General features: G+C 37.9%; 1 protein-coding gene across 8 annotated transcripts; it reads right to left on the reverse strand.

Moving 5' to 3' along the window:
- Positions 1–474: 474 nt before the first annotated feature.
- MYOZ2 (myozenin 2) lies at positions 475–36306 on the reverse strand. Of its 8 annotated transcripts, none has more exons than XM_032224120.1 (8): positions 36199–36306; positions 30429–30530; positions 27824–27993; positions 24140–24269; positions 19975–20158; positions 6608–6845; positions 6088–6129; positions 475–796 (listed from the first exon to the last, which is right to left on the reverse strand). In XM_032224120.1, exons 2-6 carry the CDS (start codon positions 30502–30504, stop codon positions 6611–6613), a joined length of 795 nt encoding a protein of 264 aa, XP_032080011.1. In that variant the 5' UTR covers positions 30505–30530; positions 36199–36306; the 3' UTR covers positions 475–796; positions 6088–6129; positions 6608–6610. The 8 variants fall into 8 exon arrangements, with proteins under 8 accessions (XP_032080011.1, XP_032080010.1, XP_032080009.1 ...); XM_032224119.1 differs by lacking the exon at positions 475–796 and adding an exon at positions 2740–3480; XM_032224118.1 differs by lacking the exon at positions 475–796 and adding an exon at positions 2740–4657.
- Between the last annotated feature and the right edge of the window lie 35783 nt (positions 36307–72089).

Consider the following 72089-nt stretch of genomic DNA (forward strand, 5'->3'; position numbering starts at 1 on the left):
CATAGCACATAAATTAATAAAGTCTTTAAAGGAGAGATATCCAAGAAAGAAAAATACAGGAAGCTCATAATGCTGAAGGCCATTTTTGACCTATGGCTTGGCATGCCTGCATTGCAAAAAGTGGGGAAGACAAAAGATGCAAGTGGGGCACATACTATAATTAATTTTAGATCATATGTAAACATAGTTACTGTTTGTAGTAATTATGGATTACTCCCTGTGCTCTTTAACGTTTGTAGTTCAGTGACAACGTCTGGAGGCAGATTTTTGCCCCTGCCCTTAGTTAATGGAACACAGATTTTTATCAATATTTCATTTAATTCCCTTTATAATGCTGAATAGCCTTGCAAGACTTCATTATGATATATACATTTTGTTTGTTTGTGTGTGTGTTATATAAACATACATATGCATACTATATACATTTGTGTATACATGCATGGTATATGTTTATATATATTGTATGCATATGTATGCATATGTCTATAACATACAGACACAAACACTCCTCTAATTCTATTGGTCAAAGCTTTATGAACTCTACGGTAAAATATTTGGGACCTTCTCCTGCATCTTCCCCCACATTCCAATGCAGTAATCTCTCGACCTATAACCCTTCATTAACAACTGTTCGAAGTAACACTACCACTGAAAAATTTACAGGTCCTCATACTTATGACTGTTGTGCATAGTCCAGTATCAAACTGTCTTGCAGATGAAAGACTTGGCTTGCCACCAATGAAAACACCTGAGCCACGCTGTATTTTGTTCTTGTTTTTTAACAACTTTTTTCCCCCTATAAAGATCAGAAAAGAAGAAAAATGTGAAGAACGCAAGAGAGTTACAAAGACGAGATTATGCTTGCACTCCATTTAAAATTTTGTACATGAAATTAGATAATTGAAAGAAGAAAAGCCCCTGCTGGGGAGTCAATATGTGGTTTAAATAAATTGTTGCTTTGAGAGAATAATTTAGCAATAGCAATAGCAGTTAGACTTATATACCGCTTCATAGGGCTTTCAGCCCTCTCTAAGCGGTTTACAGAGTCAGCATATTGCCCCCAACAATCCGGGTCCTCATTTTACCCACCTCGGAAGGATGGAAGGCTGAGTTAACCTTGAGCCGGTGAGATTTGAACAGCCGAACTGCAGAACTGCAGTCAGCTGAAGTAGCCTGCAGTGCTGCACTCTAACCACTGCGCCACCTCGGCTCTATTAGGTGACATATACATATACACCTAATAGTTGTATATGTTTGCAGTTAACCTCAACTGCACTAATTTATGATGGTAAAATTACTTCTTGGCAGATACTTCTAATATTAATTGTTTTTTCCTGTTTTTTGGATGTAAACTTTAAGATTTTTTTTTACTTTATGAGAATATTACTCTTTCTGTAAGCTTACCTTGCTCTATTTCATTAACAGCTACAGTTATACACTTGTGTGAGACCAGTTTCAGTTTGGCACATGTTTAGTGTAACCATGTTTAGTGGGCATCAATACACTTTTAATATTTTTAAAATTAGAATAATGATTTATCCAATTATAATTTTATGTAAATATTAAACAGGAAAAGCAGTTTATTACTCCTATCCTATAAATACCACTATGTTATAATTTATTGTGGAATGATATTATACAGCTGCAGATTACATAATCCTATAGCAGAGATTTTAGCAACAGGATGAATGGTGATCAGAAAGAAAATTTTAAATCATTGAAAAATGAAATACTGTTGTAGTGTTACAGTTCCATAGCATGCTCACATTCTCAAAGTATGTGTGTGTGTGTTTATACTAGTATATATTACACACGCACTGTATATCATAGTGCTCTCTTTTTATGATCCTGTAATCCCTTAACTTGGGGTAGAGTTGAGGCAACTGGATGGAACTGAGCATTTCCTAACACCATGCGGAGTTCACAGCAGATTTTTATTCTTTGTGTCCTAGAAGAAACATTGGCCGCTACCTAGGATTGAACTCTCAACCTTCTGAGCGGGAGGCGGGCACTAGGTGGTAGGCACTAGGCCACCAAGCTCTTCTCTTCTCTCTCTCTCTCCCTCCCTCCCTTCCTCCCTCTTTCTCTCTCCCTCCCTCCTTTTCTCCCTCTCCTTCCTTACACACACACACAAACACAACTTTAATACATTGGAACGTAAAATGATAACCGTTACAAATTATAATAGATGAATACCGAATAGTGTTATTTTTAAATTCCTGCTATATATCCTTCATATTTAAATAGACAGAAGAATAGGTGTGTCTTTCTCTGTGTATATGTCTATAGTATTTTATATAGCATTATAGTGAGTGAACAAATAATGGCAATTTCAGTCAATTGTCTAATGTAGAAATAGCACACAATGCTTATTTATAGTAGGGATGTCACACTGGAGGTCCTCTGGTCATGGCTGGTTTAAGGATGAATCTCAAAATATCTTCTACAGAGAGGGGTCTTCTATTCAATCAAATGAACTTTCTGTTTATATATAATTTGAGATTTTAAAAGCATTTTTATAAAGAAAAGACTGGAAATATTCACATTATATTTTGAAATACTTATTATTTGGGGGGGAATACTCATATCTTTTTGTCAATTCCAATATCTGACTTTAGTTTTAGCAACTTTGAATGAAATAAATTTATGTGGAATGGGAAAATATCTTTATTTTCATAACGAAACACCAAAGATGAGTAGAAGAAATAGTTACATAGAAAGAAGTGGGACAAAAGCACAATAATGCAATGGAAAATTTATTCAATGTACAACACTGCAAGTAATATTATTGAACAATATTTTATAAACACAGCAAAATAAAGAAGCTACCTTCTTTATCCACCTATTGAAGATTATATAGAGATGCTTTTAGAAAGTATTATTAGTTATTATGCAGAACATACAATATTTTGATATAGGAAATATATTATCAATTTTGTTCTGCAGACATGTAGGAGGCTCTTTTCATTAAAGTAAGATCCTTTCATTACACACATTTCAATTTTCAGAACTTACAGTATGTCTGAAAAAAATAGACATGTGAACTTTAACTGAGGTTTCCACTCAAGAAATACACTCCATTGAGATCAATGGGATTCATTCACAGGTAAGCATTTGGATTGTCTATAAGTTACAATAAGTATTCAAGATTGAAAATAATTTTTTAAATGGTATTTTAGTCATTTTATCACACTTTTAAAGTTATTTAACTTTTTCATCACTTGGCTTCAATATCAAACAGATCTTTCTCATAAAATGTTTATTAAACTTGAGTTTTATACTCAAATTTTCTATAATCTGTCATCTGCAAAAATAATATATTTAATGGTATCTTTTATATAGAATCTTAGGTAAGTCTTCTAGAACATATTGTGTAATTGCTGCTTAATGAATTTGCACATAATTGTATCTTCAGTATTTTACAAAGTGAATCTCATTTAAATGCTGCTTGGAAATCACCATTCCTCTTCCACTCTGTAACTAAGCCAATAACATTAAACTTGATTGTGGCATAGTGCAAAGTATTATTGTAATCATATTGGTTTGTAATCATGGACTTCTGGCTTAATGTTCTATAAAACCCCAGCCAATTATGGCTTATTCTACAAATCAATTGCTAGAGTCACACTGGTATGCTGAAAAAAAAAACATAATGTGGGGAATATACAGTACAATTGATAGTTTAACAAACCAGAAGATTTGTGGATCAGACAAAGAAATCGGTATCTCAGAAATACTTCTTTAGGGCTGAATATCTGATAAAGTGCTAGACAAAAAAAAGTGATTTATATGAAATACTATGGTAGCAAAAAGGAAACAAAAATTTGGAGGACCTTATATAGCTTGATCTACAAGGAACGGAGTGATTTGTTCCCTACAGAAGGGATCAAAAGAATTGATGGAATAGAGCAGCTTTGTTGATCCCCATCAATCAGAAGTTATGAGATGATAATGAGCTTTTGCTAAAAGTAGGCAGCCACAGGGCAGCTTCCCATTGAATATAAAGATATTTTGTTTCTCTCTTCCCACTGTGTGATATGTTTTCATTCCCCAAATGAAAACTTTTTAAATGAAGCCTGCTGCATTTGTCAGGACTAATCCATCTTCCTAGATTTTAGGAAGTAAGGATTAATTAGTTTTACTTCCTAGATTAGGTTTACTTTTTTATGATGTTGATTCCATATCTTGCAGCATAGATATTAAAATATGACTAAAATTAGCAGTTATATTCTTTCCCTTTCAAAGTATTCTCATTTGATATGTTCTATTTCCTACATTACTATCACATGATGTCTGCCTTAGAACCTTTTCCCACTGCTGTTGAATACTATCCACCCATTCTTAATTTGGGAGAAAACTACAACAGCATGACATTCTCCACTCAGGATGTTGACATCTATCTTGCTCCTCTGCAAATCACTACAATCACCTATTCCAAGATAATGTAAAGTTAATAGATGTATATACCTTAAGGCTACCCTTTGATAGTATCAGAATAAGGAAGAAAACAATATTTTAACACCAGTACATCTAAAGTTGATTCAAGCTTGTCTCAATGGACGGTGGATGAGATGAAGGTATTGTCCAAGAGACTTGACATTAAAAGGAGATTGCCAGGGCATGTTTGTAGTGTGGGTAGGTTCAAGAAGGACATTGCCTTTAGATAAGCAGATTATGAAACAAAGGTCGTGTCAGAAATACATTTGATGAAGTAGTATGTGCAATAAACTATAATACATCATCTCTATCCTATTAAAACCTTGTGACTATTTTTTGTGGATAAATGAATGTACATAAAACAGGGCAAAGCTGGTTGCGAAAAATTTGCTTAATTCCATCTATCTCATATATGATGCATTTTGTAGTGTGGTTAGATTCTTGAATGAGATTGCCTATAAATAAACAGATGGATATTTCTTGTATGAATCTACAGCCATACAAGCTGTATATAATGGGTCCCTGTCATGAACAACTGCAAATATAGCTCTGTGCATAGATTCACAGGAGTCATGCAACATGTGATCATAACATTTTAAAACATCTTAAACAGTACACAACATCGTGCCTTTCATATATTTTCAGAATTGAAATTGGGTGCATTAATATATAGACCTACTTAAGATCAGTTTAATACAGGTAGTCCTTAAATTATGACCATAATGGATCCTGCCCATTACAGTCATGAATCATGACAATTGTTAAGCAAGGTGCCCACAGTTTGTCTCACTTAACAATCTCAGACCCTGTTCTCACTATTGTGGTTGTTAAGCAACCATTATGGCTCAAATGAATCATGGGATCCTCAGTGCTGGGGGAGTCCTAGTTCAGTTCCAGGACTACATTGCAGCACCCTCCCAGTTCACACGTGGCTTGCTCCCGCCTCCCAAGGTCTCCCATATCCCTGTGGCACCTTGGGCTCTGCTTCCCACTCTGCTGAGACCTCATAGGCCTTGGGGACTGGATAGGGAAACTGATAGGGGAAGAGCTAGCCCTCCTTCTCAAACACAATTGTCCATCAGTCCCTCCCCCCCATAAACACTGGGACCTCATGCCATTCCAGAAGTGGGCACCATTTCCGAGTGTCCACACTTCATTGTAGCCATTCCCCAGATGGCATCTGCTGCCTAATTAATGTAATGTGGCTTCCATATAGGAAGTCCACATGGCAGATCGACTGCTCCCTCCTGGAGATCTTGGAAAAGGTAAGAAACTGATTCATGAGGGTGGAGAGGAGGGTGTAAGACCAAGTAGGGTCAGAAGCAGGCTCAAGGCCTATGGGAATCCAGCAAGGTGGGAAGCAGGCCCAAAGCCTAAGACGACCAGGAGGGTGGGTGGGGAGAGCATTCAATTTTTTCCCATATGACCCCAGGTGGGGCACTTCAGCTGACATAACTGGGTAGGGGCTGTAAGTCCCTTTGTTCTGATCCGTTGTAATTTCCAATAGCTGCACAAGAAATGGTCATAAGTCAAGGACAACCTCTAACTTAAATTGCAATTTCATTATGGTGTTCTACAAAATACAATATGCAAAAATTCTATTGTTTCCAGAAAGGATATTTTTACTCAGATTCCTAGTGGCATACTTACTTAACAAAAGTGTAGATACTCTTTATTTTGGTCAGTTCAAATCTGCATATAAATAGTAAATATGCATTCAGATTCACAAAATGATATCATGTTTAATTTTATATCATACAGATTGGGTCCGTTAGGGTTTCATTAAAATATGTAGTTTAACCTATAGTGCCTAAACATTTGCCACTATATCTCAGTAGCAAGTCTTACCAAACTAGAATTGATAGATACATTTGTAATATCACTGAAATTGTGATCATTATCTGATATATTAATATAAACATTGACCAGTGAGAATCAATCCAGTTGTATTTAATATGTAGAATATAAAGGCTGAATGAGTCAATGCATTGGCCACATAGTTTTATTTGTATTAGCAATCAATAGCAATATTAGTTAATCTCAAAATACAACTGCATCATCATATCATATTACATTTCAATATAACGTAAAATAGGATGTTGGAACAGATGTAGAGAGTATTAAAAGATTAAAACACTGCCAGGCTGAATCTGATGTGTGATGCACTTACTTTTCACAAATCATCTGTTTCTGGAACACCATTGGCCTCTGTAGGCTGTATAGTTATCATTATGGGAATATTCTCAGTGGTCCAACCTTTAGGAGTCCTGTTGAATGATCTCCTGGTAGAAAGTGGATTAGCAAGGACCATAAATCTTGGATCATTTAGCAGCAGAAAATTAAAATCTGGAACTTTGTACTTGATAAGTTTTGATGCTTTTTCAAAACCACCAAAGGGAGTAGCAACTCTGTAGATGGGGAAAAAACAGAAATAAGACTTATTCTTCTATCTGAAAAGTGGATTTTCAAAAAAAAATCCCTGTATTATAAAAACCTTGTCCTTCTATTTAGAATGATGTCAGCGCAATTTAAAACGCATCAAATATGTTCTAGATAAGGGGTACCAAACTGCAGTCTTAGTGTGCAGGCTTAATTTCACTTGCTGTATTTTACATAAAAATAACCTACTTTGTGATTTATATTTCATTTTTGTGGTTTGTGAAACTCTTAACATCCCATCCACTATATAACAAAAAATCTTATTGTATTTGAGACAAACTATAGATTTCTTGATTACTAGCTCCTATGGTAATGGTGATCATGTGTTTGGGATTATGTATATGTCTTTGATTTTTTAACAGCCAAATTCTATAGCCAACTGATTATTGCTTTCTTATAACTCTTCTTAAAATAGCCATATCCATTTATTTTGTAACATTATTTATCTATATGAATATCAGAATATTGTTGTTCCAAGTTTTTTGACCAATAAAAGAAGGCATTATTAAATCATCATAATTGTTTAGCTTTTTATAACAAAAGCTAAGAAGGTATGGTAACTGTTGGAGATTAATAATTTTTCCTGCAAAGCAGTGATTTGTTTTTGCTGATAGATCATTAGGAGCTTGTTAGTTGGTAATAGTGAGGCATGATGAAGCTGATTACAACATGATATTTTGGTAGCTTGTCATTCCAATGCACAAATATAATAAATATTCATACATTAGTTTACAACTTCTTACATACGTGGGAAGGAAGAAAGATGAAAACTATGTTTGACATCAAGCTCTCTTAATTCAAATCTGTTGAAATATAATGCTATGAGAAATGTACGCATTAAGTTACTTCCATTTCAATTCTGTATGAAAAGGTTTCCTGTTAAGATGACCAGGGAATGGGATAGAAACTGAATGGAAATAAAATTGTTGATGAAAGGATGGTGATGTTGCCTGGAATAATCTATTACAAAATTCTATTACAAAACACACAGATTGTACATTAAAGGATGTTTTTGGGAAAGGTGATTGGCTGAATAACAGTTATTTCTAATGTGTTATTATAATTCTTACTTTATAATAGATTTGGTAAAGAAACTGATCTCTCATAAAAACTAATGATATTGAAATCCTGTCATAAATCATGTCAAGAAATAAAATGTTAGATTGTAGTTTGTTTTTAAATTTCAACTAGTTTAGTCAAATAGTTAATTGAACTGAAGTCAAAAGAGTAACTATAGTTATAGGAAAATATATAACTTTGAATGTCTTAAATAAAGCATTTAAATGAAATTCACCATACACTGTATAGGATGCCATGTGTATAGGAGAGAATATTATAGAATCTTTCAACTATGATGATGTGTTTTAAATGTATTTATATAAAGGGATAAAGGAAGAAGAAATCATTTGTTATATTTTAAGGAGGTGATATGTTACTAAAATTGTTTATATTTGTGATGAAGGTGGGAAGTTATTTCTTTATATATTTAAAATTACAATTAAAAAAGCAATAGTGAACATGTGATCACAGGGCACTGCAACAAAAGTGTGAACCAGTTGCAAAATGCCCAAATTGTGATCACATGACCATTGAGTGCTGGTAAACCATAACTTCAAAGATGTAACCATCATTCTTTGAACCAATGATCATAGGCTGAGGACTAGTTTATAAATTGTCTGGCTCCAAATATCAAGTATGAACAAGATCTCTAATCTCTGATAAAATTAATTTGGCAAATTTATGAAAGTCAGTAAATTGTATTTTATTATATTAAAATAACATTATTGACTATATTAAGAATACATATTATTTGTATACTAGATCAACCCAAAAAAGAGTAGTACAGAGTTCAGTATGGCAAAAGTTAATTCCTTGAGTAATCATCCAGATGATGTCAAGGAGTTGTAATGCTCTATATTTTTTAAACCTAAACTTATAATTTGAGGTCTGACTCACTTTGTTCAATCAAATCTCAAAGACAATAAAAGTTCAGGGAAGTACAGGTATTTTATGCAATATAAAATTAGCCTAGGCCTTGTCCCCCCCCCCCCTCTAGTTTTGTGATTTATGATGTGGTAGAATGATACTTTCTATTTAGAAGACTAATGTATTCAGGTATAGTAATAGCACTCTACAGAGGGAATATTACAAGTAATTCTAGAATATTTTGTTCTTCCAGACCATGCTGATCCTATTATTCTGGGAATGGTCTGACTGTTTTCCACAAGCAAGTGTTTTTGAAAACCTACCAGATCAGTCCCAGAATATCTGAATCCATCCAAACTTGAAATGCTGTCTAAGATAAGCAGGACGCAATTACAAATATTAATGATATTGACAACTCAGAGGCATAATGTACTTTAATTGCAGGTTTACATATTCCCACCTACTTTCCCCACCTACATACATAGTTGATTTGAAAGACATATTGACCTATCTAAAAATTTGATTTGCTAATCATGCTAAATGGTTTAGCACAAGATGTGAATAAATAGAAACAAGCCTCAATACATCTTGAGCTGATGTTTGCCCTTCTATTTCTTCTGTGCACTTGGCAAGTCTTTTAATCTTAAGTAAAGGTAACATCTACTAGGTTGGCATGCTCAGTGATAGTAACAGTGTCAGAGAAATCCATGTAAAATCATGGATTTTGAAGTTTCCATAATTTCCAGAGCTGAGATTGTGGTTAATTAAAAGCAGAAGTGACCATTATTTTTATTTGCAAACCGCAAAATATGTCCCAAGGACTTAATTTTAATTAATATTTAAATGCAAATAAACTTAGTTTTCACCCTGATCGCTTCTTGGATTGCCCCTCTCCCAAACCACTTTAAGAAAAGTGGTCTTGTCAGTATGAAAGCAGTGCACACCTTTATACAAAGCATGGTTTAACAGGAATGGCATATGTAGCCAAAGTGGGAAATTTGACTCTGCTGGAAGGTAAGAGCTATTTGAAGAATAACAATTAGGGTTCACTCGGTAAAGAAGAGGGAAAGTGTTATTAAATAATATTTTGAATAAAAATCTATTATTTTTTGGTTTCTTTTTCTCATTAAGAAATTTTATGTTTATATATTACATATATAGAAAATGTTTGAAAGGAATTAATATATCTAGTTTGTTGCCATTGAACTGCAAGGAGAAAACTGGTTTTAATATTTTGGGCATCTACAGTATGTATCCCCTGATCGTCTTAATAGAAAGTATTTAAAGTAAAAATTAGTTAAAATCACCATATTGTAATTGTTTAAAATTAAATACTGATGAAATTGGCATGCTTCAAAGCAACATGATAGCTTCTACTATTGTCTTTACTTCCAAGAATGTCTCTAGATCCCACAGAGGCGCCATAGGAGTCTTAGGATGTATGGCTGCAGTCCAGATCTTTGTTTAGAAATGTCACCTCCCCAGAAAAACAAGCAGGCTGAGATTAGCTGGTGGGAGCATTCTGGGGCAATGGGAGTTTAAAAGCAGCAGCAGAAAAACATTAAGTTGGGGGGGGGGGGGGTGAGGCAATACCCAGTCAACCTCATCTGGATTTGGAAATTAAACAGCATTAGTCCTACTTAGTCCTTGAATGGATATACCCAGAAGAAACAGTGGCAATTTCTTATGGTTGTTGACAAGAAGACTTATCTGGACATGTTAATAGGGTAGTAAAACAGTACAATTTAAAGGACAAGCTACCTTTTAAATAAAGTATTTTGTTAATATTGTAGCCATTTTATGGTACCTATCTCAGAATTGCAGCCCAAAAAAGCTGTTTACCTTTTTAAATGGGGGCTGAAGAGCTGGGGTCTTGGATAATATTTTCAGGCTGCTAGAGGATTATTATACTGTTAGTTGTTTAATAATTGTTTCCAGTGTGGTACTGGCAGTCAGCAGGAGATGCTTCATGTGTTACAGGATTAAGCTTGCTATATGTAGCTTAGTAATACAGAACTACATCCAGATGGATTGGATTCCTTTACTGCTTTGAAAACAATCCATTTCAGGAAGGGAATTTGACTTCTTTAACAAGATAGGAGGCATAACCAGTCAATCCAGTTTATTGTTACATCTAGACATCCTGTGCTTCACTTCTGACTTAGGTTTCTAGACAGAAGTGCTTCACTTCTAACTTAGGTTTCTATTTAAGATATTAAGTTAACTAAGGGGGGGGGGGAAATGGCTTAGCGTTGGGAAAAAACAGGGCAGAGGAAATAGTTTTGCATCATCACCACCACCACCACCTAAATAAATAGGCTAGCAGTTTTGAAATGTATTAATCACAGAAGTGTGTTGTGGTATTCTTCCAAGCTGACTCAGTTTATTCTTTATGGGATCCTAGGACATTTCCATGGCAAGGAACATAATATAGGTAGTCCTCAACATAAGACCACAAATGAACCCAGAATTTATGTTGCTAAGAGAGAAATTTGTTAAGTGAGTTTTATTCCATTTTATGACTTTTCTTGCCACATTTGGTAAGGGAATCACTGTAGTTATTAAACTAGTAACACAATTGTTAAATGAATCTGGCTTCCCCATTGACTTTGCTTGTCAGAAAGTCATAAAATATGATCACATGACCCCAGGACACTGCAACCATCATGAATATGAACCAGCTGTCAAGCATCCGAATATAAATCACATGACTATGGGGATGCTGCAATGGTCAGAATGTGAAAAATGGTCATGTAACTTTTTTCAGTGTCGTCGTAACTTTGAACGATCACTAAATGAACGGTTTTAAGTCGAGGGCTATCTGTAGTTATAATTTAGAGTGGGGTTCAAATTACATTGTAATCAAACTGAAAATGCAAAGTAGATGAGAAGACATTGTATCCATATTGGGGTTGTTTTTCTTTTCCTTTTTTCCCTTTACCCAAATAAATTAAGCTTATTTTACAGTTTCCTACCTCATACAGGGGTGTCAAACTGGCAGCCCGCAAGCTGGATGCATCACATGCAGGCCACGCCCACCCTAACTCTGCAGAGGGGGGGAAACATCACATGACAGCAATATGATGCGGTGAGCTTGACACCCATGCAGGGTACCAAACCATGCAGCTGCTAGTTCACAATTGCAGTCCAAACCGGTCAAAGAGAGCTCAGAGGACTCAAAGAATAGATTCCTTTGCTTTCTAGGGACATTTAGCACTAGTTTTCAAGAGAGGATAATGTTAGTAAAATGATTTTTTCCATAAAGAAAGAGATTTACTTTTCAATTTCCTTGTTACATTGTGAATGGTATTTACATGGCTCTCCCCGCCCCTTCCGTTCAATTTTGTCAATTCTCAGAGACTGCCTGGATAAATCACAAACCTGGCCTTTAACTCAGTTAGATTTCCTGAATAAATAGTCTTAATTTAATAATATATTCACTGAAATATATTGTTTGCAGAATCATAAAAGGTAATAGTAATATTTCAAATATTGTATCCATTTTGGAAAAGAAGTTATGCAGTTATGTCTCAGAATCATTCCCCCCCCCTCCATGGTCATTAGGAGAATTGCAATGAAGCCTCCTTTTCCTCCTCCTCTTCCTCCTAGTTAACATCAGATTAGAGAGGTACAATTTTTCTCTCATTAAAGATTTAATTAATGATTAGAAGAGTTTGGTATAGATCATCATCTGCCTTTCTATAAGAAATAAAGCTCCTATATTTTCAAGTGACCAGCAAAGATTGACAGTAAGGTTGGGAGTTATTTTGATATATAACACAATATATATTTACATAATATGGTGTCTAATAGCTGCAGGCAGGCTATTGCACCCTTCTCTAGAAATTGCTAGTTGTGTTCCCCCCTCCCTGCTCCCTCCTATTTTCTCCCAAATCTTGCATTGGGGGGGGGGGGGTGGTTCTATTTTTTTCTTAGCACAAGAGTCTAGTTCCCAAAATCAAAGAATTCAGTCAGTCAAAGGAAGGAAGAAATGGGTGTGTGGTAGAAACACAATTTTAAAGACAGTTTGGAAATGAAAGTGAATTGGGAGAGTAGGACACTCATATGAATTCCAGGCTTTTTGCCAGTCTTCAGGACTGGTATCTTGTGTGAATCATTTGGAACAGGTTAGGGATCGTTTGGACTAGAACTCACCGCATTGTTGAACTGCCTCACTATTAGAAATAATGGAGATTGAGTTGGGTTTGGTATGTGGGTCACCCATTATGGTTTTAATATCCAGAGTACTGTCAGAGTAGCTGCTGGTTTCATGTCCACCATCAGATTATGATACAGAAACATATTTGCAGACTTGAATTACTTAGTTTAGTTCAGTTTGATGTGCTTATTAGTGTATTATTAGTTTACTTCAATTTGGTTCTGTTTATTAGGCTTAAATCTAAGATGGACAGGATAAATACTGTTTTTAGTCACCTACTGTTGCATATACATTTTAAAAAAATACTGAATTTTATGTTAGATGAATTTTATTCTAATTAATGTGTTGTAAGACTTATTGTGACAGCAAATGACTCATACATAAAAAAACTAAAGCAATACAAGCAGCACTTTGTTATGCTCTATAAATCTTTTAGTTGCCTTCTGAATCCATTCCAGCTCCTTTTGAATTGTCACAGCTAGATGTGAAAATATTCCAATGTGGTTGTGCCTGATAACTAAACGGATGTTGCAGCTGTATTCAGTCATTTTATCTGAGCTTGTTCTGTTACAGTTGCAAACAAAGAGTTAGGTAACACAAAAGCTTTGTTGGTTTAGATAATTTCCAAATCTGAATGGGGAGCATGGAATATAGTCAGCCTTTATATTTCTTTGATAGCAATGAGCATGCAACTGCAGTATTAAACTCAGAGTTATATATATGTCCTTGATGTTCTTGCAATTACATCATATAGATGTAAGGGTCTGACTCACTCAGAGACTGATCTCATAGTTTAGACTCTATAGACTCTTTGATATGACATCATTTCACTTTGATCCTCCAAATTGTAATATCCAAAATAGGAAATTTACATAGATATAAAAAAATAGAAAGGGGATTTTGTAAGATTGTCAATTTACTACTAAAGTGTCATTCTTATGTAGTTAATTTTCACAATGTTTTCTGAATTGTATATTGTTTTCCAAGTTTAAATCTTGGGTACTAGTGAGCCATGATGACATTATATGTGTCATGATTCACTAGACCCAGCATAGCCATTATTGGGTTCTTTATTTCCTACTGTTTCTATGATGTAAGAGCAAAAACTCATCAGACTATATTATTGTAAATTAATTAAGAGACTATCTTGCACACAGGCTCCCAAAATCACTTTTCATTCCCAGATATTTTTTATGAGGGCCCATAGGATATTGATTTCCTCACCATTAGCTCAATTATGCTCACGGTTGTAAACATAAGAAGATTTATGACAGCATGTGTGTAGTTAAAAACAATGGTTTTTCTTAAGAGAATGACATAACAGCGATATTATCTTATTTTTTCCCCCTGTCTTAGTTTTGTAAGAGAAAAACACTGAAAAAACTTATGGTTCTCCACATGAATATTTTTTTGTTTTAAATCTTCCAATACAAGTTTTGCCATTTTTCATTTATAATGTATAGTAATCATGAAATCATATCCATCGATATCATTCTGTATTTTTCCAAGATGGGCAATTCTTCTTGAGAGAAGGATCATGCCTAGCCGAAGGTAGGTATAGTATTTATATCCATTTATTTGGCATATTTAATTGTCACATTTGTATAGTATGAACATCTCAAATTATCCCGCCAATTCTGATTAACCTTGAAGAAGCTCCTTACAATATCTGATAAAAGGGGACTTCTGAGGGCATCTGAAGAAATAATAAGGGATTCCTTATTGATAATACATCTGTTTGATGTGTCCATGCTAGCTAGGTTTATACATATAGTACCCTTAACTATAGTTAGATTTTTTTAGTTCGGGTTTGATAATGCTGAATGGGCCTAACCACTATGTTTTATACATGTGATTCAGTAAATTGTATGACTCCATGCAAATGGCTTATTAAGCAAATCATGAATTGCTTAAGTTAGCATGATGTGTTAACCCTAGTCTGATGTCTTATCATATCTTTAGTAATCAACTGTAATTTTTTGGTTAGTTTTCTTAAGAAATATTTGAAATGCCATATTTTGCAGAGCAGAAAACCAGTCTTGACCAGCTGCTAGAAGCATGTAGTGTCTATTTCCTGTTTTCTTTAGCAGTGAACTATTGCCTTTTGATAGTTTTGTCTGTGTGTATTTTGTGAGTATGATGTATTAGTCACTCAGCATTAGCTACAAGCTATTAAAAACAGACATGGTCTCTCAATAAATGAGATTATTATATTGGGTATGAATAAACATGATCCACAACTTGGATATTTTATAAAAACACTCCCAAAATATTTTGAGTCAATGTCAACATATTTAGAACTTTTGCTAAAAGCTACAGATTAGAATTTCACTGATGAATAGTGGGTTGTTGTTTTTTTGGTGTGGTCAATCTCCTTAACATGTGTGCTGCATTTATATAACAATTTCATTCTATTTTGTATGCATTTATCAATTTTGATTGTTTAAAAATCCTAACCATCTAATTAAAAAAATTACAAAAGAGTCAGTTTATTACTAAAGCACAAAGTTCCTTCTACAGCTGAATAAGACTGATTGCAATATTCTGAGTCTTCAGTTTATATGAAAATGTGTGGCAATTAAGTAAGATTACATCTCAATCCCTAAATTTCAAAATGGTTTAATAACCATTACATGGAACCTATACATCTATAAAAGTAGTGGGAGAGAAGAAATAGTAACATATATATTTTAGAAAAGACCCTGGGCAACCATTTGATTGTTGAACAAATATTTATTGTGCATGGTGAAGATTGCAGTGGGAATCATGATTGTTATGTAAAGTCAGAAGGGGATCATGTCATACATATGGGCAAGATTTTATGTTTTTTCCTGGGGTTGTTTGTTTTTGTTTGTGAGCATTATGTTTAATTGGGGGGGGGGATAAAAGAGATTATCTGTAGCTGAGTTGAACTGTAGAAGTTTTAGTGCTCTCTGAGCTTGGTTGTTTGTTTGCAGACATTTCAACTGGAATAAATGATTACAGAGTGCCAAGAACTGCACATTCAGTTTTTCCACCTGGAGCCCAAGATGGTGAACAGTGCATGCCCTCCCCTTATATTTTCCCCACAAAATCAAAATGTGCACTATTTTGGAGTGTAAGAGTGACTGGCTCAAAGGTAACCAGGAAGTTTCCATGGCCGAGGATGACCTAGAACCTCAGTCTCACTCCTTCCTGGCCCAACAAATTAACCATTCCATTAAAGTGATGATGGGAAGAGTGACTGTTTTTTTAAGAAGAGCAAATTAATGAATATGTTAGGGTCAACTGTGGAATATGGAAATATATTTATATAAATATATGGTGAGGTTTCATTTAGGAAAATGTATATCTGTTCATATCACAGAGAAGATATTACAGAATGAGAAAATATGAAAAAGGAGTATGACCAAAATACTTATAAGCAGTAGTTCATCACCACATAAATTACATAAAGGATTTGGGTAACAGGTGAATTGGATAAGCGATGATATGATAGAAGTATATAAAATTAGCCAAGTACAGAAAATGTGGGTAGGATTAGAATTTGGATCATTCATTGAAATGAAATATGTGGAGGTTAACATGTAGTTGGTGCTGCTGTGGGAATCATAGCAGTGATGTAAAGTCACAAGGGGGGGGATCATGTCATTCACATGGGCAAGACTGAGATTTTGTGTTTCTTCCAGGGTTTGTTTGTAAAGGAAATACTTTTTTATACAATGAATAGTTTAACTATAGAATTAATTGTCATCAGATGTGATGAAGATCACCAATTTAGTCAGCTGTAAAAGACTGGACAAATTCCTTAAAGATGAGGTCATTAATAGACGTAGCAGCTGTATCATACCTCATATAACCCAGACAGTATCATAAATAATAACTCCTAGGGAGAAATAATGGAAAAGTCTACTTCTCTTTTAATTGGTGTTCCTTAGCAATTGGCATTTGAAATGAGAATACAAGGTATTAAAGGTTACCAACTCTTACCAACCTCAATTGGGACTGAAACTCTATCGCTAAATGATGTCTTAAGTGAAACATCACAAGACTGTACCAGCTATAACATCAGTTCCAACTGCAGTCGTGAAGCAAATCACTTGCAGTTATTAAGTGTAATGTCACATTATGGCGATTTGCAACTACTTTCTGGCTTACCCACTAATTTCATTTGTCACAAGCCTCTTGTGAATGGTGAAGATGGTGATCATGTGATTGAAGGATGCTGGAACCATCATAAACGCACAACAATTGTTCAATGCCTGAATTGTGATTGCATGACTGCAAGAACACTGCAATAGCGTGAGTTGTTGCAAATCCCATTTTTTCCAGCACTATTAAAACTTTAAACGGTCACTATGAGCAGCCAGTAAACTAGGAATATCATTATACTTAAAGAATGGTGTACTTTATATGTTAATTTCAAGTTTCCTGAATTTCTCCTCCTACTGTAATTTATGTATACTTTGATGCCTAGTTCTCCAAATAGACATACATATTGATTGTGATTATAACTATGACTATGACCTATGACCTATTACTTGCTGTTTATATGTACAGGTAAAACTCAAAAAATTAGAATATCGTGCAAAAGTTCATTTATTTCAGTAATGCAACTTAAAAGGTGTAATGAGATAGACTCATTACATGAATAACAAGATAGTTCAAGCCGTGATTTGTCATAATTGTGATGATTATGGCTTACAGCGCATGAAAACCCCAAATTCACAATCTCAGAAAATTAGAATATTACATGCAATCAATAAAACAAGGATTGTACATAGAACAATATTGGACCTCTGAAAAGTATATGCATGCATATGTACTCACTACTTGGTTTGGGCCCCTTTTGCAGCAATTACTGCCTCAATGCGGAGTGGCATGAAAGCTATCAGCCTCTGGCACTACTGAGGTGTTATGGAAGACCAGGATGCTTCAATAACGGCCTTCAGCTCTTCTGCATTGTTCGGTCTCATGCCTCTCATCTTTCTCTTGGCAATGCCCCATAGATTCTCTATGGCAGTGGGTCTCAACCTTCCTAATGCCACAACCCTTTAATATAGTTCCTCATGTGGTGACCCCCAACCATAAAATTATTTTATGTTTTCCGTATTTTTTCAAAAATATGTCTTTTCTGATGGTCTTAGGTGACCCCTGTGAAATGGTCGTTTGACCTCCAAAGGGGTCGTGACCCACAGGTTGAGAACTGCTGTTCTATGGGGTTCAGGTCAGGCAAGTTTGCTGGCCAATCAAGCACAGTAATCCCACGGTCACCTGAACCAGGTTTTGGTGCTTTTGGCAATGTGGGCAGGTGCCAGGTCCTGCTGGAAAATGAAGTCAGCATCCCTATAAGGCTCGTCTGCGGAAGGAAGCATGAAGTGCTCCAAAATCTGGTAGACGGTTGTGTTGACCCTGAACTTAATGAATCACAGTGGCCCAACACCAGCAGATGACATGGCTCCCCAAATCAACACAGGCTGTGGAAACTTCACACTGGACTTCAAGCATCTTGCAATGTGTGCCTCTCCATTCTTCCTCCATACTCTGGGTCCTTTGTTTCCAAATGAGATGCAAAAGTTTCTCTCATCAGAAAAGAGGACTTTGGACCACTGAGCAACAGACCAGGTCTGTTTTTCTTTAGCCCAGGTAAGAACGCTTCTCATGTTGTTTGTTGTTCAGGAGTGGCTTGACAAGAGGAATATGACATTTGAAGCCCATGTCCATGATCCATCTGTGAGTAGTGGCTCTTGATGCACTGACTCCAGCATCAGTCCTCTCCTTGTGAAAGTCCCCAACACTTTTGAATGGCCTTTTCCTGACAATCCTCTCCAGGCTGCGGTCAACCCTGCTGCTTGTGCACTTTTTTCTTCCACACTTTTCCCTTCCACTTAACTTTCTATTAATGTGCTTTGATACAGCACTTTGGGAACATCCAACTTCTTTTGCAATTACCTTTTGAGGCTTTCCCTCCTTATGGAGGGAAATGATGGTTTTCTGCACAACTGTCAGGTCAGCAGTCTTTCCCATGATTGTGATTCCTACTGACTGAGAGACCATTTAAAGGCTCAGGAACTCTTTTCAGGTGTTATGGCTTAATTAGCTGATTAGAGTGGGACACTTTGAGCCTAGAATATTGCACCTTTTCACAATATTCTAATTTTCTGAGATTGTGGATTTGGGGTTTTCATGAGCTGTAAGCCATAATCATCACAATTATGACAAATCATGGCTTGAACTATCTTGCTTTGCATGTAAGGAGTCTGTTTCATATATTATTCACCTTTTAAATTGCATTACTGAAATAAAAGAACTTTTGCACGATATTCTAATTTTTCAAGTTTCACTTGTACAGCTTATGCACTGGAGACACATTCCTTATGTGTTAATCACATTTGGTCAATAAAGAATTCTGTTCTGTTCTGTTCTGTTCTGGTCTGGTCTGGTCTGGTCTGGTCTGGTCTAGTCTATTCTGTGAAGTTTTATATTAATGCATTTTGCAATGATTTAATACCTTGTATAATTATTTTCATGAATACTGGAGAAACATTTTTGTATAGATTTAGCCTAGCGTGAATACAGTTAGCTATATGCAAGCTTTGAAATAAAGTTTTAAATTAAAACTGTTTCAGTTAATGTGTTGAGTTGAAAAGACAAAATTAAATCAGTTTGCCTTCAGCATGAATTACAATAAATTAAATAAATGTATATGCTGCCCAGTTCCCAATGACATTGGGTGGCTAAATTAAATTACATTGTTCCCTCTCTTTATTGCCTTCCTAGACATGCTTGTCAAATTCCTATAAAGAGTTGCTTGGTCATGGTATAGCATAGAAAAGCCTCCAATGATCCAATTCTTATGTAAACTAGAAACTACTGTTAAGGGCTGTAGGCTTCTGATGAATCCATCTAAAGGAACACAAATAATTACAACCCTCTTATAAGCTTCCTTACATTCACATCTTAAAACCCACATTCATTTTCTTCATGTTGTTGTTTTCTGCATTTGATGAAATTCGGTGATTGTTCAAAATTACCTGTTAAAGCTTTTAAAGCTGGGTAGTTCTGGTATTGCTTCTGGCTTAAACAATTTAGGATACAAAGCTTCCAGCAGCTCAGAGTCATTGCTGATGGCCTCAATCCAAGGTGATTGATAGTATTTTGGTACAGATGTAGTGTTGAACTTCTCAGGAGGAATTATCTTCAAAGGTCCAGAATAACCTTTAGTAGAAGGAGGATACCAACATATCTGAATTTGATAATAGCAGTTTCCCAATACATTTAGAGAATTCATTGTTACTACATCTCCAGTGTCTCCGACTCCAGTGGTGGATTGCTGCCAGTTCGGCCCGGTTCAACCGAACTTGTAGTAGCAGCAATGGGAGGCCCTGCCCACCTGCCCAGACACTTCTGTGCATGTGCATGTGTGCAGGAGCGCGCCCTAACCGATAGTAAATTTTTTTGTAACCCACCACTGTCCGACACAACATTATAATTACATTTTAATAATATTTTAAATATAGGTAGTTTTAGGTCATATTCTGTGTTCTGTACCTTTGAAGTATTCCTGTTGAATATCAGTGGCTTTGCTCTGGAAATAACAATTTGGTTTTACATATGATATATTATATACCAGGCATTATGAAGAAAAATCATATTTGGAAAGGATGGGTGGAAAAAGACAAAAGTCAAGGTGTTAGGGTCAAAACTGGTAAACATTAACTATCCACCCCCTGCAAGATTTAGCTGTGCCCCCCCCCTATAATAATTTAAACATCTTCAGTAATGCAGGTACAGATGGCTATATATAATTTGAGCAGTCAAGGAATTGTGGAGCAGTATGTCAGTCAAATGAGCAACCTACCCTGAAGGACCTAGATCAGGAGAAACCTTCTTGGCTAATTTCGAGCACAAGTCGGGTACACTAATTAGCTGCCTTTGCAACATCACTCCCCTTCACAACATAGTTTTAAAGTAGGTTAAATAATAAAAGGATTTCAAAAATAATAAAGTGACAAGCAAATTTTATCTATATATTTGTCTATCTGTCTATCTATCTAAATGGGTGTGAGTGTGCGTTCGTGTGTTCCAGCATACTGTAACTCTGGAAAGCCTCGAGCAATTTCAACCAAATTTGTACTTAGACAACTTATTCTCCGGAAAAAAAATACTGTAGGGGTAAGATACCCCTAACAACTCAGGGTGTGTGTTCTGTTAAGATACAGCCTGTTGTGCCTTAAAATGGATTCTACTGCACTGCTGTAAAATGAATTCAGTGCAATAGAGTTGCCATGGTAACAGCTTCACAATACTCCAGAAGGCGGCTCCCTTTGGTAAGGGGGAAAATCCAACATTAGAAATTATGTTTGGTCCGGACATTTTCAACACAGTGGTATCATTTTTCTTGATGCTTCTGGGGGCACAGGGAAAACATTTTTAACTAACTTAATTGTCGCCAAAATCAGGGCGCAGGGAGAAATTGCTCTTGTCATCGCCTCCTCAGGAATTGCGGTGACATTAATGGAAAGAGGGAGGACAGCTCATTCCACACTTAGGTTGCAATTTATTCATTCCTTTTCCTGTCTAATACAGGATTGGGATAATTAAATACCCAGCCAATACCGAATTATCAACTAGTAGAAGATATAATCCACTTGAACCAGTTAAGATCAAGAAGACCTTATTAGCTTATTATTTTAAGAAAATATGTGTGAAAATTTAAACTAGGAGAAGGGGAGACAAACTTGTAATAAAAACTAGGGCTTTACAGATATATGGGGGCATTTTACTTCAGTGAAGCAATACTATGGATCAACAATGTGCCTCAGTGTTAGAACAGGATGGGCAAATGGAGTGAAGCAGCTGACTGGATTGATTCATCTTCTGGGAGTGGCATAGCTCATTTTTTTTAGTCAAGAGTCACTGTCTTGAACTGGATTCCTGCAATGATTCAAGGCAATATATTTTATGTAGCCTCCCATTATTTAAAGCAAGTTCCTCCTGGCTATTTAATGGAAATGTTATCATTTAAGAACAACAACAAGCTACAACTGGTATGAGAATACAGTCGGTCCCGTGATTGTGTGCATGTGCATACACTATAAATATTTATTCAGCAGTAAGTCATGCTGTGTTCAATAGTGTGCAATTTCAGGAAATTGTGATGACAGTTCCAGCTTTAATTAAATAAATCTCCTTTGAATCAAATCCATTATGTGGCATTCAGAAAAAAAGATTATAATCATTTTATAATGTATTTCTTACAAATCAGACAGCTCATGTTTTCCAAATAGTAAGAAAAAGGTTCTTTGTGTTTTGATGTCTCCGAATTAACAAATTTTCTTACAGGAAGAGGTTTTTAAATACGCCAGCAAAAAGTGTTTTTGCTGCCAGAAAATTAAATTATCCTCATTAACTCTCAAAAGATTCCTTTAAATCTTTTTATTTGATTCAAAACCTGCATATACTAGCTAAACATGATAACATTGGTGCTGTGTCCATCTAGAAAGATCCTATCAGTAACAGCAACAAGAACAACAAAATGATAGCTTTATATAGCTTTCTTATTCATGAAGAATACTCTATGACTTCTTAACCCTAAAAAGCTTATTTTTACATTATGACAATATCTGACATTTATCAAGACAAGTTTCATGAAGTGTCATCATACTAAATTCTAATCCAAACAAGCTTAAAATAAACATCCAACTAAATCAAAATCTTCCAGACAATCTACAATATACAAGGGAAGAGTCAGAACTCTTTTCTCAAATCACATTGTTATTTTAGAATGGTTGTATTTTTAAAATATGTATATTTTTTAAAAGTATTATTGTGCCCTCCTCTCCCACCCACACAGAATAATCGTTTCTACTGTGAAGACTTCATAGTAGATGAATGCATTTAGTACATGTAAATTTACAAATTAGTTAACAAACGAGCATCCACTTATAACTGCAATTACTTACAATTGAAATTCCGGGCTCCATTGTGATTGTAAGTTGAAGACTATTTATATTCTTCTATTATATTAGAGAAATTAGAATAACAGAGTTGGAGGGGACCTTGGAGGTCTTCTAGTCCAACCATTGTCAAGCAGGAGATCCTATACCATTTCAGATAAATGGCTCTCTAGTTTCTTAAAACCTTCAGTGATGGAGCACCTACTACTCCAGGAGGCAAGCATATTGATATTCTGCATGTCCATTATTGTTTTAGATGCTGGCTTAGAAACTAAGGAGACTGAGTTCTGGTTTCACCTTAGGCATGAAAACCAATCATACTCTCTCAGCCCAACCCACCTCACAGGATTGTTGTTGTGAAAATAGGAAGAAAAAGGTATATTATGTATATTTGCTGCCTTGGGTTATTTATAAAAAAATCAATATAAAAATCAATAAACTTTAAAAGTACAAAGGACTGAATAATAAAATATAGTTCCATGCAGAACTATAATTCTTCTCAGAGTTTCTTAAGAAAGCACTGTGATTGATTTGTTTAAATGCTAGTTCAAAAGTTTTACTTACAATACCTGTAAAATCTCCTATGGAATGTTTCTATCCCAGTTTCATTGTAGGTTTGCTATTTTATCTATTATATAGCTATACTAGAAATTGCATCACTGAGACAGCTAGTTGGATTACTATCCTATAAACAAAATCAGGATGTTTTGTTTATTTCAATTGTAGAATAATCCTTAAATGTTGGATATGAAAGTTGCATTTCTCTCACAGTAACTATTGATTCACTTGCATCATTTTGATGTGAATAATAGACATGTCATCATCTTTCTGGAGTGGTATTTAAGATTAGTTATCCTAGAGCAGTGGTGGCGAACCTATGGCACAGGTGCTGAAGATGGCAGGCAGAGCCCTCTCTGTGGGCATGCGCGCCATTGCTCCAGCTCTGTTTCAGGTCTCTGTCGCGCATGCATGCATGCCTCCCACTGACCAGCTGGTCTTTGGGTCTCCGCCATGCATGTGCAGGCGTGGGTGTGCATATGCCTGCGCCTAGCAGTTTGGGCGGGGACGCATGAATGGGGAGCGTGCATGTGCAGGCTGTGCTTGTGTATGCATGCACCCACACCTTGCAGTTTGGGCCTGCACGTGCACTTTGGGCACTCAGTACCTAAAAGATTTGCCATCACTACCCTAAAACTTATTCTTTGTGATTTTTAAAAGATTGTTCAATATAAAAGCTTACCTGGGGCAATAGTTTCAGGATTGGGTGGACCCCTTGAATCAGGCGTATTAGGAGGTGTCATTGGTGCATTTAGCTGACTAGGTTCCATGCCATGAGCATCCAACTGGACACACTGTATGATCTCATTGCGCTATAATTGAATTGGAATAAAAATCACATCTATTAACTGCAAATGCCATTTAAGAGAGATGCCAAAGTGTATCTTGGCTAGTCAGCTTTCCATAACTGGAAAAGTGATAGTGTAGCTGGTCTTTTTAATTGCTTTCTAGCCATTTTTGCCTCCCTCTTTTTTGTACATGAGTGACTATGAAATAAGCTGCACAACCTCTGGATGAACTGTTTAATTACTACTCATGTTTAATGGATGCTGGGGTGTGGGTAGGTGCAAGGGTTTTAATTGACTTTCAAACGTGCAATGAAAATTATCTGACATGCTGAGAATGATAGGCTTCTAGTGCTCTAAGCAAATAAGTTTATCAAGAATTTTCTGAATGAAATATCTGTCAGAATAGTATAATCAATAGCTCTGTTTTAGGACCTTCTTCATTGGGAAACTACAAAATCACTAATAGGTGAAATGGGAGAACCACACAGTGGTTTCAGTGAGGTATTGGATTCTTGACTGTTCAAGCTAATCTGATCAGAAGTCTTTACTTCTTTTATGCATAAGAGAGTTTACATTTTCCAACAATTGTAGTCCAGACTAAATATAATGCAAATGATACATAGATTCTTAAAATATAATTCTCAGGGGTGGGCTTCAAAAATTCCAGCAATGGGTTCACTGCCCCATTGCTGGGTGGGTGTGGCCATGGTGGGTGTGGCCTAGTTGTCCTACTGCACCATGGTGGGGGGGCATTTTTCGCTCCCCCAAGGCTCTGGAGGCTTTCCTCGAGCCTCTGGGAGAGTGAAAACTGCTTTCCCCAGGCTCCAGAGGCCCATTTCCGGATTGGTGGGCCTCTGGAGCCTGGGGGAAGCAGTTTTCAGATTAGAACCTATGGTAGGCCCACTTTTTCCCCCTCCCCGAGCCTCCATGCGGGCCCTGCACTTATGTGGCATGATGAACGGGCCACGAGGAGACTCCTGGGAGGGGTGGGGTGGGAGGGGCAGAGTGGGCAGGCCCACCAGGAGTGGGATTTGTGGGTTCACCAAACCATGCAGAATCTTCGCTAGAGGATCTCCCAAACCCGTGCAAACCCCCAGCAACCCACCCCTGATATTCTGCTAAAAGCAGTTGTCTGATTCAATTTGGAGCCAGGTTATTGGGAATAGATCTATTTTCTGTATACCAAGGACCTGATTGAAATTGTTCTCTTGAAGTTAACATATATTAACATTAAAGGCAAAAAACATACATGCACTGCTCCTTTCACATTGTTATGCCCTGATCCAAAATTACTCCCCAGACTTTGCTTTTGTTTAAGAAAAAAATACTGGGAAATTCATTTTGACATCTCATCTAAGCAAGGAAATGTCAGCATTATGAAAACTGAAAAGTTGTTACCATACCTTTTACAGAATTATAGTTCCAATGCAGCTGGAGAGTTACGTTTGGTTTTAAAAATTAGGACATTTCTGTTGATTTTATTTTATACAACATCATATCCATAAAGAATTTTCCCAACATTGTCTCAATTGGCAATCATAACAATAACCTTAGTTCTGGCTGCTGCATGAAGATTAAAGGCAGGCTAGGATTATCCACTCTTTCTACTGGCTCATTAGTTCCAATAGTGCATCCCAAGCCTTAATCATTGTTTTGTTAACATAGAATTAGAGCTCTCTAAAACATCAGGTGCTAATTTTAGCTTCATTGAAATGAAAAGATTGTTACATACAAGACTGTTAAAGTACACTTTTCCATGGATAAGGGGAAAAACTGAAACATGAAGAAACGGAAGATTTAAAAACAAGTCTTCTATTGAAAGGCTAACACAGATTCAGCTATTCATTTTTTAGAATTCCCAGATTAAGAGAAATTATTAAGATATGGGCATCAGAGTTTTAAAAAGTAAAGGAAATGCTTCTTCAATGGCGCAATTGCAGGTGTTGAAGTTCAGTAGTTCATTGGGAAAGGAGAGAGAGAGAGAGAGAGAGCAGTGGCAATCACATTAGGATTAGCATTAGTTTGGAACAAGCATCATTAAACTCTCGAACTTATTTCTAAAAACTTCTTTAAAACGCACAGGGAGATAATTGGGATCAGCTGCAGAATGAACCCCGGTTCCCTGATTCTCTGATTCCATCATACCAAGTATAGATGATTTTAGATCGTAGGGTTACAGTCCCCCCCCCCCAAATCTTCATCTGAGAGCTAAAAAATTGGATAGATTATTTCCAAAAAACTAAAAAACTTTCCCCAAAATTCATGATTTTTAGAAATAATCTATCCAATTTTTTAGAAGGTCAGCTATTCCTCTCATAATGATATTTCCTTGATCAAATGAGTTTGAAGTATGTGAGTGCTTCTTAATTTATTCAATAAAGGCATTTTTAAAAAATACGAACTTTTTTCACCTGACTACTGCTTGAAATTCCATAATTATTAATATTGAAAGAGTCAGTTATGGTTCCTAGGCCGTCAGTACATTTTTATTGGAAGTAATTTTATTAAAATGGTATTAATTATTTATCTGGATTTTCAATAATAAAGTTCAATGTCATATTTTATAAATAAGTGAAAGTTTACTTAAAATATTTAATTTTCTTTTGATCTTAAATAAAAAGTTAATGCAACATAAAAATATATACAGTAGCCTTGATTTATAGATAAAAGATTGAATATGAGAAGAAACCATTTATTGTATTTTAAAATAAGGCAATAAGTTACTAACATCATTTATACTTGTTATGATGAAGGTGGAAAACATTTCTTTATATGTTCTTATTTTTTCTTTCTAATTTCCTATATTTTTCTTTTCTGAACTTTCTATTTTTCTTTGTATTCTTTTAGCTTGTATTAGCTTTTATCTTTGTAATTGTAATGATTAATAAAATTACTATTAAAAATGTAAATGCTAGATTCAAGGATTATCCCAGCAAAATATAGAATTCAATCCCAGAATATGCTTGTAAAGAAGCTCAGAGATGTAAGACAATCTACAATTTATTATGAAATCAAAGTGCATCTGTTTCTCATTTGTGGTCTCAGTCCTCACATTTTTGTTTCGGTGTTTGCGTCTGCTTAGTGAGATTGAATTTCTAAGTATGCAAAGAATAATATTTTGTAACAGGAAAGATAATGTTTCTTTTCTTCAGGCAGAAAGATCAGCCATGCTGATCTTCCCTGAAATAATGAATGTATACAGAAAGATGTCCTAGCATTTTTGTGATTCATCTGTAGAGTTCTAAGGATTCACTCTAGGATCAAAGGATTAAACTAGATGCTTACTTGGCAAATAACTGTACTTAAGTTTGGTGATGGTGAATTGTCTTTTTTGCTGTTGACCATTATTTTGAATTAAATGTCCTAAAACTATAAGAAATCCTTTCAAAGTAGGTGATGTCTATAAACCAAACTACTTTCTGACACTTGGAGAGAAGTCAAATTACTAAATCTGGAAACTCAATAGTATTTTGAAAAATTAAGTACAAAATCAATCAGCTTTACCGAGTTTAGGAACTCATGAATTTTGTTAGGATTCTCATACTGCCTTACAACTGAAAACTAAATGAAATACTCACATTTCTTGGTTTGCTAGATAAAAAATGAAGATTTTCATATGTGTACTTGTCAGATCTCTTTTGCCGCATTTTGAACAGCCTTGCTCCTCGATTACTGAGTAGTGATAGTTCTTCCAGCATGATATCCCTGGGGATGCTAACCTTTTTTCCAAGATCCATTTGAGGGGATTCTACAAAATAAAAGGAGAATTCTCCTAAATCATTGGTATGATTAATATGGCAATAAGTCAATTTCAATGGTACGTTATTTTTTCCCACTAATAAAGCTGACTGATCACTTTCAGATAAATCCCAATTCAAAAGACTACCTTTAGAGAGATGAATAAAATAAGATATTGTCTTTGCAACAATATATCATATTAAAGGTATAGAAGGCAAGGCCGGAACCTGTAATTTGAGAGAGAAAATAGTAACAAGGCTGCTGCTTATATTCATGAAATCTGTTCTTTTCAATGATATCAAATTATTGCTAATAAACATCAAAATCATAATTACATATACCCATACCAGTAGGATTCAAGGTATAGGAGATGTGAGAATTTCATGTAGGAAAGCTCCATCACTGGCTATAGAAATGTATGTGCTATGGAATTTTACATTCAGAAGTATATAACCAGTTCTTGGGGCCAAACTGTCTAAGAGGATAGTTGTGTATTTTAGAGACATCTGTTTCATCAGCAAGATAACGGACTGTTTGAATAGCCATTGACTGCTGCAAGGGTATTTGTGGATATTGAAATGAATGATTTTTTTAAAGCATTCTCTTTATTATGGCTAATATTCTAAAGTGAAAATATGCAATTTTTATTACAGGTTGACCTATTGTCCAATGTAATGTATTTTATTGCATTATACAAACTCTTTAGGGATGTTTAGAACTAATAATATGAAAACATTATGAGTCTCAGTTTGCACAATATACAGATGTAACCAGGTTTTGCATACAGACTTAAAATGATATTAATATATCCTTCATTCTTGTTTCCCTCCTGAATGAAAATGTGGAAAATGGCAACATTTTGATTTTACTCTGGTAATCTGTTTTTTTGGGTCAAAATTGGCCCAAAATTTATTAAACGCCCATTATTGTTCTTACAAACTTAAAAACAATTCCGCATCCAGAGAGCACTAGCAGAAAATATGTGAATTTGTCTGCCTTCTAGTTGTATTACTTCTGTTGTAGTATTTCTGTTCTGTAATGAAATGATTGGAAGGGTGAATTTGGCTAGTGGGATTATTTATTAAAGTTCCACATTAGAAGGTGGATGTTGTAAAGTATACTTTTCTCATCATCTTAAAAACCTGCTAGTGAGGTGAAATGAACAAATGAAGAGTTGTTTATGAAATTTAATTATAATATATCTGATGCAATGGGAACTTTTATAATATATCTACCCACCAATCTAAACCTTACAAGTATAAATGGAATTCTTACATTAAAATACAGTCATGTAAAATGGTATGGAATTTGGGAAGATGGAAAATCACATTACCAGTATCATTTTATCATATCATACTGAATCGAAAAATATGATTCCAGGTCTTCTATATCACATCTAGCATGGACCCCAGATTTGTTAAAAAAACTACCACAGATATTTAAAAATATCCTGAGAGCTGAGACATGAGCTGGTTGTCCTAGATAAAATTTTAACTTTGCAGACAACAAATTATTTCAATTTTTAGAGAAATATAACAGAAATAACTTATTTTTAGTTTTTAAATTACAGTATTTTAAGTTATAAGATTCAATTTCACTTGTAATGCAGATGTATTTTTTTTGTTTTGTGTCTAAAGATTAAATTCCCACAGTAACTTGGACAGTCTTGAAGAAAGGTAAGGAGTTTTTGAAATTTGAATGGACAGGTATATTCATTTCTATTTGAACATGTGCACATATGTTTTAGGACAAGTTCCAAAATCTAACTTTAGTTCTGTTTTTTAACATCAGAAGGAAGAGTAATATTTGAACTGTTTATTTTGAGGTACATAAATCCTATAAAATAGCATTACAGTGAGTTGAAGGTCGTGCCATTCTTTGCTTTGGGAGAAAAGAAGGCCAGTCTTGATCAGCCAAAGACTTTAAGAATTCAGAAGATTTTGTTGCAAAATATTTCTTAAAATAAATTATTTGGGAAGTATGCCTTGTGTGGTTGGTTATGAATACAAACTTGCTTGAATGGGAGAGGTAGAGACTGAAAGATAACATTGCATATAATTTGCTTTTTAATTTAAAATTTTAAAAGTTTGCACCCTTAAAGATAGTTTTAAGTCAAAGATGGAAGCGTTTTCCCCAGGAATTCTATAATACAGTGTCCAGACATTAGTCTCTCCTCAAAAAATATTCCAAAACTCAATTCTAGGCAGAATATGCATCAGCTGTTGAGTTACTTCATTCCTCCACAACAGTTGTTCATCTGAAAATAGCTTTCAAATGAAAAGAAGCCATTACAAAAGGATTCGTTACCATATGCAGTGCAATATCTGCATGAGATTATTTATGGCAACATACACAGAGGGAAAACTATAGGAGAAATATTGCTGTAAGACTAAACAGAAAGATTAGATGTGACGCTAGCATGGTAGCAGGTATTTAACTATGTACCATTTCGCTGGATCTCCTTCATGATGGCTGATGCTTGCTGTTTTCTTTCTTTGATCATGTCAGAATGTGACAGCATTGTTGTGAACAGAAAAAAATGTCTTACTAGAAAGAGAAGATAGTTAAGTGTTATACAAACAAGTACATTTAGTTTGTAATTTAAACCACTCCAGAAGTTTACAAAGGCTATATTTTTATCTAAGTTCTTGGCAAATTGTACAAAGTATACTCTACCACACTACATATACACCTCAGAGCATCAACAGTTTCTTTGTTTTGCTAAACCAATTACATGACAGGGTGAAGATTGGCCTTCTTATTTTTTCTGTAGATGTTCATCTTTGTTGAAATATAATTACTTTGCTTTTGTTACCAACATAATTAGTGTATTTGTTGCCTCAATGCTATAGATAAACCCTCAATTACTTCAGTGATCTTTTTTTCTGTATCAGCCTTTAAAAAATAAACTCTTTTGCTATTTCTGTTACAGGGCCACTAAAAATCAGTGAAGGCATCAATCTCTGAATTACCATAGCCTCTATTAATAAGCAACAATCTAGATAGAGAACCATCTTGGTAATGCTGCAATATCTCTGTATAGTAAATTGCCTGTTGTTCTGCAAGCTGAAGCATTGCACTCATAGGACAATCAATGTCATTTATTTCAGGAAACAATATGCTCACTTACCTTATTGTTCAAGAAAATACTGATCTTGATGCTTTGAGCAGGGTTTATGGAATTTGCTATGAATGGGGATGACCTATCCAGTCCTGGGAGGTTTCTATGCTTCTTCTAGGGTTTGCATGATGCCTAGTACCAAGACAAACTGGGGACTGACCCTCTTCAAAAAGATTGGCATCTAGCTGACATAAAGTAGCTATTTATAGATGCAAACATCCAGCCACTCATATCTTCCTGGCGAAAGAAGAGAACAGAAATGATTCTGTTCCATGCATCACAAAAGAGTATGTCTGACTTCCACAGGTTATTGAAATATTTGATAGAACAATTATACATTTGCAGCTCATTCTGTCATCACCTTTGAAAATACTATTCTCTATGTTTAAGTAGGGGAAAAGACATGTAAAAATAAGGTCAACTAAATGTATAGCAAGAACTAAATGAATTGAAATGGAATAATTCTTAGGTGACAGATATAGAATGCTCCTGTAGTAATAGCTAAATTTAATGCTTGGACAAAAACTTTGCTAGATATTATTCAGTGTTGTCTGTACTGAAAAAATATGTTCACACCTAAAAGTAAGACCCCACATATAATGGAAAAAACTGTAATGTTAGTAGCATTTGACACAGCATCCTTTCCTTTCTGTAAGGCTAGCTGTTTCACAACTTCAATGTTAATGAGGTGGCTTACTTTTGTAGCTTTGTTATTCAACAGGAGAACTAGACATATTTAAATGTTCACTTCAGGTGGGAAAAGGGAGATGGTTAGTCCCATATATGTTAATAGTGTCCAGATATTATGCAGTAGTGGTTCTCAAAAATAACAAATCAGTTTCTGGTCTGTAAAAACTGAATTGGATTACCTTCAGGTGAGGAGGGTGGCATATAAGTTGAATAAATAAATAAATAAACCCAGAACATCCAGATATGCTCATACTTAATAGAATATTATTACAATAATGTTACAATAGCTATGTATTGCCTATTGCCTAGATAGAAAGTATATAACTTAATATATAAATAGGGTATAAATTGCTACACATCTAAAACAGCTTTACCAAATTCCATTCAATCATCTGTTGCATAATTGTTTTCTTCACCTTTCATAAAATTTGCCCAAGACGTTTAGGCTTGGTCTAACCACCATTTATTGTCTTCTCTACTACGGCACCATTATACAAATTCCTGATATTCTGTCCTGTAAACATAATTCCAAGTTGCTACATTATTTTATGAAGCCACATATAATTTAGAGATTGATTCTTGCCTTATGCTGTATTACTTTATTTGGGCTGGCTATATGTGTTTCTACTAAGATCTTAGCAGTTCTAGAACAAACTGGATAAATTTCAAATTTTATGTAAGATTATAAAAATGTGAAAAGCTCTAGAAATTTAAAATAAGTGTTTTACATCTCTACTTGTGATATGCCGGTCCCATTTTAAAAAGTAAGCTAATTATAGTTGACTGAACTTTCCAATATGCCACTTACATTTTCCCTCTGAGTATGCTATAATCCTTTAACAATCAGAGGTGTTCAATGGTACAGTGAACATGATGTTACTGCTAAAGATAACAATGTGTTGGCTCAAGCTCATATAGAAACAGCACAGATCAGATGTTGTAATGGTATGTGGGAATGACCTTGGAAGAGTGAGGGTGAAGAGATGCTGAATGATCAGATAAGGACATGCACCTGCATAATGGGCAGAGAAGGAGATTCAGAAAAGAACATCCTTAACTTCTTAGGTGTAAAAGAGAAAGCTGTGAGACTTGCATGATTCTGTTAATGTAGTCTTACAATAAAATGAAATTAGCTCATCTAGTCATGTTTCCTATCTGTTGTATCTAGGAAGGCTGGCAGATATAGCTCATTGTTTTAGGGTTTATGGGTAATGAAATATTAGGATTATCATGATATTCCTATTTAATTGCTTTTCCTGCCCTCTGGAATATCATTCCCTCTACCCCCAAGGTCTATTTACCCTGATCCATTTGTCCTTTAGTAAACTTTTTAAAAATGTCTTTTCAAACAGGTAAGTTCTTTTGACTGATGATGTGTGGTTGGAAATGTCTTGTTTGCATATTTCCCCACTCTGTTGGTATTTCTCTATTTGGCTATGTGTTCTTATGATGTTTTGAATTTTTTATGCCACATTGAGTCTGGTGATCTTATAAATGAAAAAGGACATCCATTTTTACATTTTTATTGTTATTTTATTTATCTTTTTAACATAATTATATTTATTTATTTATTAAATAAATATTTATATGTATTTATTTTGGTTACTTGAAACCAAGATAACTCTTGATCCAACAAAACAATACAAAATCACAATGCATACTCTGGATAATAGAACAATAAAAAGAACAAAAGAACAAAATGGCTCCCATTTTGATAAAGAACAGTGATAATGCCATCACTTGATTGTGGCTTCAGCTGAACATGACCCAAAGGCATAGAGAAGGAGCCAGATTTTGATTGCCTTTCTAGAGGCCAACAGAGTTAGAGCCATCCTTACTTCAGAAGGAAGATGGTTTGGCAAGAAAAAGAGAAAAGTTCATTGTTCAGCATTTTAATGATTATATCATTTTTAAAACAAAGACCTATTTGTAGAGTTATACAGGTTATGTACAGACATGCTCAGCAAGCTGCCATATCTCAGTAACCTATTACTGCAACATCTATGACCTCAACTGTTTATTAGAACCAGGTAGTATCAGGAACCTTTAGATATGTGAAGCCTCTACTCTGGCTGGGATGGATTTAGAGATTGACAAGTAAAACATACCAATAAGATGCTGTTGCTATTCCTGCTTTTGCTTTGCTTATTAAAACTGTATAAAAGCCAAATAAACTCTGCGTAAGGCAGACAGACATTTTGGACACCACTGCTGTGATGGATTTCTGAAACCTACACCTATTATTATTCCTTTGAACAAAATAATTCATTTTTCTTCCCTCCCCCCATTTTATCTCACACATCTGTCTTCCCTTTTTACGCTCCCCACTTTCCCACTGCATTTTCACTTGTATTTAATGTTTTCATCAGTTTAATAAAAACATTATGTTAAAAAATAAAACAATAGTGTGGCCAAACCTAGGGGACCAATTGTAATTTCTGGGTAGCCTTCAAAATATCCCCACATTGAACATATTATAATAATCCAAACAGGAAATGAGCAAAGCATGAGTGACTGACAGCAGAAAGTCTGGGTCTAGGAATGGATGTGGTTGGTGGGCAAAATGAATCTGCAAAGCCTCTAGCCCCAGGTGCCCACCTACTCCTCGAGCCCTGAGTTTAGGAAGATGCCCCAAATTGCACACTAGCTCATCAAGAGGAGTGCTACCCCATCTCGATTCAAAGATGATACATCATCCAGACTTGTGGGGCCAAAACCCCAAAACAACTCCATCTTTGCTGAGTTGAATGAAAACCTGTTTTTCTCCATCCAGACCCTTAAATCTTGCAGGCACTCTTGTCAGCACCGCAGCACTGGCTAGAGATGGAGATGTCTAGCTAGGCATCAGCAGCATACTGTTGTTACTGAATTCTATGCTGTCAGATACTCAGCAATTGCATGTTGATGTTAAAGAAGAAAGGCCTAAGGTCTGGAGCATGCCACATTGCAGGAGTAATGTGGAGGGTTCGACTCTCTTTTTGAAAATAGATTTCTTCTTCAAAATCTCAACCTATTCACCTTATTTTTAAAAAAATTTTTTTTTTTCAATTTAATAGAATTCTGGAAATAAATTTTGTTTAATGTTTCAGAACTCTTTCTATCCACAAGCTGGATAACACTCAGAAAACAGAAGAGAATGCAGCCAAGCTCTGCCTGACAGAAGAAACTGGCACACCAGGTTCAAAATGGGATGGATGGGACTGAACTGTGCTGAGGGAAAATATCCAGAAAATTTCCCCCTTGTATGTGGGAACAGAATGCTGGACCCTGCTGTACTCTTATACCTTTCCCTCCAAAACAGAGAATTGGAAAGACTTTTCGAAGCCATGCCTTGCATCCCTTTTCTATCTTTTTAGCTACTCTGGCATGCATTAATTAAAAACAGAGAAAGGGATATCCATTATGCATAGAGAACTTTTACCTATAAATTTAACAGTATAAATGTTAATCATTAAACAATCTTGTGAAATGCCTCTAGGAACCTATTTTTTTAAACCTTGGGAACAGAGCCACATTTAAATAAAACAAGATTAGTTCGGCTAGGTATTTTCTACCAAAGTGCTCATGAATCCAAAGAAACCTAATTAAATGTTTGTTCGCGAAGAGCTGAACTCTAATTTCTTTTCACTAGTCTTCAAAAGCCACAGAAAGAATTATTATTCCAGTTCAGAATGAGCCCAGTGGTTGAGAGAGACAATCAGCCTAGAAAAGGAGCTTAAAACTTTTAACTCCAGTTTGTAAGTTTTTATTAATTATTCTGTAAAGAAGATATACAGACACTTAATGCTAAGACTGAAGGAGTAGTCAGTCTAAACCAGCTATGGCAGATATTTTTGATAATATTACTGGTTAACATTAAAGTATTCATAATTTGACAACCTTGAATATGATGATCTGATTCATTTTCTACTTGTCCTGGTATATTCTCCAAACCATCTTATCCTGGTCTTCTGAATAATCAAGCCCTCTTTTTCTTGTATTACAGAGAAATGTGTTCATTATAAATTATTTGGCAACTAACATTTCTTTAATGAAACATATTTCAATTTTCTTTTTAAAAAACACTAAAAAACACTCAAGAGTGTTTAAAGTAATTACCAAAAACAATCCCTCTAGACATTGTTGCTCTGATCACAATAGCAAATAGTTATAGGCTGGGTACAACAAAAATGACACATTAAATATTTAATCAATTTAACCAATTTCTAATTTTATTCTGACTTTTAAAAAGTTGCCAACTTGTTCCACTTGCTAGCAAGACTTAGTTGCATATTAACATGCTCTTCAAAAGCTTTGTTTTTTTGGCACAGCGGGGAAAACCATAAATGAATTGGATTGCTGTGAAAGGAAATACTTTTCTAGATGGCAGACATCTGTCTATCTGGAGGCCAGGGCAATACTGACCTCAGTTCTTCCTCTGAAAAGTTATAGCCTAAATGAGCCAACAGTTTCCACATCTGCTCCTTATGGGATGATCTTCCCAGTTTGTAGAATTAGTCAGAAAGGAAAAATAAGTGTGAGAGACAAACATAAGGACAATAATCAACCTCCCTCCCTCCTCCTCCTCCTCTTTCCTCCTCCTCCTCCTCCCCCACCCCTGCCTCCCCCTACAGCCTTGCCTTAGTAAATCACCAACATTCAGGAATAAAAATAAACACAAGTACAATTTCATTTTAAGCTTAGCCTCAATCCACACTCCTATCTCAATATTTCATGAAACTGATTCATTTAATGAACTTATTCATTGGTATTCACTTAATACCAGACATTGTCTTAGTAAATGCAACAGTATCGGACTGATATGACATACTTTGAATCAAGAAAATGAAGAGTTTTCTTTCAACATTTTTCAACTATTGTATGTTCTTTGCGAACATATATGGAACTTCCTAGAATTACTTATTCTAATCTTTTGCTTTCCATATATTTTAAAGTACAATATTAATCCCGGCTGTCAACCTGTAAATCAAATCTATTTGGCATTATTTGTTTCCACATTGCAAGGGTTATTGTGGTCCACACTGTTCAGATTCAGGGTTTATTTGATTCTTCAAGATTGTTGCTTATTGATTGCAATTCAAGTAGATCACAGGATTGATTCTAGGAGAATGATGAATATACTGTCCAACTTTTAAGGCTCCCCTTCTCATCTGTGGACCCATATGCTGGACAATTTTAGTTCAGTATCTAACTTCCCATTTTTTGGAAAGGTGATTAAAAGGTTGTGGTGCAGCAGCTTCAGAGGACTCTGAATGAAGCAGATTATCTAGCCCTCAGCCATATATCCTTTTTATTGTCTAAGATGTATAATTTGGCCATTAATTTGGATTAATAAATATAATAAATACAACATTCAAAACCATTCTGGAAAATAAAGAATATTTTAGGAGTCAGAGCCTTGCTTTGCATCACATTTCCTTTTTAAATGTTGAATAAAATTAATATTTAATATACTTGAAAGTAAAGAAGAGAAGGTTAAAGGTTTATTGCATTTATATGCCGCCCTATTCCCGGAGGAACTCAGGGCGGCTAACAAACCCGGGGGGGGGGGGGTAGTACACACAAGGTAGCACAACAAACAAATACAGAGAAAAGTTTAAAAACAATAAACAGTCACACAATTCGAGCGGGGAAGGGAACTCGTCAACCCCAGGCCTGCTGGAACAGCCAGGTTTTAACGGCTTTACGGAAAGCCTGAAGGGAGGTGAGGGTCCGAATCTCCGCGGGGAATTCGTTCCAGAAGAGAGTTTGTCAAGCATAAATACTGTATATATGTAGAAAATCTAGTTCCTAGCAGTTGTGGGATTTGCTGACTAGCAGAGGTGGTTATTAAAATGAGTCTTATACATCTGGGTAGATTTTGGAGGCCTAGTTCCTAATTCTGTTACAAAAATAAATATAGGCACTTGCTTAGTGCAGATTATTATAGTTCGCACTCAATTCCCTATTAATATAATGCAGGTTACAGACATGGATCTTTAATCAACCATAGTGCTGTGATAAGCCTTATGTAACACAGAGAATGCATGAGAAGTAATCTGTAGCTTCTTTGTTTATGTAATTCCACTTGTAAAAACTCCAGGGAAACAGGTTTCACTACTGTCCCAAGCACTATATCATATTGCATAGTCACTTTTGTAGTAAAGAAGATTTCCCATCTCAATCAGCAACAATGCAAATGGTGCCTTGAGTACACCAGCCTTTCATGTATACCATGTAATTACTAGTTAGGTTTTTTTTTTTTTTTTGCTTTGTATCAGCAAAGTCTTGAAATGTTTGGTATTTGGTCTTCGTTGTCATATTTGTTGAAGTTCAGTCTCTAAATAGTGTCTGATTTTTTACAACCCCATGGACCATAGCACACCAGGGTCCCTATCTTCCACTGTCTCCCAGAGTTCGCTGTTGATTGCTTATTAGGATATTTTTTGCCTTTTAAAAAAAATCTTACCCAAGCATTCTTGTCTACCTTATGTTTCAAAATGCAAGAAATTCCACTACTGCTCTCAACTTTCTTTTTTTCTGTATATATGTTAATGGTAAATGTAGTTGATTGGGTTTCCAATAGGCTCGCATTCCATTCATTTCCTTTAAAACAAACAAAAAAAGGCAAACTCAGTGGGGCAGGAAGCCTGGCAGGTGCCAAAGGAAACACCTGTAAGGCAATCTGTATCCATGAATGGCCTTTTGACTAGCCTTGTTTTAAAAGAGATGACCTGTGCTGCAATATTTGGTACAAGACACTATTCTACAAATTGTTCTGTTCAGTATCTGAACAGGAATTGCCTGGAAAGCATGTTTAATGTACTTTGAAAGCTGGGGAAATAATGATAAATGTTTTCTTTTTTAAAATTTAGTAATTTGTTTAAAATATTTAAAGAACAACATAAACACCCCCTTCTCTCTGAACTTTAAGAACTTTAAGCCAGACTAGGAAACCAAAGTTATAAATGTTAATACTAAATTATATAAATATAACAAAGGCAACAGTAAAAAAACATTGGGTTTCTGTCGTGATGGACTCTTGTGACGAGCCGATTGACAGATGATGGAAGCAGTTAGCTTCCTCCCATAATTGGGGCTTATCAGGGGTTGTAAAAATCTAATAGATACCTTTCACCCTGGCTTTGCTGATAATGGATAAGAGCCTGTGGCCTAATGGCTAAGAAGTCTGCCTAGTATGTAAAATGCCCAGGTTCAAATCCCAGTAAGGATATGGCTAGCTGATGAGAGCTAAATAGCTTGAAATAGATCTATACTAGTCTCCCTTTATTTATTTATCAGCACAAATAAAAAAACACAAATATAACAAAGGCAACAGTAAAAAACATTGGGTTTCTGTCGTGATGGACTCTTGTGACGAGCCGATTGACAGATGATGGAAGCAGTTAGCTTCCTCCCATAATTGGGGCTTACCAGGGGTTGTAAAAATCTAATAGATACCTTTCACCCTGGCTTCGCTGATAACAGATAAGAGCCTGTGGCCTAATGGCTAAGAAGTCTGCCTAGTATGTAAAATGCCCAGGTTCAAATCCCAGTAAGGGTATGGCTAGCTGATGAGAGCTAAATAGCTTGAAATAGATCTATACTAGTCTCCCTTTATTTATTTATCAGCAGAAATAAAAACACCCCCCCCCCCCACATATATATATATTTAAAGTCACAACCCCTGGTATGCCCAAATATGGGAGGAAGGTCACACTTCCACTCTCTGTCTTCGGCTCGTCACAAGAGACCATCCAGACAGAAACCAAATATTTTTTACTGTTGCCTTTTTGTTACATTTGTTATATTTATGCTGATAAATAAATAAAGGGAGACTAGTACAGATCTATTTCAAGCTATTTAGCTCTCATCAGCTAGCCCTACCCTATGTTGGGAATCGAACCTGTGCTCTATTGCCTCTCAGGCAGATGTGTTAACCATTGAGCTACAAGGCTCGACTCCTTATCAGCCAGCCAGGGTGAGAGACCATCCAGACAGAAACCCAATTTTTTTTTTTTTACTGTTGCCTTTTTGTTACATTTGTTATAGAATAAAAAAAATAAAATGAAATAAAAATATTGGGTTTCTGTCTGGATGGTCTCTTGTGACGAGCCGAAGACAGAGAGTGGAAGTGTGACCTTCCTCCCATATTTGGCATACCAGGGGTTGTGACTTTTAAATATATATATATATATATATTTATATATATATATATATATATATTATATATATATATATATATATATATATATATATATATATATATATATATATATATATATATATATATATATATATATATATATTACATAGTCACCCATCTTTCAACCCATATTTGAACCAAGAATCAATTTGATCTAATGGTTAAGGTACCTGGCTAGAAACTAGGGGACCATGAGTTCTAGTCCTGCCTTGGACATGAACGTTGGCTGACTAACCTGGGGCCAGTTACTCTCTCTCAGCCCAATTTACCTTAAAGGGTTGATGTTGTGGGGACAACGTTGGAATCATGATTATATTTTAATAGTTGTGACATGAGAGGAAATTTTCATTTATTTTCTTTTTTACTGATCAAATGAAACAGGACATATAAATATTAACTTCACAATGATTATATTATACTAGACATACCCAGTTCCTGCAGCCATATGTTTTAGGGGACTGGAGGCTAAATATGAAGAATGGTTGCAGAAACTGGGTATGTCTAGTTTAATGAAAAGAAGAACTAAGGGAGACATGATAGCAGTGTTCCAACTCTCAGGCGTTGCCACAAAGAAGAGGGAGTCAAACTATTCTCCAAAACACCTGAGGGCAGAACAAGAAACAATGGGTGGAAGCTAATCAAAGAGAGAAGCAACCTAGAACTAAGGAGAAATTTCCTGATAGTTAGAACAATTAATCAGTGGAACAATTTGCCACCAGAAGTTGCGAATGCTCCAACACTGGACATTTTTAAGAAGAGATTGGATAGCCATTTGTCTGAAGTGGTGTAGGGTTTCCTGCCTAAGCAGGGGGTTGGACTAAAACACCTCCAAGGTTCCTTCCAACTCTGTTGTTCTGTTTTCTGTTTTTTTTATATTGCTCAGTAATACATATTTTTGGAGTATAAGACGCACCGGAGTATAAGATGCTTCTTAATTTTGGGGGGAGGAAATCAAGAAAAAAACCTTTCTGCCTCTTTCCTAGCAGCATCCATCAGTATTCATTTGGCTAACATCTTTGCTGACTCAATCAGAACCTGATTCCCAAGCTGCTTGGGGAACTGCGATGAAAGCCTTTTCAATGAAAGTGTTTTTGGGCTGTAGGGTCCCCTCCCTGATTCCAAAAAGGGTGCATGCAGAGGCCAAACAAATGCATCGTGTTTCAGGTGGCAGGAAGTTCCAGCACACACTGCCACCTGAAAATGCTTTCCTTCCCAGTTCCCCGGTGCACATCGCAGAGCCACATGCTCTCCTCCCTCCACTGCCTAAGTGTCGCTGCCAGCGACCATGGTTTCACGTCCCCTCTCCCAGATAACAGTTGACAGGAGAGGAGAGGCAGCATGCCAGGTGAAGTTTCATCACCCCCGCCCCAATGAGCGAGGGGAGGGGAGAGTCCAGCAGCTCCCCGGGCACTTCTTCGCCACTGGCAGGAGATGGGGTGCCCAGCATCCCTGCCAGTGGTAAAGAAGTGCCCTGGGCGCTGCTCAGTGGTGGGTTTCAAAATTTTTAGAACCTCTTCTGTAGGTGTGGCCTGCTTTGTGGGAGTGGCTTGCCAGCTATGTGACTGGGTGGGAGTGGCTTGCCAGCCATGTTACTGAATGGGAGTGGCTTAGCAGTCATGTGACTGGGTGGATGTGGTCATCTTGCAAAATGTGGTGAAATTCACTTAACAACGCTCTTGCTTAGCAACCAAAATGTTGGCTCAGAAACTCTGGCATTTGAAGCATGCAAGTCTTAAAGCTGTCAAGTTACAAGACCCTTGCACCCCTAACCCTTTAGAAACCCCCCCCCCCCAGGGGTGTTCCAACTTGACAGCTTTAAGACTTGTGGACTTCAACTCACAGAATTCCTTCTCTCGCTCTTCATCTTGATGATATGCAGACGGATGGGGGAGAGAGCTGGAACCAGTTCTAAACGGCACTGTAGATTTGTGGAACCTCTTCTATAGAAGAGGTTAGAACTGGCAGGAACCCATCCCTGGCACTGCTGGACTCTCCCCTCCCCTCACTCATTGGGATGGGGGTGGTGAAACTTTGCTCAGCGCATTGCCTCTCCTCTCCTGTCAGCTGTTATCCGGGAGAGGGGATGCAAAACTGTGGTCGCTGGCATCGACACTTAAGGGTGTGGGCAGTGGGCTCCAAGAAGTGGCTGCCAGGGCACCCCATTCCCTGCCCACCTGCCACCCCCAAATTGTGCCCCACCGTGAAATGCGCATTTTAATAGAGCCACGACACGGGTTTCCTTTGCTGCCTGTACATTCTGGGAGGCCAGCAGCCAAGCCGCCAAGCCAGCAATCAGCTGGCTGCCTCTAATCTGCCTACCCTGTGTCCATGCCCGGTTCCTGCACCTTCGCCTGACTGCGCTGCCCTCTCGCTTTTCTCCCTGCCTCCCCCAGCCAATGGTGCTGGCCAGGAGAAAACAGGCAGTGAGTCTGTAGAGGAGGAGGAGGGTCCGTGGCTCTGCGATGTGCACTGGGAAAGCATTTTCAGGTGGCAGCACATGCTGGAACTGCCTGCCACCTGAAACACGATGTACTTGTTTGGCCTCTGCATGTGCCCTTTTTGGAATCGGGGAGGGGACCCTACAGCCCAAAAATGCTTTCATTGAAAAGGCTTTCATCGCCATTCCCCAGACAGCTTCAGGAATCAGGCCCCATGTGAAAGTGAGGATCCCGGCTGCATGGAACCCCATGAAAATGCGACACGCGGAACAGGTGGGTGGAGCTACATTCGGAGTATAAGACACACCCAGATTTTTACCCTCTTTTTTTGGGGTAAAAAGGTGCGTCTTATACTCCAAAAAATACGGGTAGATGCAAAAGTATTCAGTGTTAATAAAAATCACCATGCCCTTTAAGAACAGTTGTGCACTTAAAAACAAACCTGCTATAATTGTAATAATTTGATACCACATATTGCTGATATTATTTGATCCTCCCATGTATACCTATTAGCTTTTCTTGTTATATATGAATTTTAATTGGTTTTATTTTCAGTTGAGATTTTAGGAACCATTTTAGGCCAGTATTGAGTTAAAACTGGCAATGTGTGGATGTTATGAATACTTTGGCTAATATATACTAAAACTTTACAGTTCACAAAGGGAAACAGTTTTCGCTTCCAGAACTGCAACAAATAGGAGAAATGAAAATTTGGTGTCTGGCTTGTGAAAAGAAAAATCACTTTCTGTTGAAATCCACCAATGTAAGAAATGTGTCCTCTTTTATGTTGCCTTTAATATTGACTCTTGCAAATCTGTTCCAAACAAAAATAAAAGAATGCAGTTTTTGAAGGAATCAAATATCTGCTTAATATGCAGCAGCTTTTGATATTCCATCTTTTGTGGTATTTTTTAAAATGGTTTCCATTTATGTTAGTTTTTTATGCTCTCATTCCCCAAGGAAGTAGAAGTTCAAAGCAAAGTTTCTCAGAGTCAGCATGTTCTGCCAAGTATTCATGCTTCTCTTTAAAAAAAAAACCAAATAACTCAACTTGACAAAAGTCTCTGCCTTTCAGTGGAGGTAAAATGTCACAGGAAGAAATCCTGTTTGAAATGTGCTTTTAAGGGCACTAACTGCAGGTTGTTTTCTGACCCTTGGAGTGGCTGGTTTGAAGAACATAGGATGGGCCGTTTTTGTGAAGAATGCTACTGGAATGAAAAATAAACTTCCTTTGTGTTTGTTTTTTTTCCTGGCATTTACATTTTCTACAGAAATGTTTACACCATTATTGCTTTACTCATTCAGAGACATATTCAAAGAAAACATGGAGGGGTGACCAAGCCATATCAGCTGGCTGCGGGTTGTCCTTTATCTTAATTAGTTTTTATATTGCTCATTGTGTTGTAGGGTTTCATGTGTTTAAATGTTACATGATAAAAATTCATGACCAAACCACCTACGGGTTTCTTTAAGAACTTTTAAAAACAATATGAACAGATTTTTGTTGTGACCTAAAAATACTATCTGAAAACTTCTTGTTTGTGTTTCTTTGGATGTTGAACTACAGTTACTACAATGAGTTTTAGATTGTTGCTAATGATTTGATGTTATCTGTATTTTACAGAATGTTTTAGTCTGAATATAAGTCAGTTATTGTATACATTATGTTAAGCCACAGGCTTTAAACTGTGGCTGTTGAATAGAATAGAGTAGAATAGAATAGAATAGAATAGAATAGAATAGAATAACAGAGTTGGAAAGGACCTTGAAGGTTGTCTAGTCCAATCCCTTGCTTAGGCAGGAAACCCTACACCACTAATAAACCACAGTAGCTGGCCTCACATGTAATGCCACATGAATGTAATGAGTGGGTAGATTCATCCATCTTGCTGACCAAAACCTAAAAATATTTAGTTTGATGTATTAACTAGCCATTAAAACAATAACCCATCTAGTTTACAAGAAGCTATACTTTCTAAAGTGTATGCTCTATTCCATTCCCATAATCACATTTACTTAAGAAGATATGGATCTATCTGCTTAGCATATGTTCTTCAGGGTAGGAAGCTTCCAGCTTGCATTCTGTAGTGTTTATTCTATAGAGAATAAATTAGCAAACTATTACCTAATTCATTCTCCAGATTAATTCCCACAATTTCTGAATTGGCCACAAATGGATTTTCAGAAGTTTAAAAAATACCTTGAAATAAACATAGCATTTGAATAGCCATCACCCCAGATAATAACAATATTATCCCACAGATGAGGTACTAATTTTTGAGAGCAAAGGTGGATGAAATAATTATTAAATAGGGCAAGAGATTGATTATATTTCTGGTAATCCAGCAGATGCAGATCCTAATCATAGATATAAATTATTCCTTATGATACAATTTTTTGTTTAATATTTAAAAATTCTCCAAGGATTTTATTTAAGGACTGCAACTCAGTTTCATATTTTGCTGAACTGCCAAGCATGGGGTGTGGCTTCTGGTGAACATGGGGTGTGTTATTGAGTTCAGAAAATCAAGGGTGTGTCATGTTTTTTTAAAAAACACCCCAAAATAAGATAGTTTGGCCTTAGAGAAAACCATTTGGACAGTTGCTTTTCACGACCTAAATGCTTTTTCCACTGCATCCTGAATTACTCTTTTATCTATCATATTGCATTATTGACATGTTTAGCCTTTGGGCTACATATGCTGACTTCTTGTACTTCAGTCCTGGGGACAATGCCCAGGAGTTCCCATATTAAACCTTTACTTATCTTTATTTTAAAATAATGTAAGTAGTAATACTATTAGAGTTATGATAAAATGGGAAACTACCACATTTATTGCTATGAATTTCTTGGAGGAAGACTTGGATGTATATGGAATATTTTTCTTGAATTTTTTTTTCATAAATACTTCTGTGTGCCATGGGTTTGTTATTATTCACATATATAAATGACTAAATGCTAATAATTGCTCAATAAGTGAGTTTACTATTGATGAAGCAGCATAGGTGTGGTTTTATTGTATTCATCCCAACTTGGAACAAACCCTTATCAGAGGTATCTTTGCTTGTAAAAATGAATGAGAAATCATTGAGGATCAACTTTAATCCTTTCTATGCTGGCTGTGAGCTCAGTGAATTGCAGAATGATCTTTGCTGCTTTGGCAAAACTATTTGGACAAGGTTACATTGGTAGCAATAATCTGGGCTGAAACAATCTTATTGTTTTCAAACACACACAGTATATTGTTAATTATATAATTTCTTTTAAGTTGACAAAGAAGGATCTTATATGTGTCAATTTCCCCACTGTGTGACGAAGGTACACATTGTACCATCAAGAGTGAAGAAGAACTGCCATCTCTTTTGAATTGTCACATGGTTTTGGGGTATGAATGGTTTTTAGAAATACAGTACACGTTCATTCATCTGTGATCTTTCCCTCTACACTATCTTTGGCGAACAATTTATAATACTTTCCAAGTGGGATTTAAAATTATAAAACATTTATGGTTGAGTACAGGAAAGGACAAAAGTTGAAGAACAGAATCGAATGGACCAACAGGGTTTATGTGGGATATGAAGCTATGTTGAATTGCAGTGCTGTCAGCTGGAGTAACTTACAAATACTGTATGTATTCACTTCTCAGGAGCTTGGTAGTGTCTTCAAGATGAAATTTGATTGGAACTGTTGTGTGTGCACAAACACACATATTTAGCAATAATGCAGAGCCAATTCATATCTCACTCAAAAGTCAACAGTCTATCCCTCGTCCACTAATCTTTGGGGAGGACTGTAATAAATCAAACCAAACTAAGAAGTAGACCACCAATAAATAAAGCTGCCAATTTACCTTCACAAATAAATAAATACCAAATCATCTTTTGAAATATATCCGTGTGTCTTGGTGTCTCTCCTTTAGTTCATGTTAGAAACACCCTTGGACATAAAATGCAATAAGCAACATTGATTGGCTCTTTTTTTTACTTTGAAATTGATAGGTATTACTTAACTGTCATTTTTGAGCAAACAGTATATGATTCCCCCTAATTATTCCATTTTAATTTTATAAACGGTGTTCCATGCATACCTTTTATGCAATGTCCAGTCAACAAGTCACATAGTTGAATTATTCTATGTCTTCTAAAAATAGGTCATTCTATTTTGCCAGATGTAAAAAAGGAACATTATGGTTAGTTTTTTTTAATTCAAATGTTTTATTTTCATTTTTCATTTTCATTTCATACAATCACATATATACTGTGCATGATAGGGGCCATATAACATTGGGCAATAAACACAGCCATCCTTGTACTCCCCAAAATACAAAAACAATATACCACTTCAGGCCCTCCATACACCTTTTCTTTCTCCCCCCTCCAACCTTCCTTTCTCCCTCAACATTCCCCTCTCCTACTTCCCCTCCCCCTCTATCTCTCCTTTCTCCCCTCCCTTCCACTCACCCTCCTTACGATCCTCTCTCCCACCCTCTCTCCCCTCCCTCTTCTTTCCCTCTGCTCTCACTCGGTGTATTTCTACTGTCTATCGATATGTTCAGTTTTATTTTTATACTAAAATTAAAAAAGGCAACAGTATACAAGTGCAATCATGTTACTTTAAAATCGGCACATACTATATTTCCCCCCCCTCCCCCCCCCCCCTCCCCCCCTTGTGACCCCCACCTCCCTCCCCCTCCCGATTCCCAGAGCCCGTACCCCGGTATAACTTGTTATAAACACAGTCTAAGATATATTAAAACCAAGAAGTTAGGGGGGAAAAAAGTTAATAAGAAAAAAAGGGAAAAGAAAAAGAAGAGAAGAAAAAAAAAGTCAGTGAAATCTCTGCATTGAACTCAGCTTCGTTACCCCTTACACAAACTTTAAGCAGTTTTACATTGTTCCTAATCTTAATGTTTGATTACTGCAGGATTTCCCAGAAGTTATTTATTGATTCAGCTTTTGCCTGTACTTCTCTACGCTAGGGGCTCTATCTCTTTATCTAAGTATCTGTCTGTTTCTAAACCCTTAATTTTATTCCCTTTTGTGCCTCCTTCCTCTATAACACAATTTGGATACATTTCAAGATTTTTCTTTGATATCCTCTTCAACTCTTTTCATTTTTACCCTTGTTTATGTCTCTCTCTCTCTCTCTCTCTCTCTCTCTCTCTCTCTCTCTATATATATATATATATATATATATATATATATATATATATATATATATATTGTTTCATGAATACTCCTCTCATATATGCTTTACTTACATCTCCTACAATTCCCTGAATATACCCTTATTCATATTCAAAACAAAGTATTCAGTTAGCAGTTGTTTTTTTTTTTTACAATCATTAATATTCTTTTCATATCAAAATAAACTCCCATTCGGCCTCCAAGACCTTCTTGCCTGCACTACCCTTCCCAATTCGGTCCAGACTGGGTTATGATCCAAGAGAACCCTTGCCGCAATCTTTGTCTTCTTCACCCTAGAAGATAAATCATTAGTGATTTGTATAAAATTCAAAGTTGTCCATCAACTCTTTTTCCCTTCTAGAATTAAGTCTAATGCGATATATCTTCCAAAGGGATCTGCTTCAGTTCATTCAGCCTTAATGTCTTTTCTTAAGTATACAACTATACCATTTTTCCTCTACGTAACAGAAGTCCCAAAGTGTTGACCAAGTTCGAGGTTGAACAGATATTCTGGATCAGTTAATTTAATATGAATTTCTTGCAAACAAGTTATATCTTGAACTGTTTGAGATAGTAAACTATTTTCTTCTCTTCTGTAAAAAGTTCAGATATAACTCCTTGATCAATGGCCGATGATTATTGAGGTTGTTGCAATCATATGGTTAGTTTTATTTTTACAAATATGTGTCATTTCCTAATTTCTTGTGAAAAGAAAAGTAAATGCAAGATTCTTAAGAATAGATGTTTCAGTAAACATTTTTTTAATGTTTTGGTTTCAGTAAACATTTCTTTTTAAAAAGCTTTTACAATTCTGGGAGGCAATGGTGGTCACAACTGATAAAATTATTTCAGTAACACTAAGATGTTTCTGGATATCATGTCTTCCCTATAGATAGACTGAAGAGGTCTATCTTATTAAGTGCTTAATTTTGTAAGTTTCAAAAGAGAAATGAAATATCACATTTCTTCCAGTGGAAAAATAGATTCAGCAGCGATCCTTTAGTCCTCAATTACTTGTGACTAGCTAATCCTAATTTTAGAGGCTTTTGGTGATATGAAATTTAGCATGTTCCTCTGCTTCATTTTATTAGTCTTTTTTCAATTCTGTTTTATCCTCCCTCAGAAAATAAAAGGATAAACATGTTTCATTAGTTAAGTATTTCACCATCTGAAGCCATGTTCTTTTCAAATTATTAACAGAAAACAATGATTTCATTAGCACACACTTTCCCATTTACAACAGTCTGATCATGCCAGAAGTGCATTCCATTCTTAGGTCCTATCCTCAACAATTGCATAATTAAACTTGCCTTAAGACCTTGAAGTTTATGCTAGTTACTAAGGTGACCAGACATCCCACTTTTGGCGGGACAGTCCCTATTTTTTTAAATTTAAATCCCATCCCACGGCGTTTTCAAAAAGTCCCAATTTTTGAGTGGCCGCGCACATGGCAAGAAAACATCACGCCGCAGTTTGCAACTGTCACGCAGTGATTTCTACTGTCACAGGCTCCGGAAGCTGGGGAGGTCCTTTGCAGGTGGCTAGAACTGGGGATTAGTGGCGTGGGGTCAGGTCTGCGGAGCGGAGGGCTGAGCCGGTGAAGCGAGGTTTCTTTTTTGAGGGGAAGTCCCGGCTCGGCTGCAGCTCCTGAGTGCCCTCGGCTGCAGCTCCGTTCCCTGAAGTCCAAAGGGCTTCCCCAAAGCCCCCAGTGGTCGGTCCTGGGCCAAGCAGCTCAGCTGTCAGAAGTTTTTTTTTTGCCCGCTTCTCTTGGGCGCCACTCTCCCTGCAGCCATGCTGGTCTTCCACACCCGCACCATCAAGAGCATCCTGGAGCAGGTGGCCCAGCAGATCTCCCATGTGGTCATCATGCATGAGAAGGGCGAGGTAGACGGCAAAGCCATCCCGGACCTCACCGCCCCAGTGGCCGCCGTGCAAGCTGCCGTCAGCAACCTGGTCCGTGAGCCGAGGGGAGGCAGGCGGGGATCCGTTGGGAGAGGCCGGCGATGGGGGTGGCTTTTGAAAGGGTTGGGGGTGTGGGGAAGGCAATTGGGGAAGGCTGCTTTGCAACCGCCAACGTCTTGGTTCGCCCTCCCCAGACCGGCAGACCATTCTCGGGGAAACCGGGTTCTTCCTCCCTCCCTACCTTCTCTTCCCTTCCCTTTCCCCTTCCTCCCTTTCACCTCCCTCCCCTCTTTCCTTCCTTCCTTCTCCTCCCTTTCTCCCTCCCTTCCTCCTTCCCTCCTTCTCTCCTTCCTTTCTTCCTTCTTCCCTCCCTCCTCCCCTTCCTGCTTCCCCCTTCTTTCCTTCCCTATCTACCTTCCCTTCCTTCCTTTCTTCCTTCTCCCTTCCTTCATCCTTCCTTCCTTTCCTTCCCTATCTACTTTCCCTTCCTTATTCCTTCCTTTCTTCCTTCCTTTTTCTCCCCTTTCTCCTCCCTCCCTCCTTTCCTTCCCTACCTTATCTTCCTTCTTTCCTTCCTTCCTTCTCCTCCCTCCCCTTTCCCTCCCTTCCTTCTTTCCTGCTTTCTTTCCTTTTCTACCTTACTTTCTTTTCTTTTCCAGTCCTTTCCTTGCCCTCCCTCCCTTTCTTCTTTCCTTCTTTCTTTCTTCACTACCGCCCTACTCTTCCTTCCTTCCTTCTCCTCCCTCCCTCCCCCAGAGGAGAAGCAGCTGCTTCTGGAACTTCCTGAGACTTTCCTTGCTGCTTTTCTCCTTCTCAAATGCCTTCCAATGACTGGCCAAGCTCTCCTCCCCAGAATCTCTTTCTTCTGCCTGGAAATGGAATGGGGAGGGTGTTCTTGATTAAAACTTTTGCCGCCCGGTGCTGCGGCTGAGGTTAAGCCGCCAAAACTCCTGCTCCTCCCCCTCCGCTCGGAGCACCTGAGCTGGGCACCGCATTACCCCTGCCCCCTCCTCCTCCTCCATGCTTTTGAGGAGCCATGAGGCCGCGGGAGCCATGTTAAAATCTGGTCACTTTATGCTAGTTACTTTTTGTGCTGAATTAAGTAATATAAGAACTAACTTTTGCAGTTGTTGAAGCAGGATAGCATTGCCTGAATTGGTTGTGACCTTAGGCAGCTCTTTGCCATGTGACCACTCAGCACAATAAAGGTGCCTAAGGATTTAAGGAAAGCATCTTCAGATGGGTTAAAGACAAACTGAGTTTTGTGGTGACACGTGAAAGTCCCTGTTTCAAAAGGGATTAGGTCAAGAAACCATTTAGAGTGGAAGGCTAGAAGAACAGGAGATGAATGCATGATATAAACATTTATAAGGCTTGGGAAAATCCATGAAAGTGCAAAAAATAAATAAATAAGCCAAACACATATAGACACACTTTCTCAATTTTCCAGCATGCATCAGCAAATAGCTCAAGATATTTGGCAACTATCAGCACTAATATACAATAGAAAGTGCAGTTAAAAATGATCAAAGTTTTCAATTTAAAACTTGATTGAACTTTTCAACAGCTTAAAAGTCAACAATATTGTAAAATCCCACGGAGTTCAGGAAGAGGAGTGCATTTCAAAGGTTAGGACCAGCTCCTAATACCAGATGAATCGTGGTTCTTTCATGTTAATTCTAACAAGGTAGGGAACGTGTACATATCAAAATTATATAGAAATAAGGCATGGTGTGTGATAGACTTTAGATTTGTGCTGTTATTCAGATCAGCATCCACTGCTTATTTATACTGGTGTGCATCAGGGGTGGGTTTCAACCGGTTTGCAGCGGTCCCTGCGATCCGGTTGGTCGCCGAACCCAGAAGTAAGTAACTTCCGGGAATGGCGAAGCCCCCCCCGCGCCTGCGCGCCCCGCGCGCCCACGCCCACTCCTTACCGGTTTTGCTGAATTCTGCGCTTCCACGCATGCGCAGGACGCATACAGCGCCTGCGTGATCCTCCAGGAGCAGCTGGAGCATCGCACAGACGCTAGTACGCATGCGCACGCCGTGCACATGCCGCACATGCCATGCGCATGCACGCGCATGTGTATGTATATATAATAATATAATATAATATAATTATATAATTATATATAATATAATATAATATAATCTAATATAATATATAAATATATATATAAATAAATATAAATATAATAATAATTATAAAATAATATAATATAATTAAATTATATAATTAATATAATATAATATAATATAATATATATAATTAATGACACCACAGATGTCAAAACAATGAAAGAAACCAGCAACTGAAAAGCAAACAGAATGTAATTGATAATTGAAAATGTGTTGGTATGTGACAATGATATCTAGCAGCAATTAAAAAATAAAGACAATATGGCGCCGAGCAGGCTGGTTTCTCCGGTAATAACGAACACTTTTGTTATTCTCACAAGAATTCAAAACAAAAGAGATGCTTATCATATGTTTTGGTTTCACAATAGGCCACAGAAGCTTTTTAATTAGTTTCTTTTTACAAGAATTTCACTCCTTCATTAACTTGCTTATCTGGATTAAATGGTGAATCTGCTGAACGTCTTGTTACAATGTTTACTCACTGAAAGTTTTGCCAAGCTTAACTTCAAAATAAAAGGGGAACTCAGCCTCTTTACTTAAAGCTGCATATTCAGGCAATAGAGTTTTATTAACGCAGAGATAAATTTTGAAATGGCTTCAAAACCAAATATTAACTCAAAGTCGTCACACTCTACTTCCAGGGGCACACCCTCAGTGCCTGGCACAAAGCTGCAGCCTCCGCTTCCTACGCCCCTGCTGGGGATGTTAACGAAAGAATTTTTCCTGAGCAATCTAAGCGAGGCTCTTAATGCACAGACAATTAAAATGGAAGATAAGTTAGAGATATAGAGAGGTAAAGCAGGAGAGAAAAGAGGAAATAAAAGAACTGAAAGAAGAAATCAAAAGTGAAATAAAAGGACTTAAACAGGAGCTGTATGAGAAATTGACGCTAAGGTTGGTAAAATTAGAGACGAAATGCTGAGACTTGTAACTGTATTACAGAACATATTTCTGGACTGGAAGATACTGTAGAGGTTCTTAATGATGCCAATGCTAACTTGACATTGAAAACAGAGGTGTGGAACAAAAGTGGAAAATGCTGAAAAAGAAATTATTATGATACAGTACCGACAATGCGTTCGCATTATAGTAAGGGGGCTGCGTGAGGAGAAACAGGAGAACTGAAACAGATTCTATCGGAAGCTTTTGACCGCTTGATGGGAAGACCAGGGACCAACCTTGACTGGCAAATCGACAAAGCTTACGCGTAACTCCTGGCTGGCAAGCAAAGCAGCTTCCTCGAGACATCGTTATATATTTTACTACAGAGGAGCTTAGAAATGGTACTGCAAGCGTCTTATAACACTAAGCTTCAAATTGGCGGTCAAGACCTGATTGTTTTGAAAGAGATAGCACCTCAAATGTTAAGAGCCAGGAAAGACTATGCTTTTTTGGTCGGAGAACTCAGAAATCGTCAGATACAGTATAGATGGGATGCACCATTTGGCATCATATTTTACATTTGATAAGCAAAGGTACCGCCTCAACTCTGTATGGAAAGCCCGAGATTTTTATTATAATATATTGAAGGTCGGATACCCGCACCATCTGGACCTAGAGAAAGACCACAAGAAGGACAGGTAGACAGCAAACTACACAACCCACAAGGAACAAAAACCTAGCCATATGACTACTAGACGTATGGAGAAACAAGCTAAAAAGCAACAGCATCAACATCATCGGCCATCGATCAAGGACTACAATAACAAATCTGGAAGCAGTGGGAGGAGCTAGATCTAAGGTTAAATAGGCCATGCAGGAAGCTCTAAAAATGCTTCAACCAACCAAAGATGACAACTAAGATTTTAACATGGGAATGTCAATGGACTGAATTCTCCACAGAAGAGGAAGAAAATATTTCATTATCTCAACAGTTTAAGAACAATGTAATTTGTTGCAAGAAATTCATATCAAGTCAACTGATCAAAAATATTTGATCAACTCAAAACTGGTCAACATTTTGTAGCTTCCGCTATGGAAAAGAAGAATGGTATAGTTGTATACTGAAGAAAAGATATGAAAGCTGTATACTATTGGGTGACTGGAATGGAGTGATAGATACTAGAGAGATAAGAATTTCCCGCCTCAATACTAAGATGCGAGCAAAGCTACCCAAACTTCTTTGACATTATGGATGACTTTGAATTGAGAGATATTTGGCGAGAAAAAAAATAAAGACAATGTTTTTTTAGAGGGAGCTTCTTGATTTCACTACAGAGATCTTTTCGAATGGACTGTGTTTTGAAAATGGCAAGAAAGATATCTTAATATCCAGGGACTGCACTCACTAGAGGCAGGCGAGGCGGGGCCTCACCAGTCTCCTCAGGAAAGGAAGGAATTTTAAAAGATTTTTTTTTAATAATTAAGGCCAAGCTAGTTGCTACCAGACTTCACTCACAGTGATTGAAGTGTACATAGTGTTTAAGTATAGGAGGAGGCCAGAGAACTCGGGGCCTCTTTGAATAAGGATTTTTTTGCCTTTAAGGGTTAACCAAGGGTTAAAAGCAAAAAAATTAGTATGCAAATGTGGCCCATAGTTCTCGGGCCTTCTCTGCAGAGGGCACGTGGTGGCTCTAAGCCACTATCCTAGCCTGCCGGGCCCTGGAGCCTAGCTAGACCGAATCTGGAATTTTGGCGTAGCTGGAAGGTATGTGGGTCAGAGGGAGGGGGGAGGAATTCAATTTATTTGTAATTTAAGTAATTGTATTTGTTTTACTTGTGTGTGTGTGTGTGTGTGTTTTTCTTTCTTAACTTCACTCAAACAAACTCTCTCTCAATTTGAGAGAGTTTGCTTGAGAGAGAGGGAAGGAGCAGACGCAGGGAGGGGAGCCTTGTTTGTTTGAGAAGAGAGGGGCAGCCCTCTCCCCCCATCCTGCTCCCCTCTTCCTTTCCTCCATCCTCCTCTCCCTTTCTTCGCACGGCTGCCACCTCGCCGCCTCCTCCGTCCCCCCGCTGTGTCCCCAGGCGTCTCGCGTTTATGGCGGGCATAAAGCGAGATGCCTGGCGGACACAAGAGGTGGGATTGGAGGAGGTTGGTGGAGGAGGAACCGCGGAGGCGAAAGGCGAAGATGGGTGGGTGGGGGTGTTTGCAGCCCTGGTTTCCATCTCAGCAGCCCCAGGAGGAAACGGCGAAGAGGGGTGGGGTGGTGTTCCAAGAGGCCCCCCGCCTTTGGCACTCCGCAAGCCAGGCCTGCAGCAGCAAGAGGATCAGTTCCGCTTCTATTTGCCCCCCCCCCCCCGCTCCAGAGAATCCAGCCGGGCAATCTCTGCAGCCCCGTTCCGGTCTCACAGCAGTCCCAGGAGGAAAAGGGCCAGCCCTGTTTCCTCCCTGGACTTCTGGCAGTGGAGGCGCATTCCGCTCCCTCTTCCAAGACCTGAGTGGCCAGCCTTTTGCCTCCATGGCTCTCGCTCCAGCCTGTCCGGGCTCCTCCTCGGCAGGCCTTGCTGGAATCTCTGGGAGAAGAGCGGAGGGAGCGGAATGCTGTCCTCTATTGCCGGAAAGTCCGGGAGGGAAGCGGGGCTGGCCCGTTTCCTCCTGGGACTCTGGGAGAGGGAACCGGGCTCGTGGAGACTCGCTCCAAGTCCAGGGCTTCTCTGGAGTGGAGGGGGGGGCATAGAAGCGGAGAGTGATCCTCTTGCCATTTGCGGCCGTGCTTGCGGAAGCCAAGATAGCGAGTGGCCTCTTGGAACACCCCCCCCACCCCTCTTCCGCTTTTGCCTCTGTCCGCGCTCTCGCTCCAGCCTGCTGCTTGGTGGGTGGGTTTGCCTCACCAGCCAGAAGCTTCACCGCACGTCCTGTACATATCCACACTCCAGTTCTTTAAAAAAAAGTTTGGAAATGTAGGTAAAGAGTTCAGAAACAGCGCACTTGCATTTAATTCATTTTAATTAAATAGTGGATTTAAAAATGATTTAAATCAAAATGCTTAAGACTCTCAAGCTTTATTGCTCTGTAAATTTAAAAACAACACCACAGTATTGTTAGAATAAGCCTCTTTAGCAAAGTCTGCAGGATGTTACTTAATAGTTTTGACTGCATTTCCCAAGGATTCAAGGATAGAGGCAACATATTCTTATCACACAGCAATGGACTAGCTTGTAAAAGAAACTGCTTCTGCAGTGATAAATAAAAACACAAAATTAAAAACCCATTTATTACAATGTAAGTCTCCACCTACTACCGGTATGTCATCTGATCACAGTCCTGCCCCTTGGAAAAGAAAACTGTTTGCTATGGAAAAGCTAATAGGATATCCTAAAAGGAACCACCACTTGTTGTTACTACTACCCAAGAAAGGGATGCAGGTAGATAATTGTATGCCTCACATTTAAGTAATGCCGCTTGCCATTATTGGCTAAATGGTTAAAATGTATCTTGACTGAAATGGAGAAGAAGTCGGGAAGTTTTTTTCTCTTGGGCCAGCTCCGTTTTGTCCCTCAGCTGGGGAAAGAGCGATTCCTTGGCAGCACCTAGCTGTTTTTGACATAAATGTTAACAATTGTATCTTCACTGAACTATATTTTGTCCTTGTGGAAAACTTTCTGTTGAAACATGTTGGACAGGATTTTTCTCCCTAGCAATTCGTCTTTCATTCACTAAGTGTGGGATTTGCCTCTGATTTAGTTATCTTTGCTAAATAACTAAGATATAAGTTAAATAATATATTTAACACATTTTTCCTTTCTCCAAGTTATTGGGCCAAGGGTCAAGCACAACTCTTTAACAGCATCCCATTATCTGAATTAAAAACATTGATTCCTTTGAAAGATGACATGGCAGAAAAGCTGAAATAACCTTACCTAAAACTACTAGGGGACAGAAAGGCTGTAAGGATATGTTATCTTAGTTACAAGGCAGTGCAGCAATGAAGGCTATTTGCTTCCTACAGAACATAAGCTTGTCACATAACAACTCCTTTTGCTTACAGATGGGAAGAAAACAATTTGGTCCTGTGAGCCAAGCCAGTCCTTTTAAAATTATCAAGAGACTTACTTGATAAATAAGAGATGCGAGGTTCAAAAATGTGAAAAACAAAATAAAAATGAGGAAAACTCATAATAGGCACAGGAAAAACTGCATAGAGGGCTTGTTATTAAAACAAAAGCTTGTTTGTATGGTTTTAGCTTAAATTACTTATTGGTCTCCCATTATAGCAGGGTTTACCACCTACGTTATTAGGGGTTCATTTGTGCAACTGTAATTAGAAATTAAAAGAAAACTATTGCAATTTTCTCTCTATATTCTTAATAAGGACAGCACTGTGTATTTTATGTAGCTTGCTTTGTCTCCTGAGGTGCAGAGGAAGATGCTGTCCTATCACATCTGTCTGGGCCTCGGGATACTGTACCTTATTTTTGTTTCTGGTTTCAGAATGTCTTGAATGAGAAATAGAAGTAAGTATTTTAAGAGAATTAAGTAAGTGCGTATGTATATAACACTGACACTATTCAGCTACATGAGCTGTAGTGGCACAGTAATTAGAGTGCAGTACTGCAGGCTGCTACTTCTGCTGCCTGCCGTCTGCCTACAATTTGGCAATTCAAATCTCACCAGGCTCAAGGTTGACTCAGCCTCCATCCTTCCAAGGTGGGCAAAATGAGCCCCAAATTGTTGCGGGCAATATGCTGATCCTGTAAACCGCTAAGGTTGTAAAGCACTATAAAGCAGTATTTACGTCTAAGTGCTATTGCTATTCTCTTTTGGGTAAGCAACATTGTATAATTCAGAAAAGGAATAAGAAATGCAAGTCGAAGGCAAGACTGAGTGGCTCTGGGTTTGGGGTTCATTGGCTCATGGAGAATTGCTCCCTCAGGTCTTGGATGGGGTGGCACTACCCCAAACGGACCTTGTGCGTAATCTGGGGCTTCTCCTGAACTTACGACTCCTGCTCAAAGAGCAGGTGGCAGTTGTGGCCAGGAGGGTCTTTGCACAACTGCCAGTTATGCCCTTTTATACCAACAATCCCTACATCAGTCACTCATGCCCTAGTCATTTCCCGTCTTGACTATTGCAATGCACTCTACATGGGGCTGCCCTTGAAGAGCATCCAGAATCTCCAGTTGGCAAAATGCAATGGTCTGCATGGTTTGTGCAGACCCCGGTGTACACATATATCACCTTTCCTGCAGGAACTGCATTGGCTGCCGATTTGCTTCTGGTGCAAGTCAATGTACTGGTTGTCATCTTTAAAGCCTTTCATGGTTTGGGACCAGGTTATCTGAGGGACTGTCTCTTGCCGGTTACATCTACCAGACCCATCAGAGCGGGGGAGACAGGGAATGTTGCAGGTCCCATCCCCTAGGGAGATATATCTGGTGGGACCCAGAAGAAGGACCTTCTCCATGGTGGCCTCCTCCTCTAGAACATCATCCCCACAGAGATTGAATGGTTCCCCCCTCTAGCACTTTTCCAGCCTGGAGAAACCCGGAGCAGGATGGAGCCCATTACATGGCTCATGTGAGCTGCTGTCGCTGGGACGAGGGTGATTTTAGTATATTAGTTTATTATATGACCTTTTATTAGTTTTATTGGTTTTATATGGTGTTTTATATTATGTAAGTCACTTTGAGTCACCATGTGCAAATAGGTGGCAATATAAATTCCTTAAACAAACAAACAAATAAAGGAGAAAAAGGAGAAAAAAGGAAATACAGCTATAATAAATGCAATTTACACCATCATTTTTTCATTTCATTTTCATTTTTTTTCATTTTTTTTTCATTTTATTGACATTTATAGGCCGCCCTTTTCCCTAAGGGGACTCAGGGCGGCTTACATTTCATAGGAGGGGAGTGTAAGACAGGACACAAAAAATGTGAATAAAGGAAATAACCAATGAAACACAACATTCATCGGCATTTGGGCGGGGCGAGATTAGGATCTTATCCCAGGCCTGATGGGATAGCCAGATCTTGAGGGCTGTACGGAAGGTCTGGACAGTCTTCACTTCCCTATCTCCATCTCTATAAACTATCTGTTTATGAGATGGAGTTTCTATCATGATTTTGAAACATTATTTTGAACATTATCTAAAGTGCTCATTCATCATATGATCTAATATTTGCTCTTAATTTCTGGTTAACATGAATCAACTTTCATACTTCTCTACACATTATAGTCTTACCACTAATCACAATAACACTCCATATAAAATTTTGTATACATACTAAGGGGATATAATGTATTTTTATTTTATTGCCAGCACATTGCTCGACATCTTTTCTCTTTCTAGTAGTATTACAGTTGTAGCTATGCTTGTACTTAATTTGTTATTTCATGCTTTTTATTCTTTAATCCTTTTAACATTCCAAGTTGTAGTTCTTGTACACCTGCCAAGATTCCTCACCCAAAGTACCAGATAATTGTATCTGCCTTTCATAGACAAAAAATGTTGACTTCATTACCAACTATAGTCATACCTGGATTACATGCAGCATTTTGTAATAACAAAAGAAGAACATTCATCAGTTTGTATTAACAATGTTACTGTATGTTTGTATCATTGGTTATAATTAAAGTTAACAAGCTAAATTAGTAGAATATGTTTAAGTCCTAGCATGATTATATTTGCCTGACATGGGGGTCAGAAGGACATACTCAAACTCAGACTTCCACTGCCACAAAAATTGCATATCTTCAGCATTGTTCATTTGATATGTGAGGCAGCCTTGATTCTCTAAAGCATTGTCATGATGAACCATAAATGCTACACACTTATCTGCTGGTGGAAGTTTTTGCACAATATGAAAAGTTCCACTTCATCTGGAATTCTGATGCTATGCCACCATGCTGCTTTGATTTGGAAGGGTGATTCATTCACTTTGCAGAATGCTCTTCAAAATATTTGCATGATCTCAATGTAATTAAAATAGAATATTTGAAAAAATACTTTTAAACTATTGCATTGTATACTGTTGTGCTTTAGGGGGCCATCTTACATTGGCAAGGGAAAACAAGTATGCACATTTTAAATTAACAGTTCCTTGGGGAATAGATGCTTATTCCCAAGCACATGCAGATAAGAATACAACCTTAATACCATTTGGAGTTTGTGGGATTTGGATGGTTTGCTTGTAACTTTTTTAGTTCTAGAACACTTTGTAACCCAGCTTGTACTCTCACGACCGAAACTTAAATAATTATGTAAGAAATAAAATAGTACATGCTTAGGCAAGGAGTGGCTTAAGACGTGGGAGTGGGAAAAGAATGTAAAGCACACCCTCTGTAATGACTCTTTCTTAAAAGCAAAATAGTCTAGCAGAATGCTAATAGAGTGTGCACTTTGGCCATGGAAATGCATTGCTTGACTTGGAAGGCATTTTCATTCAGAGGCAATGACTCAAAGTGCTTGAAGAAAAGGATCCTAGAGGAGATAGTGTAACAGTATGGAGCTGGAAGACCAAACAGAATATACATACATTACACAGACAGCACTCCTCCTTTAAGAAAGCCTCTTGCTCTCGGCTGCAAAAGAGTTAATCCAACATTGACATAAGGCATAACTACAACTCTACTCACATTTGCACCTGACTTGTGTAGTTAGTTGCTTCCTGTATTGTGCCTTGTCTTAATTTTTTAACAATTCATACATAATGGCAGTAGACGGAAAATGCACCTGGGGAGATATCCTCTACTTACAGAGAAAGAGCCAATGGTTTCATCTGTATTAGGGACAGTCACCTGAGAACAATCATCTGTATAATAAACAATGATCCATTTAGAAACATACACAAAGGTGATTTTAGCAATTTTGCAGTGATTCAGTTTATGTGTATGTGTGTGTTTCAACATGTCATATTTATGTTGCATTTTCATATTTCAAATTACCTTGTCAAATAAACACTCAACATAAAGTCACTAAGCAGGGAACCATTTCATCAGGTCATAGTAGAAGAAGAAAAGAATGAAAGGAAGGCCAATCCTTCTATTCTGTTGATATATCTTCAGCTCTTAAAAAAATCTTCCTTTTATGACCCTGTAGTCCCTATTCCCGGGACAGCTGGGGTGACTGGATGGACCTGAGCATTTGCTGGCTGGATACCCCTCCTGACTTATGTGCAGTTTGAAGCAGATATTTTCTCTCTGCATCCTAGGACAGAAACATTTGCTGCAACCTAGACTGGAGGATCTCAAAGTTCTGAGTCTTCACCACTAGGCCACTTAATCATTCTAAATTCTATTTGACTGCTGGTGTTTAATAAATGTCATACAACTTTTAAAAACTGGTGCCAAATCTGAAAATTTAGGTTTGGTTTAACATACTGTAAATTTTTATTATCTAAATTTTTGCTTTGCCAAAACAAATTATTGTAAAGTATAATTTGATTCCTAATTCATACTCTCTGTTCTTACTAATCATTAAATACTTATTTGATTTTAATATGCTCTGAAGCTTTTCATTAATGTTTCTTTAAAAAATCTTTTTATCATATAATGCTTGTAACCATATAACCCTTTCCTGGTTGTTTTTTACTCTTTTATTTCTTCACCAATTTCTTAAATATCTAATTAAATATAGAATGCAAAAATAAATACAAGATAACATAAATAAAGATGGGTACCTGAATTACCCTGTTTCTTCTGCTCCCCACACCCTTTTTCTTCTGTGGAATATGTTAAAGTTGTAAATTTAAAAGCAGAAAGGTTTCCATAAATTGCATAAAGCATCTGATATCCTTTCTTGTCCACCATTTCTTAACAGTAGCAATAACCACAGACAACCCTTGAGAGTTCTAAAATATCTGATTGGACCTGTGAATATTCCAGTATGGATGACTAATTTGCTCTGACTCCAATCATTGTTGCATCTTGTTTGTGGACTCTCAAGCAACCAAGCAACAAACAAAATAGATGCTACAAGGATCTATTATTTTAGGAAAAACAAAATTCTTTTGAAAGTCCTATAATCAACAGCCGAAGTCACAAAAGTGAACTAAATATGAGCAAAGGACATCATTATTAAAATACCCTTCATACTTTCAAACAGAAAACTTCATAAAATGGGTCTGGATGAAGATTTATATCTTATTGTTTTTTTCTGTTAAGATCAAGAGAATGGAATTTAATGCTATTCCTGTCAGAGGGCTTTTTCCAGGTAAGAATGGTGCTGGTGAACCAACATACGCTGCTTTTTTAAAAAGTAATAAAAACTAGTCTGTATAGCTTGTGTAGCCAGGCGTGTGGCATACGTGAGTGCCTAAAGAGGCTGGCCCTTTGCCAATGCCACTTACTTTACTTCCTATTTTGTAGAATGAGGGAGTAGCTAGGACAGAGTGTGAACAATATATGAGTTGAGAAACCCAGAGTGGGAATCTCAGAGTATGCAAAAACCTAATGGTCTGTACTGCATACTTCTTCCCATGTGGTACTTGCAAAATTATTTGGCCGTAGCCCTTCCTTGAACTGAAAGCTACACCTTCTGATTCACAGTCACAAGACATCCTGTGTAATATGTTAGACAGAACTGATTCACATTAACAATATAATCTTACCTTATAAAGCTAACAAATAACTATTGTAATCAAAACAAACGGAAATAATGATGTAACTATTTCAAATGATTGCCCAAGGCTAAAGAATGCATAAATGCCAAAAACAACTTTGAAAATTAGTTATAATCTCATAGTTAATTCATAGTGGCTTTTTTGGCCTATCATAGATACCTAGTAGTTCATCAGAACAGTTTGAAGGCAATTGACAAAGAACAAAAAAAACAAAAGATAATATAGTGGCATTCACAGTGGAACAGTGATGAAAGTCCCATCCCTTCTCTACTTGAAATATGAGGTAATTTATTTACTTACTTATCCTATTTAGGAGCCGAGGTGGCGCAGTGGTTAGAGTGCTGTACTGCAGCCACTTCAGCTGACTGTTATCTGCAGTTCAGTGGTTCAAATCTCACCAGCAAAGGGTTGACTCAGCTCTCCATCCTTCCGAGTGGGTAAAATAAGGACCCAGACTGTGGGCGCGATATGCTGACTCGTAAACCGCTTAGAGAGGGCTGAAAGCCCTATGAAGCGGTACATAAGTCTAACTGCTATAAGAGCTGAGGTGGCGCAGTGGTTAAATGCAGCACTGCAGGCTACTTCAGCTGACTGCAGTTCTGCAGTTCGGCTGTTCAAATCTCACCGGCTCAGGGTTGACTCAGCCTTCCATCCTTCCGAGGTGGGTAAAATGAGGACCGGGATTATTGTTGGGGGCAATATGCTGACTCTGTAAACCGCTTAGAGAGGGCTGAAAGCCTTATGAAACGGTATATAAGTCTAATTGCTATTGCTATTTAAAGATGGCCCATTTCCCTCATAGAGCGACTCTGGTCGTCATGCACATTTGTCATACACATTTCATGTATTTGTATCCCACATTTATTATTTTTACAAATAATTCAATGCAACAAACATATCTTCATCCTCCTATTTCCCCCTACAAGAGCAACCCTATGAGGTGGGTTGGGCTGAGAGAGATTGACTGACTTAAAGTCACCCAATTGGCTTTCATGGCTAAGCAGGACTAAAACACAATCATCTGCTTTCTAGTCTGATGCCTTAACCACTAGATAAACTGGGTTTTAAACAGGCAGAACATTATGTCCACTGATCCATTCGTCCAGCAGAAGGCAAAATGGATGGATGCTATAATTGGATCCACACAGACATGACTTTACCAGAGTCAAAGTAGTTACAATCTGGTGAAGTGATCTCCATGTCAGGATTTGTCAGGTGCAAAGAATCAGGACCATACATTAAGTTCCAGTTAAGAAGGTTTATTACTTATGCCTACACATAAGAAAGTGACACTAGATAAGAGTCAACAGATTCAATGGGGGTTGGACTTGAATTGCATGTGGGGATGTAGGAACTCAATACGGATTTCCCTCTTGATTTCCCACCAGGCTCTGCTTCTTCTTCCAAAAATATTGGAATAACTGAAAACAATAGTAAAAATATCTAATCTCATGATAAATAGATCAATAAAGAAAGTTTCGTCCTAAATTATACGAAGCATTCATACCACAAATTCAGCACTGAAGATTCATACCACAACTTCAAAGGACTATAAAACTACTGTGGATTTGGGGTCTTCAGAAAATAAGCATTTTTAATTTAAATTCTCACATGTTTCCCAGTTAAAATTTAAAACATAAATATGTTTGTTAACACCATTTCAAGGTGGTAAATTACACGTTCTTTTAGATGTATGTTTCTATATCTTTCTTCAACCTGTCGCGCTCCAACAAAGTTGGATTAAAATTATTATTATTCACAACCAGGAAAGCTAAGGGAAACTAGTTGGATGCCTTTAATGAGTGAAGATAAGTTTGATTGGCTGATTAAAAAAAGACAACCCTTGAATAAGCAAATTCTTTTGAGGCGAAAGCATTTCACATAATCAATGGTGAAAGAGAAGGAAGAAAGAAAGGAAAAAGAAACAATGAACCTCAACCAGTTCCCATTCCATTTTAGTCTCTTCAGATATTTTGCCTGTTGGGCAGATTACAAGTATTCTGTTTGGCAAAAATCAAAAGAGAATAAATATCAGAGCTGACACAGGGCTACATTACTTGAATTGGGTGTGAATATATTCATGTTTTAAATAGTTTGAATATAGTTTATATACTAAGATATTGCTGCCCTCTCATGGGCAGACATAGATCTGCAATCAATATTTTGGCCACTTAATATGAATGGTTCCCCTTCATATTTAAAATAAATTTATTAAATATATATGTATAAACAACAGATTTAATAAATAAAATATGTAGTAACCAAGTGACATATTGCAAGCATAGCATTGGTTCATATTTTCTCAATAAGAAAAAGCTAGTAAGAGAGATTTCTTATTTGTCAATATATCTTAATTAATATTTTAATGTAGTAATTTAAGTTTGCCTCTTATATTCACATAGCAGTGATAACAAGAGAAAGAAAAGCCAAGCTATTAATATCACGGAGTACCTACTTAAAAAAAAAAATTGAACAGAACAGCTTTAAATATAATCTGCAGTCCTCTAAACGTAGCATTAATCATGGAATAGTCAATATATTCACAATTAAGGAACTAGTTAATTATGGCGTACATTTCCTTTTGAAAAGTTATATTATTTGACTCACCAATAATTAATCAAGACTGATGATTTAATTATGTCTTGTTTGATCCTGACAGAGGGAAAAAAATCAGCTCAATTAATGAATGAGATTTTTGAATATCTACTAAATATGTAATGAAGAACTAATTAATAATTTTATACCTATGCATTTGAAGAAGTAGCTAAAATTGCAATAGTTATCTGCAACATCCCAGTTCTTTCCCTCATCATATAAAGCCCCAAATATATAATTGATTCTGTTCTACGCAGTGACATGCAGTGAGGTTTATGGCTGGTGAGGCACTAACACAAATGTTTTAGACTTGTGGACTTCACCTCCCAGAATTCCACAAGCCAGGCATGCTCAGTTCCGATTAAAGCGACAGCATTTGTTTTTCTCTTTTGCGAAATAATTTTTCTTTTTCTTCTCCCTTCCCCTCCTTCCTCCCTTTCTCCCTCCCTCCCCCCTCTCAAACACACACACACACACACACACGCACACACACACAAAGTTGGTTTGGAGGAAGTCAGGGAGGACCACAGGAGGAGGCAGGAAGCCAGTCAAAGAGCTATACTGGAGCACACACACTTTCCCCCAGCCTCAGAAGATCCAGCTTCACTGATTACAGGTTAAAAAGACAAGTGGCTCTGCCTGCAATCAAAGTACACTTGGGGAGGGAGAGCACTTCCCTCCAGTCTTTGCCCAAGCCCCACACCAGGAGGATGAAGTTTGAATTCCTCCCCCTCTCTCTGACCCACACGTACCTTTTCCAGCTGTTCAGAGAGGATTTCAACTCTGCTCTTGCCTGCCATCATGAAAAGAAAAAAAAAATGTAAAAGGAAAAAGGCAAGAGCTGAGGTCAGGCTGAGCTAGTGCTGCCAGAGTCACCGTGGATGACTCTGCTTAACTGTTTTAAAAAAGCACCCTCTACAGGAGGAGGCAGGAGAACGACATGCCTCATCTACATCAGGAATTTTTCAGCTTTTAACCCTTGCTTAACTCTGCTCAAGTTGATCATAAAACGCCTAAGTCAGATTATAGAGGGAGCTTTTAGAGGCTTTTTTAAACAGTTAAGCACTAAGCTGAGTCATCCACTGTGATTCTGGCAGCAACTAGCTTAGCCCGACCTCAGCTCTTGCCTTTTTCCTTTTACATTTTTTTTCTTTTCATGATGACAGTGGTGAGGCTCTGCCTCCCTTGACTGCACGTCACTGGTTCTACGTATGTAGAGAACATTCAATTCAAAATTACAAAGTTGCATGGGAACTTTATATATTTAATCTAGAGAAAGCATATAGAAAGGCAAACACAGGGCAGTGATAGATATATGAAAGAAAAATCTTTGACAGGCAAAATGTTTTGTCTAAATATGTTTGCATGTGTTATGTCGGTATTTTTCCCTTTCCCTGTTCCCTTTTTTGTAAGATGCCAAATAAATAACAATTGGTCTACTTTTACCTATGATTTGAAATAGAATGCCATGAGTAATGGTAACCCCAAACCATAGTCCATTCCTAGTTTTTGGAACTCTTTGAAGTTCCAATAAGTCAGTAGACAGTGAGGGAGTGGAGCAGGGTCTCATTCTTTATTCTATATTCAAGGTCTTGCCCGTTCACACAAAAATGTACCCTTAAAATATCTGCAGATAAGTTAAATAAGTGGCACTGTCTCACCTCAGAACTTCTTAGAGATTGCCAAGGGACCTAAAAGAGAACATCAATGCATAGGCTTGACCCCCTACAGTAACTTTAAATGCTCAAGAAGAAGAATTCTTTAAAAAGAATTAGGTTAGTAAATAAATGCAAAAAAAGAATTAATAATGTATAATCTTAAAAAAGACCAATAGTCTCAGGACACGTTTGATCTCCAGATAGATGTATAAATGCCCTATGATATAACTCGATAATGGCATCTGAAAACTGTAGGTAAGATTTACAGTCTAACTTTTGTGAATATATATATTTTGGGTTCTGTTGGAGCTTTTGAATAAATGCAGAGATGCTTATATAGATTTCCTTCTTCCCTCCCTCTCTCCCTCCCTCCCTCCCTCCCTTCCTCCGGTCTATTCCGCGCTCCCCCCACTCTCGCTCTCTTCATCTTTGAGTCATTTTTGCTCCTGGTGATTACCTGGATTACGCCCTGCAGTTTTCTTGGCAAGATTTTGAAAGTAACTTGCCACCGCAGAGAGTGATTGGCTCAAGGTCAACCAGCTGGCTGTTTTTGTCTCAGTTGAGAGTAAAATTCACATCTCCTACTTTCTACCTTGATATTTTAACCAACTGACTCTCATGTAGAAATATTACATATGAACAATTCAGAAAAGTGCAGAAATATAATTTCAAAAGTAATCTTTTAAGTTGCAGAAAGAATATTTAAATATGCTTTAATAATGGTACAGAAGTTATAATGCTGTGCATTTTCTCTAGTGCATAGCTTACCATTGCTGTATTTGAAGACTGAAAATAGAAAGGGTTTAAAGCAGGGCTGAAATCCTCCTGGTTCAGCCAGTTCGGCTGAACTGGGAGGGACAATTGTCCTTAGTTCTGCGAACCGGTAGTAAAAAAAAAAATGGCTTCCAAGGATCGTGCGTCTCAGCTGTGAACTGTGCACTTGTTGGAAGCTTTTCTCCCCACTTTTTAAAGCATTTTTTCCTTGTCAGTTTGAGCGAATAGGCAGGGGGGGAAATGCTTTAAAAAGCGGGGAAGGGGTGTATGTGCTGAGAGAGAGAGAGAGACAGAGGGAGGGAGGGAAAAAGGAGAGGGAAGGAGGACCACAAATCTGGCACTAGACGTAGCTTCAGAGGATATCTTGAAAGAGCACAGCAATCCAGGGCTGGAAGGGACCTAGAGGTCATCTAGTCCAACCCCCTGCTCCAGCAGGACATCGTTAAAGTTAGTTTCTGTCTTTTGAACCCCCCCCCAGTCACATCACTAGATAGCCATCCCACCCAGTCACATAACGCCCCCCACCAAGCCACACCCACAGAACCGGTAGGGAAACAATTTAGATTTCACCACTGGATAAAGACATGTGGGTCAAAATAATGTGGGTCAAAATAATTGAATTCAAATGATGTTGAGAAACATGAATTGTGAGAAAATAAAATTAGGCCCCTTCATCCGTTTTGACAAAAGTATTTTTATTAGATGATACAGTTTTACATCTCTATCATGCAGTCTATAAAGAGTCTTCTCATTCAATCTATTACTTTGTGAAATTGAGATACAATTAGTTAATAACAGTATAAAAGTTTCCTGTTATATAGAGGCAGTGGCAATAGGTATTAACTTGCACCAAAGCTAATAAAATAAACACAAATATATCTCTGTTTTTGTATAAACTCTCACCATCTGTGGGATGAATATACAGGGGATCTTTGAGATATTAGGATGTCTGTAACAAATACCTGAACGCCGATGGGCATATTTGATGATATAAAGTGAGGAAAATAATACTTCGAGTGGCTTAAAATTCATATAACCTCATGCTTATTTCAGTAAAAGGTATTGATTCAAAAACAGATGGAAAGCTATAAGTGTGTGCCAAATGACCAAAAAATATCCTTAATGAAGTCTTACAACCATGTGTAAGAACATTGCAGCATCATCTTAGAATGAATGCCATAGGTTCACTTTGATTATTTCTAGAAATCTATGTTTCTGTTTTAACAAAGTATAATGAATGTGCGCTAATATAATTTTCAATTTCCCAACCACTAGCTCTAACATAAGGTGAGCAGATTTTAACATTGGTAAAGAGGGACACCATTGACGGGGTGGGGGGTGGGGGGTGTTGATTAAAATTTTTTTTTCACTTAACAAATGTGGCAAGAAAAATTGTAAAATGGGGCAAAACTCAATAAATTTCTCACTTAACAACATAAATTTGGGCTCAATTGTGGTCGTGCATTGAGGACTACCTGCACTTATCTTCAGTGTTACTTCATCAGCTGTAGCATTAAATTTCATATAGAACAAGCTTGTTTTTTTCAGAATTGTGGAATTGTTATATAACTGTCTACCTTTAGAAAAGTTTCTCTTGAGTTAAACTCAGCTCCTATAATTTATTGATGTGTCGTAATTTTCTTAGCAGTAGTATGGAAATTGTCATTGTTGCTTTTGGATAATTTTAATATTTTCCTATTAAATATACAGTACTGAGATTCCCAGGTGGGTTCCCCTCCAATTATTAGCCAGGTTCACCCTGCTCATCTTTTTGAGAAGCAGGCAAAAAACAGCCAGGTTGCATCCCTACAAATGAAAGCTCTCTCCCTCCCTCTCTATCTCTCTCCCCTCCCTTCCTCTCTCTCTGTCACTCTGTGTGTATGTGTGTGTGTGTGTCTGCCTGTCTGTCTCTCACTCACTCACTCACTCACTCAATCACTCACTGTGTGTGTCTCTCTGTCTCTCTCCCTCCTTCTCTCTCTATCTATCTCTCTCCCCTCCCTTCCTCTCTCTCTGTCACTCTGTGTGTATGTGTGTGTCTGTCTGTCTGTCACTCACTCACTCACTCACTCACTCAATCACTCACTCTGTGTGTGTCTCTCTCTGTGTGTCTCTATCTGCCTGTCTTTCTGTCTGTCTCTCCCTCCCTCCCAACCTGCAGATGGGCTCCGGACCAGCGGAGCCTCTTCCTTCTTTTTAACCAGGTGATCTTTCCTAAGACATAAAAAAGAACCTTAATTACAGGCTCAACAAAAGAAGCTGGAAAGAGATAATGAAGCCAAGAAGCTGAAACCTGGGACCGGAGAAAAACCTTTTCTGTCCCCTTACCAGTCCATTCGGGAAGACGAGTAACACGAGGGCGATCCCTCCCCCCGCGGATGGGTTCCAGACCAACGGAGCCCCCCTGGACGTCGCAGCAGCAGCAGCAGCCCCAAGTGCGCCGATCTCGGCGTTTTTCACATCAGGGCGTGCTGCAAGAGAGAGTGAGTGAAGACCTTTTCTAGCCACCGCAAAGGACTTGCTTTGCTGAGCGGGGGCACCTCCACCACCAGCAATCCAGAAAAGGTCTTCACTCACTAGCTCTTGCAGCCCGCCCTGATGCGAAAAACGCTGAGATGTTAAGCAAGAGAAACATTTGTTGCTTCAGTTAAAAAGAAAAGCAATTTCAGAGCTACGGCTGGCGTCAGGCCAGCAAAGGCTTCCCACTGACCTCCCCCCCCACCTCCGAGTTCCTGACAGATCGAATTATTTCAGCAACATCTCCCCCCCCCCGGCACCCCGCCTCCCCCTCGCACATCACCTCTGCTCCGTTCTCCAGCAAGCCTCATGGGGTTTTTTGCCTTTAGGAATAAGAATGTTTAAAAGGCTTTTTTTTAATTTGAAAAAAAGATGATGCCGGTTTTGAAAGAGCGAATCTGCGTCGCACGGCTATGCTTTTTCTTCCTCCAAATAATGGTCACTTCTTATTGTAGCGAGTCAGCCTCCTAACTTCAGTCCAGGCTCTGCAATTACCTTCTCCCCCCCCCAAACCCGCAGAAACAGGAGGGAATCGGTCATTATCATTAGCACTCTCTCCCATGCCTGGCCTCCCTTTTGGAGGTAAGGGGCGGGGAAGAGCAGATCTCCGGGGAAACAAATATTCCCCAAGTGGCCACCACCCGCTTCTCCTTCCCCCCCACTAGAAAATGGGAGAGGAGTAAAATAATGCTACGCTTTGGAAACGCGGATCTCCAACACCAGGAGGTTCGGGGCTTCCCTCCAGGCCACCTGCACAGCCAGCAGCCACGTCCACAGGCTCCGTGGGGAAAGGCGGGCCATGGGAAAGGGGAGCAAGTGCGCTCCCTGCCTGCCTGCTCCAATCTCGCACGCCCAGTTCCCAAACCCTCTCTTCAGAAAGAGTTCTCCAGCAAACTCTGGCAAGGTATTTTCCCCGCCCCGCTTGGGCCGAAAGCAATAAAGCAAATAAAATATAAAATGCTGGTTTACCTTTCTCTGCTGCTTCTCTCCCAGGCTGGAGCCAAGAGGAGATCTCTGTCCTAGTCTTCCTGCTGCCCTTGTGGCACGGGGAAATGGAGGGTACTTTGTCCCTTCTCTCTCCCCGTTGCTCAGAAAAGCAACTCCGGGAAGGTCCTTTGGTGGCGGCAGGTGTCCTAGAACCTGCCTGCTAGCAAAGGACCTTCCCAAAGTTGCTTTTCTGAGCAACGGAGAGACAGAAGGGACAAAATACCATCCGGCCGGGATGGGTATACAGGGCTACGGAAGGGATGGCTTACTTCCGGGTCCGGTCACAAAAATTGGGATTTTTTAAGAACGCCCCGGGACGCGGGACAAATTGTGTGAAATCATGACTGTTCCGCCATAATCGGGACATCTGGTCACCTTACTCTAGCAAGTTGTTGTTGTTGTTGTTGTTGTTGTTTTGCTCTTTTCTGGGAACTTTACTTTTACTGCGATATTCAAACTGTATTGTTGTACCCTTTAGCAAATTTTGAAAATGACTGAATGGCCACGCTGAGTTATGCAGTTAATCATTGTCTGTGCAGTCAGTGGCTCCATACCATACACAATAATTATACAGTATCATTGATTCAAATATAAATATACGTGAATAAAATTCACGTTTGTTTACTCTTTAAGAGAGTTTACTCTTCTCAATGAGGACTATTCTAATCTGTGATTGGTGCCCTTCTTTCCATAACATTGGGGTTTCTAAGGCTTGTAAACCCTGGCTCCTGTTTCAGAAGACATCTTAAAGTACAGCAGATCCTCTGGAATAGCAGTGCAAGGCTTTTAAATTAGTAGGAACTTCAACCTTCTTTACTCTTCCAGGATTTTCCCCTGTAGGAAGTTAGCACCCACCTCTCTCCTAGAAAAATGAAATATTTAGGAAATATTAAAAGGACAGAATATTTCCTCTAAAAGGGAGGCAGAAACTCAGCCCCCCACTTTTGTCAATGGGCCATTAAGGTCTGGGCCTGTCTATTTTACATAAGCTATCTCGACCCCTTCCAGTCAGGCTTCAGACCCGGTTACAGCACAGAAACCGCTTTGGTCGCATTGACCGATGATCTTTGGAGAGCCAGAGATGGAGGACATCCCTCCATCCTGGTTCTCCTTGACCTCTCAGCGGCTTTCGATACCATCGACCATGGTATCCTTCTGCGACGACTGCGGGAGGTGGGAGTGGGAGGCACCGTGTTGCGGTGGTTCTCCTCCTACCTCTCGGACAGGTCGCAGTCGGTGTTAGTGGGGGGGCAGAGATCGACCCCTAGGCCCCTAACATATGGGGTGCCTCAGGGTTCGGTCTTATCCCCCCTACTATTCAACATCTACATGAAACCGCTGGGAGAGATCATCTGCAGGCACGGGATAAGATACCATCAATATGCGGACGATACCCAGTTGTATCTG

Source organism: Thamnophis elegans, chromosome 9, assembly GCF_009769535.1.
Source record: "Thamnophis elegans isolate rThaEle1 chromosome 9, rThaEle1.pri, whole genome shotgun sequence".
NCBI classification, from domain to species: domain Eukaryota; kingdom Metazoa; phylum Chordata; class Lepidosauria; order Squamata; family Colubridae; genus Thamnophis; species Thamnophis elegans.

Excerpts from the sequence above, each read along its gene's own strand:
- MYOZ2 (XM_032224120.1), bottom strand. The coding sequence starts at position 30,504 with ATGCTGTCACATTCTGACATGATCAAAGAAAGAAAACAGCAAGCATCA. Across the intron at positions 24,270-27,823 it reads TATCTAGCAAACCAAGAAAT|CGCAATGAGATCATACAGTG; the intron begins GTGAGTATTTCA and ends ATTCAATTATAG. Across the intron at positions 6,846-19,974 it reads AGCTTTAAAAGCTTTAACAG|AGTTGCTACTCCCTTTGGTG; the intron begins GTAATTTTGAAC and ends CCCCATCTACAG.